Here is a 71394-nt window from a genome sequence, read left to right on the forward strand (position 1 = left end):
TCCACAAGGAAATGAATTTCTTGGCCATCAGCTCTGCTCGCAGCTGTGAGTGGAGGTTTCAGGAAGGCAGCATTGGTACCTGTCAGACACATGCAGGGCAAATACAACTGGAAAGCGACTTTCTTTTGTTGTTGCTTTTATTTGCTTGCTTTCTTTTTGGAGACAGTGTTTCTCTCCGTAGTCTTGCCTGTCCGAGACTGGAGAGCTCGGCCTAGCTCTGCCTCCTAGGTGCTGGGATTAAAGGTGTGTGTTACCGTTGCCTGGAACATGTAGAGTGAATTTCTAAAGCCAATTCTTATACCACACGCATAGACTTACCCTATGCTGTTAAAACGACCCATTTCTGGACATACTCATCAAAGGATGCAATGCGCAGTAAGAAGGTAAAAAGCAAATCTTATAGCAAATTTGTTGCTGTTTTGAGACAGACTGTCACTGTTACTATGTATCAGCCTAGCGTCCACTGTGAAACACAGCCCCGCTCCCACTTCCTCAACTTTCCAAGTGCTGAGAATACAAACATATACAGATGTTCCTGACTCTTGAGGAATTTTAAGACTCCGAATCTTGGTAATGCTTCAAAAGAGAAAAAAACCCGAATATGAATATTTATATTCATAGTAAACTCTGAAGTGCATGCATTTGATAACATTTAAAGATAACCACAATGATAACATTATGCCCTATAGATTTACAGATGTGGAGTCGTTGGCTTTGACCATAAAGTGATGTGAGGTGGATTTCCCTACACTTGAGGGCTTTTTGATTAATGTCTTAAGTCTTAGTACTGTTAGAATGGAGTCAGGATTTCTTTCCTATTTCACTATGTCCATCTAGAGGCATCTTCAAAACTTCAACTTTATATATAAGATTCTTTTGAGACTTGAAAGCAGAAGTGTTATTTTGGACATGTTACCTCGGTGACTAGGTCAGCCAAACATTTTCGGAAAGACTGAAGTATGTACACTCTGTCTTGAGGGGTTAGAGAAACATACGCAGGCACATTCATTTGGAAACGCCTGTAAATTTTCCTTGTGTGGAAGAAGGGCAGAGGTAGTTTAACAAGTCAGAAGATCCAATATAAAACCAAAGGCTTTATTGTCTAGCTGCCTACCTGCCCAAATTCTAACAGATTGGAAAATAAATAATTACATATATTTTTCTTTCCAGAAGGTTAAACATGCCACCATTAACTTCTGCACAGAGTGGACAAGGGTGGCAGGCAGGCAGCAGGCAGGGCCTGCTCACCACTCAGCGTAGACGGAACGGTTCACTTTCTTTTCTCCACGTCCCTTGCATAGCATTTTTGATCCCCACCAAATGCTGCCTAGACAATGTGAAGGACTTTGAAAGCAGCCACGGCCTGCTTTTCCCGCTCATGTCTGCTCTGCAGGATCTCCAGCAGGGAAATTTCCGGTAAGCTTCCTTCTTTCTCACTGTGCTTTGAGTTATTAGTTTTCTTCATTGTTTGATAAGGCAGATTTGGTGGTTTGGGTTTGGGGATGGTCTTAGCATAGTCCAAAGCCTAAGGGCATAACAAGAAAAAAAAACCCTTCATTTAAACCGGGAAGTTAGTCTTAGGAGAGGTTTATGATATAGATGGAGACAGTTGCTGTAATATGGGCAGAGACGGCCATCGGATAGAAAATGCAGACGACATGTTATGATGCATAGGTTGAACAAAAGTCAGTCACTGACAGCATGTTGTGGAGCAACACAGAGCTGCAGAATGGATGTGGGCAGCTGCTGTGTCATTTGGATGTTTTTACAGTGAAAGACTTCTTTCCCCCACACGGAGAGGTTTAATGAGAGGAGAAAAGTAGAGGAGAGGAAAGGCGACCGGCTATGGGCACGTGGAGGGAAGGGGGAAGGGGGCAAGAACAGAGAACAAAGAGCAAGAGGGAGAAGTAAGAGTGAAAAGACTTTTAAGTGTTTGCAAACTGATTTCTCATGTGTTTAATCTGTCAACTTTCTGAAAGTCTTGCTAATACCAAACTTCTAATAGAATTCAACCTTGAATTAAGGCTTTCTAGCCAACAAAGACTTGTAGCTGGAGACTGAAGGCATCGCTTGTAGTTGAGGGAAACTGAACTTGGTTTGTTACATTGGATCCTCCGGAACTGAAGTTACAGATGGTTGTGAGCCATTATATGGGTGCTTGGAACTGAAATCTGGGACCTCTGTAAAATAGTGAGTGTTTTAAAGTCCTGAGCCACCTCTCCAACCCTGAGCTTTGTTCGTTTTGTTTTGTTTTATTGAGACAGAGTTTCTCTGTGTATCTTTGGCTGCCCTAGAACTCACTCTGTAGACCAGGCTGGCCTTGAATTCACAGAGATGCTCCTGCCTCTGCCTCCTGAGTGCTGGGATTAAATGCATTCACCACCCTAGTCTGCTTAAGCTACATACTTTAAGAAGACTTTATTGAGAGCTGAAATGGGAATGGATAGTATCGGAAAAGGGAAAAAACCCTCAAGACATAAAAAGTTCACATTCTGCACATGAATGAGACAGCTGTGGGAATTCCTACAGATTTGTCACTGTGTAAATCTTTATGAGCATGTAATTGGTCAGAGAAAGAAAGAAACAGCACTATGGGCATTTGGTGAGGAAGATGAGGTCATCAAGGTCTGAGGAAGAATTGATAGGATGATTGGTAAAAGAGAACACACAGCACACATCCCTGAGGGCAGTAAAGGGTGTGTTTTCTTCTTCGAGGAGTCCCCATGGCCTTATAGGAGTAAATCTACTGAGGCAGGGGGTGGTGGTGTGTCGCCATAGTATGCATTTCATTCACATCCCTACTCTTCGTTAGATGGCATCTCAGAGGACGGATGTTATGTATTTTTTAAAAATCACCCCCCCCCCGACACCGGAGTAACCCACACAGTCCCTCTGGAAAAGCATAGGGACTTAAATGGATTTAAATAAACAATGAAGGGTTTGTTTGTCTGTCTGTCTGATGTGAACAGCAAGAGTGCTCTATTCCCTTGAAACTTACTTAATGATAGAGAATGAAACCGATCATTAATTTGACTGCAGGCTCTTGCTGAGAAATCAGTTTGTTATTTCTATGTGTGACAAAATTAAGACAATGTACTCACACGTGTGTGTGTGTGTGTGTGTGTGTGTGTGTGTTTACATTAATATTTGTGGATAACCTGTAAGTGTAGGATTGGCTGTTTCTGAATATCCAAGCCCATCTCTTGAGGTGAGGAGGTGACCAAAGTGTCCCTTTATTGTTCTGACTGAAGCAATAAATGCCCCACTCGAGCGTCTTACCTTCTTCCGAGAAATCGTTGACTTACTGTCAGTTTTTGATGTCTGGGGTTTGGACAGGACGGACAGTGTCTTCATGTTGTATTCCTTGACTTGCTTTGCATACTCTTTTTGCTGCAGTAACGTTTGCATCTGTGGGGAGAAACGGAGGAGAGTGAGCGAATCTCCCCTAATTCTCTCAGCGGCATTGGTTTTATGGAGGTGGGTGGCTCAGGAAGGTGACCCTGGCAGCAGTGAACTGGTTAACATTTCCCGGGAGAATCTGCTGTGAGAGCAGCCGCACCCGCACTGTTCTCTTAACAGAGGCTAAATTCTATTCAGCTTCTTCTTTGTTGCATTTACCCAATTTATTTTCATTTCTGCTTCCAACTTTGAACTAGACTCTTTTTATGCCTGAGTGCAACTGCAGTTCAAACACATTAAATGAAGATCTCCTTTCACCATAGGGAAGAGAATAAAGTGGGTGCACTTCCTCGGGGTGGGGAACTCGGATCCTAAGTGTCTTCTCTGTAGCCACTTCAAAGTTATCAAGACAACTCTCTCAGGGAGACCAATAGCCGCACAGCACACGCATCCCTTCCACGCTCACGCGCCCCGCTCTTGTGGGAGGCTTTCAGATCTGACAGAAAGGCAGTGCATAAAATAACACAGGCTAAGAATGCTTTTTTTTTATTATTTTGCAGCAGGAGAATCTGGGACTCTATTAGACCTGCTGTTCCTGGGGTGTCTACTCAGTGCCAGAGATTTGCACTGGTCTTCGATGCTGGGGTGCACCTTTACCCCCGTTGCTAAGGACAGGTAGAGAATACTGAGGCTGAAAATCTCGCAGGCCACTTACTTTGTCTCTGATGGACGCAAAGTCAGGTCCCAGGCCTCCAAGCTTCACGTCTCTTTTCTGATAACCTTTCAGCTTGGAACTCTGAAAATACAACCACAGAAATGGTTCTTTTCAAGGCCTGGTGTCCCTTAAAGAAGTCATCGGGGCATAGGAAGGAAGGACAACGAAACTCTGGTGGGAGGCTGGAGAACGAGTGCATTTCTTGGCAATGGGGCTGTTTCATGGTCGCAGTCTGTTTAGCATTTGTTAGCTAATGTGTTCTGAGCTTTTCACTTCTGAGATAAAAGAGATTGAAATTCTGAAATAATGAGTAATTTCAAGGAAAGAATTTGCTCTTTGGTTTACATTCTTTAGCTGAAGCATGTATAATAAAACTCACCCCACGCAGCTGTTACCATAAGCAGTTTGCAAAATCAAAGGAGTCCTCGCCAATGGTACGCAGCCAATACACTGATCCAGAAAGTCCCTGTCCACTGAGGTGAATCCCGCCTTTCAGAGATACCTCAGAAGACAATGAAACCACGGTTCATTGGTAGAATAAGAGATGATTTTAAGGATGAAAAAAAAATCAACTGTCACTCATTGACAAGACTCAAAAGAGAGCAGGTGAGTCTTGGCAAGACCCACTGAGAAATTAGTTTTGCTCTGTTAACTAGTGTGACTTTGGAATGTTTGATGGGCATCCAGAAGTCAGAAGAGCCTGTTGGATCTCCCAGAGCTGGAGTTACAGATGGTTGTGAACCACTGTGTGGGTGCTGGGAACCGAACCTTGGTCTTCTGTAAGAGCAGCAAGTGCCCCAACCACTGAGCTATCATGCCATCCTGATGGGCTGTATGTCTGGTGAGCCTTTTCTGAGACACAGTTTGGCAGTGATTATCAGATGATTGAGAACTTTTCACCAGGTCAGTTAGAGTTACTTCAAGTATCCTTCATGATCCTAAGATGAACTGTGCCCAGATTGTATCAACCATGTTCTCAATGTGGTTTTTACTTACAGAAGCACTGGCTTCTCCCTGGACACCCCCCCCCCCCCACTGCAGAAGCCGGGAAAGCAACTACAGTTAGTTGTCCCATATCACCTGTGAGTACTGGGTCCGGGATACGCTGTGGATACTGCAGCCTAAGATGCTTGAGTCCTTCTATAAGGAGCTGTACTAGCCTATAACCTGTGCGCACTGTCCATATGCTTGCTTTCTCCCTGGATTACTAATACCTGGAGTGATGTAAGCACCACTTGGAGAGTCGTTCTGACGTTATAATGACTTGGAAACATCAGGTACATTCATTAAAGGTGCACTGTTTCCAGCACCTGTGTATGTGGACCAATTCTTTCCCTGAAATCTCCCCAGCATGGAGCTCTGGCCCCGGGAAACTATGCTTGAGTTGGGTGGGGGGCGGGCACTCAGGTTTTTGGAAACTCTTATTCGGTCTGGCACAACCCCTCCGTTCTCATTTTATTTTTTATCCCCACCCCCAAAGTGGACGGGATTCCTGGGGCTAGAACAGCACTCCTTCAGGCAGGGGGAGAAACAGGAGAAGCATATAGCTCTTGGTTCTGATATTCTGAGCTGCAGAAACCCTAGTGTTAGCAGCTGCCTACCTCTGGGTTAATTGTATGAAGGAAGAATGAAGCCACGGTTTTGAGATTGCTGGGCAGCCTCTCACCACTGTGGAAGGCAATATCCCCAGCACACCAGGGCTTCAGTGAAGCTATTCAGAAGGAGCAAAATAATGTACCACTCAGGTGCAACACTTCTGCCCTTCAGCGAATAAAGGCTCTGTAAACAGAACTGGCCCTGCCGCGGTGTTAAACATTTATGCTCAAAACTCTCTCAGCGCATCAAAGTCTAGAGAAGGCAAGATTTTATTTCAAGGAAGCCTTTGGTCTGAAATCATTAAAACTAACACTAAAATAAATAAAACCTCCCGGGGTTGGGGATTTAGCTCAGTGGTAGAGCGCTTGCTTAGGAAGCGCAAGGCCCTGGGTTCGGTCCCCAGCTCCGAAAAAAAGAACAAAAAAAAATAAATAAAAATAAAACCTCCCCAGCGCAGAGCTGGGATTACTGCTTATTGGCGGACATGGCAAAAGGGCGACTCTATAGGGAAATAGTCATTGCCAGGATAAAAGCACTGAATCTGTCCACGTCTGTTTCCTGTCTGCTGTTATGTCTGTTTGTGTCTTTCTTTTGGGAGGGTGGGGCTTTCACTATAACCCTGGCTGTCCTTGAACTTGTTCTTCAGCCCAAGTGTTGGGATTACAAGCACATGCCATTATGTTTGGCTTCTTCATACTCTTGCTTTTAATATGAAAGAAATTTTAGTTAAGTCCATTTATTTATATGTCCTTCTCTCTGTGTGTGTGTGTATGTGTGTGTTCGCGTGGGCCCATGCACATACAAGCTAATATCATTAGGCCTGGGAGACAAACATCTTTATCTGCTGAGCCATCTTGCTGGCCCCTCTTCTTATATTTATAAAAGTATTCATATACTACAGTTATTTTAATATTTTTACTAAAACATTTTGGTATTATACTTTACTTACCGGACTCCAAGTGGATTTCAAAACTGGGACTTTTAGGCAAATATTCTAACCTATTGTTTCATGTCACTAAATAATGTAGGCATTTCTCTAAATGTTGCCCGTCGAAGATACACTGAGGTAAACGTTGTATGCTACTTTAATTCTTTGAAATAAATTGATCGATGTATGGCTATTAAGATCTAATGAACACTGAAGGCCATTTCTGCCGCCATGGGAGTGGTAAGATGGTTCTTTTTTCAAACCTTGGTTACAAAGTCGGGTGTTAACACCCCTTAAAAACTTCAGATATTTTTAACAGTTGGCTGAACTCAGACAACCTATGCTTATGACTACAAGCTCAGTCTTCTTACACGTGCCCTCTGTGCCACTGTCTTGAAATCACTAAGTTATGATGTATTTGTCAAAGTAAAAAAAGGAATAAAAAAAGGTTAAAAAAAAAAAGACCAACAACTAAACCACCACTCACATCCAAGCCATAAATCCAATTTGTTCAAAGATGATGAGAAAGAAATGATCAGTGGGCAGAAACCCCATCCTTAGCCTGGTGCAGCTTAACTTTTAATCATGCTACCAGCTCACAAAGGCCGTGCCAGGGAGCATGGATAATCGTGTGTTGATCTTTGGCTGTGTTTCTTGCTAGCAACTTCAGTAAGCATCAAGGTCAGTGTGAGAAAAGCCAGAGCCAAGGATCATGCACTGGAAGGGAGAGCGTGTGGCCCAAATGGGCCATCCCCATGGCTGCTGATCCCTTTACAGGATGAGTTGCCCGCAGCACTGCGACATTTCTCAGGGGAAGGGGGTGGCTCCTGGGGGAGTTTGTTCTGGGTGACTGGCAGTGAGAATCTTGGATCTGCTTAAGTTTGGCGCAAGTAATCAGGAAGAGCTCAGCTCTGTAATTCTGTTTGATCTCTCTCCATCTGAAGTCTTAACAGCACTGTTGGGATATAATTCTCATACCACAAAATTCACTCACTTAGAGCTGCTCAATTCATGGTTTTGAGGATAGGCAGGGAATTATGTAAGCATTGTCCAATCTAATTGGACAACATCTTCATCATTCTGAAAGAAATAAAACCAAACGAAAGTCTTCCAGGACCCATTAACCCTCACTTGCCTTGCCCAGTCCCTACGTGGCCAGTTCTAGGCGGCTAAGCTACTTTAAGTTTCTTCAATAGTCTTTTACAGTCAAGCAATCCTCAGATGTTATTTTCATTTACTCCGTGGTTTCTAAAAGACTAAAAAGCGGCATGATGACAAAACAAAGATGGTGACGTTGGTGCTAATGACAGTGACGCCGACAATTCTAAGAAATCAAGGCCAACAATCCTACTGAGTCTCTGAATAAAGGGATCAGACAAATGCAGATAGAGCCACAATCTAAATGAGTGCCTAAGCACATTCTCCACGTATGTCTGCATAAAGCTCACAGGAACCTAGGCTCAGTGACTTTCACCTGTAATACTAGCACATGGTAGGTTGAGGCAGGAGGACCACCATGAGTCAGGTCAACTTGGGCTAGAGAGTGATACCCTATCTTAAAAGATGTCCCAAACCAAAAACCAAAACCAAAACCAAAACCAAAACTAAAACCATCACTACCACCACCACTGCCACCACCACCACCGGCAGCAGCAGCAGCAGCAGCAGCAGCAGCAGCAGCAGCAGCAACAACAACAACAACAACAACAACTACCACCACAAAAACAACTGACAACAAACAAGCAAAGCGACACACTAGCTGACATGTACTGGTGTTGGCCCCTCAAAGGGAGGCTGCATGGGACTTTCCTGGGGGAGAGGTCCCTACTAATCATTCATGATTCTCTCAAGCAAGGTGTACGACTGTCACTGTGTACTCCAAAGAGTATGGCTGAATTGAAGGGACAGGGACAGATCTGTACGTATTTGTTTCAGCTCAGAACTGTTAAACCCTGCTGGGGGTGGGGAGACTGACTGCAGATCTATTCTCCAGAAAAATCCCTCAGATGCAGAAGACTGAAAGTTACTGAAAACAAGATAAAAACAACATGTTGGATGCCAGAGAGCAGCAAGCAGAGGATGTGTGCTCTGCGGTCACTAAAATTAATCCAAATAAAACTCTTCTTAGGTGCAGCCAAGCAGCAAGCCCCAGATTGTCTGTGACGAGAAACATCAGTCAATTACAGAGGCTCAGCCCTCATCTGCCAGGGAACTCTGTACCGAGCCCTTACTTCGTGGTGGCTGGAGTCAGCAGAAGTGTATGCTGCTAGTTTGGAATCCTTTGTGCTGTGTTAATTTCTTAGTCTTAAGCCTGGATTTGATGACGTGAACAATACCTTGCATTCTAAAATCACTCTCAGACAGCACTGCCAGAAGAGGAAGGGGGCCCCAGGCCTATTATCTTTACAAATCCTCAAATTTTTTTACTGTGATTCGGGACGATTCCCTTGGAAACCAAGAGATTTGACGTGGCCAGCAAATGGGCGTGATGTGGATAATGACTCTCTCTGTCTGGTGCCCTGACTACCTGCTGACCTATACAAATCACTCAGTTCTAAGTCACTTCAGCTTCTGGAAGGGCTTAAAGGACAAAGAGTACGTGTGTGTGTGTGTGTGTGTGTGTGTGTGTGTGTGTGTGTGTGTGTGTGTGTGTGACATGTAGACTCGAGATACTGGGCTGGGAAAATGGATGTGTATGGATTGAAGCCACCCTCACAGAAAGTGGGGAAGGGGTGGTGAGGAGCAGGAAATTACCTCTGCTTTCCTAACCTTTCCATGGCCTTAGCATTCTGGTATTGAACACTTTTACCAGGGCATTTTCCTCTATCCTTTCTCAGCACAGCACGAATTCTATTTGTGAGGAGAAAGGAACGGGAAACGACATTTAATCGATGTGTAACCTTTGCTAGGGAATAAGTGAAGGCATTAGTGCATTATTTCATTTTCTTTTACACCACACCTTTAAAAAAGTAAGAGTAATTCTGATTGTTCCTATGAGGAATCAGGGTCTGGGGTAAGTCAGTAACTCCCCAACTGAGAAAATGTCTCCATGAGGTGAGTCTGTAGACAAGACATTTTCTTAATTAGTGATTGATGAGGGAAAGGCTCAGCCCATTGTGAGTGGTGCTATCCCCTAGGCTGGCAGTCCTGGATTCTATAAGAAAGCAGGCTGAGTAATAGTAATAGTGAGAAGCAAGCCAGTGAGTAGCACCCTTTACAAAGACCCTATGAGATGGGGCTGGACCAAGGATGGCAACTGGAAATTCAGTTTAAAAGTTGTTTTCAACTGCAGGAAAGCTCTTCTGGGAGGCTGTGTATGTTTAATTCTTAGGCCCTGGTGGGTTGCAACGGCCTGATTGCTTGTCTCCATGAAAATGACACATATGAAACCTGCTTCCCAGTCTGGTCTATAAGTCTTGGGTTATTTGAGAAACACTTGAAAGTGGTACAAGCAGTATTTTAGAATCCAACAGTCATGTTAGTGATGTTTCTCTGGGAAAAGAGGTGACCTGTGAGTCCCAAAACTTAGACCTTCTTGTCTACAGTGGAAGTGGGGGGTCTTCTGGTGTCAGGCTAAAAGGAGCTCTTTCCATGCCTCAGAACCATGAGCTAAATAGACTTCTTCATAAAATAACCTTCTTATAGTGGTGAAAACCAAAAATACATTATTTCACCCTGGAAGCACATGGTCTTCCTGAGAATTAAAAAGGTTGCTTTTAACAAGACATGAAGAAACTGAATTGCACAAAATTGCTTTTTTGACCCAAACTCTAGATAAGAATTCATTGAAAACTGAGTGGCCTGGATATTTTGCTGTCAAAGTTGATTTGAGGTGCGTACCAAGAGGCATGTTTGATGCTGAGGAACCAGTGGTGGAAGGCGAGAGACCTCCCCTCTGGCAATGCGGCTTACACTCACTCAGCCCTACTCTCTCTTCAGATGTGAAGACGTGGAACTCAGTTTAGAAGAGGGATTCAGGTGAGGAAAAGTGGTGGTTGAACTGAGGATAAAAGCAGGATTAATATTGCCTACCTGCAGTGTAGACTTTTCCCTGAGAGAGGACCTAAAAGGGAAGTGGGAGTAGGTACTCTTGGCAAGAGAAACTTCTGGAAAAGGTGGGGAGGAAACTCAGGGAGTAGCTCAGACTAGAGGGGAGGGCTCTCGGTTCCTGGACCAGAGGCCCATCTGTCATCAAAATTCAAGAGCGACTAAGACTAGGCTAGACAAGCAACGCTTTTGTCACCTTTGTGCGGCTTTGGCTTCGCTTCCTGTGTCTCTTCCCTTTCTCCAGCTGAAGCAGGTAGCCCTCTGAATTACTACGGGCCATCCTCATCTGGTGCTTGTGGCTTCTCTCTGAATCGAGCTGGGATTCACTCTCTACCCTGGACAGGATAGGCGGGAATACGGTGCTGGACAAGGAGCCCTCGCTGGGCTGCACCTCTGCCAGCTGTAGCAGGGCTTGCTGGTGCTGCTCCATGATCTGGGCGAGCCGGGAGTCTGGAGAGGCACTCACGGGCTCCATGTCCGAGGAAGAGTGGAGTTTCCTTTGGAGAAAACACAAGTGTTTTTGTTTTTTTAAATAAAACTTGAATCTGTAACACCGCTTTCTGTGTAGAAATCTTTAGGAATCCCTCATCTTTATAGGATACATGATTTCTTGCCTTCAAATCCTTCTCTTTTCCTTTGGGACATTCTAATTCCATTTCAAAAACATTTATTTCATTTACTTATGTGTCTCTCTCTATGTGTACACGTGTGTGCAGGTGCCCTCAGAGTCCCGAAGAGGATGTCAGATCCCTACACCAGGAGTTACAGGCATCTTAAGTGAGTCCGAGGAACTGAACTCAGATCCTCGGTAACACACTGATTATTTTAGACCCTAGCAAGGACTCCAAAGTGAAACTCTATCCCCCTGATGCCCCAAGAGGAGAAAAAGTGTAGCAGAAAATAAGGACACGACTACAGATATAAAAATCTGAAATAATCTGAACAAACCATGTAAAAACGTTAATGGTAGCACTTCATAAAACAGGAAAAGTGTTAAGTTTTCCTAGAAAATGGAACTCATCAGACTGACTAAAGGTGAAACAGCGACAGTGTAAATAAAGAGGAAAAACTGTGATGCTAATGATAGGGGCTCAAGTCTGCCACAGACAGTATCGGACAAAACAACCGCGATCCACACAGTTTCACAGGAAAAATGTATCAAACGTCTATGTAACAGGTGCTTACAACCTGTCCCAGAGGATGTAAAAGAGTCAAAGAGAGCCCAGTCCTCAACGCATGCATAAAACCGACACTCCCTGTGCTCAGGTCGCCCCTCCTCATATAGCCCAGTCTGACCAGTCTGACCAGGGACTCAAAATGTTACTGAACTCCTCCTCACCTTGACCTGACCTTGAACTCCTGATTCTTCTGTCTCAATCTCCCAGTGCTGGGACTGTAGACCTGTGACACCCTACCTGGTCTGATAGCATATTGATAACACTCTGGGTGAGCCCAGTGCAAGACAGGAGAGATATAAGCCTAACCTCCCTCATGCATATGAATGTTATTAAATCCTAGGCAAATGAATTGAGCGATCTAATCCGGTATGCTGAGCTGGTGATATAGCATGTGCTGGAGTCCCTGCCTAAACTGTACAAGGCTCTGGTTCCATCAATAGCCTCAGTAGCAAACAGAAGACCAATATGAAGAGGTGTGCTAATCTTAGGAGCAAAAGGACAGTGTCACAGTAAAAGCCCGTGAATGTATTTCATTACATTACGGGGTCGATGAAACATATTTGATTAAGTTTCAAGCTCATTTATAACAATAGTGCTTTGCAAAGGAAAATAGAAACAAAGGCATTTTCTATGTCTACCTTCTAAAAGCTAAAAATTATTTATTTTTATTTTGTGTATGTGCATGTAATTGTGTGCGTATGTGCATGTTGTGTGAACATATGTTTGTGTGAACGATGGCATTCACACATGGGTTGCAGTGCATGTGTGGAGGTCAGAGGGTAAAGGTTGGGGTTCGAACTCCAGGCAATAGGCTTACAGATACGCCTGTCATTTGCAGTCAGGTTAACACTAGGCAGCCTAGGTTGCCCTTGAACTCAGCATCCTCCTCCCTCAGCCCCCTGCATGGTGAAATGGCAGGGGTGCACACAACCACACCCAACCTAAATATTTATTATGATAAAAGGGTCAGAAGTCACTACTCTAAAGCCAGAGAGAAGGCGACAAAGTGCTCGCCAACCATCGCTGTCTCTCCAGAAAGCTGACCTGAACCTTACCAAATGTATATCCCAGACCGTCTGGTGTAGAACTTGTCTCCCTTCCAATGTATATATATGTAAAGCTGTCTCCCCATTCTGTTTTTGAAAACAAGCGCCTTGAAGGTGCCCCACGGTATCAGACTGAGTGTGTCTTCTGTGTATTTTAGTGTCAAAGTCATCACATGTCAAGTGTCCAGAAAACACATTTGGTTAAGGAGCATCAGGGATGGTGTCTTGAAATTACGTTAAAAAATTGACTTTCTTTTTCTTATTTATAGAAGTAATGGATTCACACAATAGGGAACTTGAACAATTCTAACTCTAAAGAATAAAAACATAATCTTGATTTCTCTTGCCAGAGATAACCACTATTTCTTTCCAAGATTTTTTAAAATTTGGGTCTTATTTATTTACTTATTCACTTATTTATTCATTTATGACAGGGTCTTACTACATAGCCTTGGCTGGCTTGGAGTCTGTTATGTAGACCAGACTGACCTTGAACTCATAAAAAGATGTGCCTGCCTCTGCCTCCTGAGTGCTGGATTAAAGTTGTGCACCATCACACCTTGCAACTTTCATGTGTCTGGATGTTTTGTTTACATGTATGTCTTGCACCACTTGAACACTTGGTGCCTTCAGAGACTAGAAGACGGCATCAGATCCTGTGGAACTGTAGTTACAGATAGTTGTGAGCCACCATGTGGGTGCTGGAAATTAAACCCAGGTCCTCTAGAAGAGCAGCCAGTGCTCTTAACTGTTGATCCAGAAATAGCCATCACTCACCATTGGGTGGACTTTCTTTCCATGTGCAAATTAGGAAAGCAGAGTTCATAGCCCTTGGGTTGTGTCCCTATTCCTCATTTCCTTCTTACAAGAGCATTTCCTCAGAGGCATATTTGTTATGGTCACAGGGGACTAAATATCACCATTTCCCTAAACCTTTCCCCACCATTGGATTTTTAGGTAATTTCTGTAAGTGATGGTGTTTCAGTGTCTATACATTCCTTTCTAGGCTATGCCACTCCAGGCCAGAGATAACTTTTTCTCTAGTCATTACTCAAATCTTTCTAAGCATGCTAATTTACTCTGCCTGGGTCCTTGTGCTCTCCCCTTGCTCCGACTTCTAGTTTCATTACCATGGAAACAGTAGAGAGATTGGGAAGAGAAGACTACCAGAAGCCAGGCAGGAATCTGAGGCAGGGAGGGGTTAGTTGGCCTTTTCGTCTGGTCTCACCTGCCCAGGGACTCTGCTGTCCCCTTCCCCCTCTCTCTCTTCTTTCTCTACAAGACTCTTACTTCTCCTCTAGAAAACCATTCAAGATAAGGAAATTCCAAGCAGTTGTAATGGCTCTGTATAAAATCACTTATGTAAGCTCTAATGTCCCTGAGTTAATCCCCAGATCCACACATTGTCTCTGACCTCCACACATGCTACATAATGCATCTGCACATTCTCTCTCTCTCTCTCTCTCTCTCTCTCTCTCTCTCTCTCTCTCTCTCTCACACATCTGTGTATGTGCACCATTCAATGCACACATGTGCACACATTTTGCAAACACACACATGTACATTAATAAAAATAAATAGGAAAGTTTGCAAACTTTAAAGAGACTTCTCACCAGAGCATCTCTATGTTCTTGTATTTCGTCTCTGCCTCCGGTTCTTTGGATGGCTTCTTAGTCTTCGTCGACCTGGACCTGTGTGTGTTCATGCGATAATCAGACTGGGGTCCTCTCTGACTCAGGGACTCATGTCTGTGAGAAAGTTCATTAAAGTCCTGCAGATCTCCATCAGAAAATATGTAGATGGGCTGTTGCTGATACAAAATTCTTTTCTCTTCCTTGTATCTGTGTCCTCTTCTTTTATTAGTGTTCAGCCCTAAGACAGAGTTTTTATATACTACTCTGTCAAAAGTCTCCTTGGGTGGAAAGAATGGGTCGGAGGTGACTTTGGGATTATGGGTGAGGGTTCTGGGGTCCTGTAAATTGGGATTAGAAGCGGTCATTTGTGCAGCTGGCTCATGCTTTGATGAGGTATCCATAGGCAGCCTTTGGGTTTGTGGTTGTTGGAGAGAGTTATTCTGATTATTTTGACTGACAACTTGTTCTTTTGTCCCAAGAGATTTCAGGCCATTCTGATATTTCTTCTGTTTCTGAACCCTGGCCTTGGCTGTTCTTCTAGAAGGTTGCTGGACGTTGGCTGCATTGGAAGACTGACCTCTTGGGACGTTGCCTGATTTTGTATCTTCGCACTGAGACAAATGTTCTTGGTAATTCTAAAAAAGATATTACAGTTAAGGCAAAATCAGAAGATGAGCATTCTTCATAAATTTTCAATTAATTCTTTTTTTTTTAAATGGGGGTCAAAACATCTAGGAATGTGACCATGGATTGAAAAGGAGAGAGTATGAGGAGTTTTTCTCCTAGTTATAGGTGATTGGAGGGTGAGCCACTGAGGAAATGTTAAATCATGAGCCCAGACAGAGTTTGAGGGCTTAAAACAGCTCTGTATTAGGTCTCTGACTGACAAGCTATATAGGGAGGCGTCACCAAATGGGGAAATGGATGGAGAGAAGCTTCACCTCTAGAGATGCACAGAGGAGAAATACACATCTGTGCTAACAGGTGCAGGCTCATGTCAACTGAATGAGCGTTTCCAGAATTCCAACCCCAAGACACCCGAGGTTTGCCTGTGCCAACCAAGTACAAGTTCCATATGACACATAGTTCAGACCCTCAGCTCTGCATGTGCATGCAGGTCAGTGACCTATTCGCCAGATGAAACAAATCACATCTCATTCAGAGGGCCAAGAAAGAGTCAGAGAGCTTTGATAGGGCGTCTGAGAAACCATAAGGGTTGTTTTTGCTTTCTGCTGCCTGATATAGCCTGCACTTAGGCAATCAAACATCTGGGGGGGGGAGGGGACTTCGATATCAGAGCAGTCGTCAGGCTTTTCTAAGTCTGGTAACAACAAAATGTACTCCCAGAACAATAGATACGCTGTGTAGCTAAATTGTGCCGTGCAGCCATTTAAGAGTATTTCCCGAGGAATGGAGCACTCATTACTTGGTTGAAAATGAGCAGGGTAAAGAGGCCTTTGGAACGAATGATTAACTGCTTATTGAAACAGCAAGCTGACCATGTGCATCGATGAGTTATAGAACTGCAATTCCCTTTCAGGGCTCGCATGTAAAAAAGAACCCTTCACGACACACATCTGTGCAATGCTAATTGAAAAATGCAGTCATTGGGTAGCTCGTCAAAGGCCAATAAAAATACTCGGACCGGGAAAAGCATGCCTTGCTTTCTTGTTTGGATTTGTTTTAGTTGGTGGGGAAGGAAGCAGTTCTAGTTTTTTTTTTTTTTTTTTTTTTTTTTTTTTTTTTTTTTTTTTTTTTGCGTCTCCGGTACAATCTGCAAGGCTGACAGCACCAGCCTCTGCATATTCTCATTGGGATGCTAAGGACAAGACTGTTACATTTACGACAGTAATACACAGTGTGGCCTGAAATGTTGGCATTTGTAAAGAACTATTTCGATTTGAAGTGTAACGTGTTTTCTTTGGGATTTAAGCCATTTGAGGATTGACCGGGCTCTCATTGGCTCTTACAAAGGATTAGTTTTCTCCTGCGGCACCCCCACCCCCACCCATTAAAAAACTGACAAACCCTGTACTATGCATCCAGGTAAGAAAAAGGTTTTCTTCCACGTGGTTTATCAAACTGCATGTGAGAGACTGTGGGTGAAAAGAGTCGCCCAAGACATGGTCCCAGGTACACTCTTCCTTGCAGTGTACTTTTGGTCCCCAAAAGTGTTACCTGGATTTATTTGTTTGTGCGCACGTGCAGGCATCAGTTCTCCCCTTCCACCAAGAGGGTCCCGGGGATAGAACTCATATCCTCAGGCTTGGTGGCAAGCGCCCTCACTTGCTGAGCCATCTTGCTGGCCCAGAAATTGCTATTTTCTAATCTGACAGGTGTGTTCAGTGGCTCTCTTCATGCTGTGAGCATGTCAGTAAAGGTCAAACAAGCCTCTTGGTTATGATCTATAAACTTTAACTCCGACTGACCAATCATGGCATTCCTTGCAACATTTGTTCAGCTGAATAATGGAGTAATAACAGAGTAATGGAGTAATATTGGGGTAATAATGGAGTAACTAGGCATACTTTATGTCATCAACTGGCTTACATGTCCCCGTTTTCTCTTCTCATTCCAACCCAAAACAAACAAACAAACAAACAAACAAACACACAGACAAACAGCCCCGGGAGAAATTCCTCTTCTGGGAAGTCCTGGTTACTGCTTGATTCTCGCCATGTTGTCCTCTTTTGTTGCAGCCGATTGAGATCACAGTAGCCCTCCTCCTAGGGCGCTTTGTTAACAGAGGCCAAAACTCATCATTTTACCAGGCCTGAATTGTCTCGAGTGTTAAATCCTCTATTCACATAGACATAAGTGCCGGGAGATGTCATTTTAGTCCTCAGAAAGCAAGACGTTTCCGGACTTGATATGATTTCTCTCACCTTCCAAGTAGCCTCCTCGAGATCTGCTGGAGATTTATTACCCTACAATTGAGGCATCAGGTGTCGCTCTCAGGTGGTGAGACCTGAGTCCCCTGAAGTTAATAGACAAAGCCTTTCTCAGGCTACTTAATCTCCATCGGCTGGAAATCCGAGATTTCATTCTGCTCTCACTAGGATTCTTTTGTTACCCACACTGGCAATTGGTATAGTCTCCAGGCACTCAGACTAACTGCTTAATGGCAGTAGGTTTTCGTATCACATGTGGAGTGACAGAGTTGGGGAATCTACTAAAGCTGAGGTGAGAGTGGCACAGTGAGACTCGTCCTTAGTCATCGGTGTCCACCCACAGTGTGTCATCACTCCAGCCCTGTGAAAGCCCTGCCTGCCTGCTTTTGTCCTGTGGCTCTTCTGACCATGTGTCATAAGCAGAAAGCAGAATGCACACTCTTACCACCATCTCCTCTAACATAAAGGCCACTGTTGCTCTTAGCTGCCCTGGCTGGGCCCTGGGGTCCTGAGAGGTCTTTCCAGGCTCCAGGATTACCTCTGGCCCAGAGAACTTTCTGTTGTACTCAGTTTATCTTCTGTGTTTGTTAAAAATAAAATGTGAGGGCTGGAGAGATGGCTCAGCAGTTAAGAGCACTTCCAGAGGTCCTGAGTTCAATTCCCAGCAACCACATGGTGGCTCACAACCATCTGTGATGGGATCTGATGCCCTCTTCTGCTGTGTCTGAAGACAGCTACAGTGTACTCATATAAATAAAATAAATAAGTCTTTAAAAAATGTGACCTTAGATTCCAATTTTTATCTAATATTATTTTATATATATGTAAATTTTGTCTGAATATATATCTATGCACTGTGTGTGTGTGTGTGTGTGTGTATGTGTGTGGTGTGTGCTGTCTTTGGAGGCAAGAAGAGGATGTCAGATCCCTGGGACTAGAATTAGAGCTAGTGAACTACCATGTGGGTACTGAACCCAGGTCCAGAGCAGCCATGGCTCTTAAACACTGAACTATCTCTCCGGGCCCTTTCTAATATTACTAAGAAACATCCAGCATGAATTATTAACTAAGTCCCTCATTGTCAGCAAGGAAGAACTTCAGATAAACAGATGCCTGTGTTGACCAAACCAAACGCATGGCTCTTTAGAAAGATGGGGAAAGGGGATAGTCACAGGGACTTGATGCAATTAGTGAAGGATTCTGTGCCGTTTTGTGATGCCACCACTGGTACCTGGAAGGGTCTTCTGGCTAAGGACATACTTTAGCAAGGCCTCTGAGAACCTTCTGCCTTTAGCTTGGGCACACCAATGACATGGGACTTCTGAAACCCGTGAAGACCCACAGGAGAGCACAGAGTGTTGCAGGACAATGCAGTTCCAGGAAAGGTGCATGAAGAGGTCCTAAGCAGGATGCAAAGATCCAGTGTGGGCAGAGGAATCTGACATGAAAATCATGACGACCCAAGGCTCTCTATCACATGCACTAGCAGTTCCTGCCTTCTACACCACGTTGCCAGGAGACACTTCTTTCCTTATCCCTTCAACGTTCTGATGTGGTCTCTCTGACATCAGCTCTCAGGAAGCTCTGAGTAAGGGACTTGATTTATTTACTTATTTCAATTCTATCAGCAGCCTGGAGACTTGGTGAGGATCAGAGAGGGTTTAAGATGTCTGTCTTTTCTAACCTCTCCCATGCTTGGAGGAACTTTGATACTTTGAGCTTTTCAGTTGCTTTATGCATGACTTTAATTGGTGATGTCAACATGTTCCTTAGGCTTGGTGATTTCGAAAGGCTCACCACCCCACCCCGTGGGCCTTGAGACAAGGTCTCACTGTGTAGCATTGGCAGGCCTGGAACTTGCAATGTAGACCAGGTTGACCTCTGATTAACAGCCATGTGCCTACCTCTGAGTGCTGGGACACTAGAGTTAGAGATATGCCACTATACTCATCCTTTTTTTTTCTTTTTTTTTCTTTTTTTTTAAGATTTATTTATTTTATGCATGTGAGTACACTGTAGCTGTCTTCAGATACACCAGAAGAGGGCATCAGATCTCATTACAGATGGTTGTGAGCCACCATGTGGTTGCTGGGATTTGAACTCAGGACCTCTGGAAGAGCAGTCAGTGCTCTTAACCGCTGAGCCATCTCTCCAGCCCCATACTCATCCTTTCTTAATCAGGGATGGAATCTGTTCCAAGAATGACTCCACATAATTCCATGTACCGACCCAGGAAACTATTGGCTACGGATGACCTTTCTATTTCTTCTAGAAACAGTGAGACAATTACCCACTCCCCAACTACACTTATGAGTGTCCGTGGAAAAGAAGGATGCCATCAGGTTATAGATACTAGTTGGTAAGCTTGCATATTCTGGAAGCAAGGCTTGGTGGGGTCCAACCTCAGGGTCAGTGTCTCCTGAGTCTACTGGGCAGTTATTAGCTCCTAAAGGAAACACTATTTTTCCTCTGCACAACCCCATCCCTTCCTTCTGTATGTTTGGAGTGTGAAATGATGGTATTCTGACACAGGGGATCTTTCAAAATTAGTTAGTGTTACTGGTGGAGCGACCTATGGCAGGAGGCAGTCTTCAGCATGGGTAGATAGGCAGGCATTCTAAAATAACCCTTAAATGACAAGGACCCAGTGACAGGCATTACTTCTATCCAGCAGTATCACTTGAAGCACACTTAATACACAGTCTAGCAGGTGACCTTGAGCTGCTTTGCTCTCTGATGCCATTTGTCCTCAGGATCCATGAAAGTGTTTTCGACTCCTTTGTCATCCTGGACAGTCATCTTGCCAGCATCTCTGATGGGGTAGGAAATCTAAGAGGAAAAAAACACACATGGCAGTAAGTGGCGTATACTGCATCCTAAATGGGTTCATTTCAGTCTCCTAGCCATGGGGCCCCAGTCTTTGTACTCTAGGGAGAGGTCCCGCAGAGGCAGGCTTTATGTTTGGTTTATAGCAAGGGTCAATTTCAGTTTTCAGGCACTTACGTCAGTCAACCTTTCGTCTCTGTGACTTAAAAAAAATGAACAAGATAAACAGTTTTAAAGGAAGACGCATCTATTTTCGTGCATGGTTGTAGAGAGAATATCTTCTGTATTGAATGGATGGTTTCAGAGGGTTCAGCCCATGGTCACTTAGCTCTGATGTTTTGGGAGTATTGTCCAGAACAAAGTGGTTTAGCATACAGCAGCCAGGAAGCAGGAGACACAGGGGAAGGGACTGACATCTTAATATACTCTTTAAGGGCACAACCTATGACTTACTTCTTGCAACTTGTCCCCAGCTCCTAAAATTTGTGTCATCTCCCAATAATAGCACCATAACATGGGGTCTAAGCCTTCAATATTTGAGATTTTGAAGGGTCACCCAAGATAAAAATCATGAGAAGGAACTGGATTTCTCTTAGGGAAGATAGAAATAAAATGTTTTCTCTTGAAGACAAGAAGAGAGAAAGGGTACTTTGAGGTCTAAATACTCCTTGTTTAAATGTCCCATACCTTGTCCGTAAACAACTTTAGGACAGTTATTAGAACATGATACTGCAAGTAACAATTGATCCCATCAACAGACACATGATACCATACCCTTTACCTCCATTGGGGACTATGTCCTGATAAACCCATCATAAGTTTAAAAAAAGTACTTAATACCCATGCTGACTAGTTTTTGTCAACTTTACACAAGCTAGAGTCTTTTGGAAAGAAGGAACCTCAATTAAGAAAATGTCCCCACCAGATTGACCTGTGGGACATTTTCTTGCTTGATGATTGATGTGGGAGGGGCCAGCTCACTGTGGTAGTGCCACCACTGTGCTGAGAGTTTTGGGTTGTAAAAGAAAGCAAACTGAGCAAGGATTATGCTGTGGCCTGTGCTCAGTTCCTGCCTTCAGCTTCCTACCTTGAGTTCCTGTCCTGACTTCCTTCACTGGCTGAGTGTGATCTCGAGTTGTGAGATGAACTTACCTCTTTCCTTCCCAAGTTGGTCATGGTGTTTCTAACACAGTGACATATACCCTAACCAAGACACACACCTAATCCACCAAACATCACAGCTTAGTTTAACGTACTTTAATTGTGCCATTGAGCAGGTGCAGTGGTGCACACCTGTCATTCCCTGCTTGGGAAGCTGAGGCAGGGGGATGGAGAGATGGTGGGAGGTGTTGAAAACTTTAGGAGGTGGGGGACTGGTTGGAGAACACAAGCCTCTGAGAGCTTGCTTTTTAAGGCTACACTGGGTCTGCTTCCTGATTACCCAACGTAAAGAGCATTTTCCTCCATATGCTGCCATCATGATATCCTGGGCCATCAGTCCAGGATCAGTGGAACCAAAGTAACCAAAATAACTACATAATGAACCTCTGAAACCATAGGCAAAACAGATCTTTCCTTTTCTATATGTTTTTTCAAGTATTTTGATCACAGCTCTCCAAAATTACCAGCCCTCCACTGGGCTTTTGTTTCATATCAAGAACCAGCCATCTTCTATAATCAGGAAGGCTCTCAGCAGTGGGAACTGGGACAGCAACCCAGCCATAAACCCTTCAGTCTACAATATGATCTGCCTGCAAGATGTGCTGGGCTAACAGTGGAGCAGAGCTTGTGGGAGTGGCCAACCAAGGACTGGTCCAATTTGAGGCCCACACCAAGAGAGGGGAGCTCACACCTGACACTGTGTAGATGAACAAGAACCAGAAGCTGGTCAGCCCAGAGACTCAAGATAAAACCAAATATGATTGGATTAAAAAAAAAGCCACTGAAATGATTCCTAATGATGCTCTACTATACTCACAGATCGGTACCTAGCCCAGTTGTCATCAGAGGGGCATCATCCAGCAATTGATTGGAGCAGATGCAGAGACCCACAGCCAAACAGTGGATGAAGCCAGGGAAACCCGAAAGAAGGAGAGGATGGATTCTAGGAGCCAGACGGGTCAGGGACACCAGGAGAACACAGTCCATAGATCAATTAAACAGGGCTCAAAGGGGCTCACAGAGACTGAAGTGGCAATCACGGGACCTGCATGGGTCTGACCTAGGGTTTCTGCATATATGTTATGGCTATTTAGCTTGGCATTTTTGTAGGACAGTCAATGGGAGTGGGGTTGTCTCTGACTCTTTTGCCTATGAGTGGGATCTTTTTATTTCTACCAGATTGCTGCATCCAGCCTTGATAACAGGATTTGTGCCTAGTCTTATTGCAATGTTATACTATGTTCAGTTCCCTGGAAGGCCGGCTTCTCCTCCTCCTCCTCCTCCTCCTCCTCCTCCTCCTCCTCCTCCTCCTCCTCCTCCTCCTCCTCCTCCTCTTCCTCCTCTTCCTCCTCTTCCTCCTCTTCCTCCTCTTCCTCCTCCTCCTTCTCCTCTTCCTCCTCCTCCTCCTCCTCTTCCTCCTCCTCCTCCTCTTCCTCTTCCTCCTTTTCCTCTTCCTCTTCCTCTTCCTCCTCTTCCTCTTCCTCCTCCTCTTCCTCCTCTTCCTCTTCCTCCTCTTCCTCTTCCTCCTCTTCCTCTTCCTCTTCCTCCTCTTCCTCTTCCTCCTCTTCCTCTTCCTCTTCCTCCTCCTCCTCCTCCTTCCTCTTCTTCTTCTTTAAAGGGAAATGGAGAAGTGTTTCTAGGAGACAGGGGAGGCAGGTGGAGAACTGGGAGAAGTGGAGGTAGGGAAAACTATGATTGGGTGTAATGTATTTAAAGAATGAAAGTTAAAATAAAAAAATGTGTCTGAGTTGTACAGAACCTGTTAGAACAGCCATCAGAAAGCAGACTTAGAGCTCTAGTATGGAAGAGAACCTGTAAAGAAGACATTTCAAGCCTCAGGACACCCACACTTACTCTAAAAGACATTCATTCAGTCTGCCTGCGTCTCCTCCTGGCTAGCAGTGTCCAGCTGACTCAAAGTCTCTCTTATACATTCTTAATGTTTCCGTCTCAGGATTCCTCATCCATTCCCGCTGTGATACGCTGCTCCAGTTAGGTTCTGGTGACTACTGACTGCTTCCCCACCTATAAAATGCCAAGTTTCTTCCTTTCTGAATGGATGCAATTCAGTTTTTAAATATAGCTTTAAGGTTTTGTACTTACTTATCTTGCTAAATTTCTTGTGGTAGGTTGTGGAGTGTGGGGTGGCCATGTGTAAGAATGCAGGATGGTAGGGACTGGATCTGACAGGCTTGAGTTCAGATTCTCCCTCTGCTTCTTATGTTGACCAGTGGGGTCTAATGTTCAGTGGACGCTAAGAGGGAAATATGTTGACTATTATGTACTAACTAAACATTTGACAATGAAGACAGTCTCACCCCTCAGGATGGCATGTTTTAGCTCAAGAAAGATAAAAACACTGTTTCCTTGGCCTTGAGTATAACCTCATCTGCCTCTAATAAGTCCATGAAATAGCTATCAGAATTAACACACACACACACACACACACACACACACACACACACACACACACACACACACACACACACACCAGGAAAGGAAGATAGACAGTATGGAAACTTAAATAATTGAAAGTTGATCTGGGGCTGGTGAGCAGTGGTTCTCAGTCCTCCTAATACTGTGACCCTTTAATACAATTCTTCATGTTGAGGTGACCTCGCCAGCCACAAAATTCTTGTCATTGTTACTTCATAACTGTAATTTTGCTAGTCATTAATCATGACAAAAATAGTTTTGGAGATAGAGGTTTGGCGAAGGGGTCATGACCCACAGGTTGAGAGCCACTGGCTTAGAAGGTACCATTTGCTGTGCATATTTAACAAGCTTGTGTGTAAAGGCTGAAGGGGAAAATGACTGCCACATGTGCACTGTTGCATGCATGTGACATACTCATTCATCACACACATACACAATAACAATAATAATAATATAATAATACATTTTTATAAAGTTGATCTTAAAGTGAGAAGAAAAGTAAAAAAAAACTGCTTGAATTTTTATTCCTAAAATACAGATGGAAAAAAGATGTACTGTTCAGTTATGGCTGCCTTCTCCCTGGACACGGTCGTCACGTTTGAATGGATAACCTCCTCTGTAAGTGGATGACCTCACATCATGAAATAGCCTAACCTTTAGAATGCTCAAAGAAGGCCAAGAACTACTCCCCAAAGTTGTACCAGGGCTCCCCTTATACAACTGTTCTCAGAAACACCCCGAATCACAAAATATTAGGTCTCGTAACAGTTAGGGCATCATTGCAAATGTTTCTGGTTTTGCTTTTTGCTTTTTTTTTTTTTTAAAGTTTTGAGACAGGGTCTTGCTATGTGGTAGGCCAGGCTGGCCTTCATCCTGCCGCCTCAGCCTCCAGAGCACTGGAATTCCAGGGATGTGTGTCCAGGCCTAGCTACCCTTACCATGATGTTAAACAGAAACCCGACTTCTTTAAAGGAAAAATCAACTCTGATGATAAATGAAGAGAAGGGAAAAATTCTAACTAAGGTGACTAAGCAGGCAAGGATACTCTTTAATTTCAAAGAGGCTTAACATGTCTTCCTGGGAGATGACCAATGGGATGTAGAGTCTCCAGCTTTTTGCAAAAGAGAAATGGAAAATGTGCTTTAGGTAATGGGGTTTATCATCACTAACATTAATTTTCTACTGACAACTGTGATGGCTTGTATATATTCAGGCCAGGGAATGGCACTATTAGGAGGTGTGGCCTTGTTGGAGTAGGTGTGTCACTGTGGGTGTGGAATTTAATACCCTAGTTCTAGCTGCCTGGAAGCTAGTCTTCCACTAGCAGCCTTCAGACGAAGATGTAGAACTCTCAACTCCTCCAGCACCATGCCTGCCTGGATTCTGCCATGCTCCCGCCCTGACAATAATGGACTGAACCTCTGAACCTATAAGCCAGCCCCCATTAATGTTGTCCTTACAAGAGTTGCTTTGGTCACGGTGTCTGTTCACAGCAGTAAAACCCTAACTAAGACAGCAACCTTGCCTGCATAGTTCTGTCAAAAACCTCACATATCGCTAATCAAGCATCGGCTGCTTCCTTTGCCAGGGAGCGAAGGACACACACTGTTTTTGTGCACAATGTTTTGGTGAAGCTTGGCTGAATCACCCCAGCGAGCTTGCTAGGCAGGTAAAACATACTTCTACATTAGCTCTTTGAAAGTGGAGCGGGACACAACCTCTGCCATCTATTTTTTCTCTTTCTTTCTTTCTTTCTTTTTTTTTTTGTGAGCCATTCTATTAATACCAATCAAATCGAGAAAATGATCAAATGAAATTGCATTTTGAGCATCGTAAGCTGTGTAATGTCTATTCTGTTAAATTGGGGCCTATAATTGCTTCTGTACTGAAAAGATACAACAAAGACAGCAATCATGGTATGTCATTATCCCAGACTAGAAAACCGGCCTTTGCGGGGAGGACTTCAAAGGCTTGTGGTTCTCAAATTGCATTTGGCTGCTGCTGTTGAAGCGCAGGCAATCTTGATTAGGTGTTTACACTGAGGTAAGGCGAAGAGCAGAGAGTCTGAGTGCTTGGGTCTAGAGCCATTAAAAAATTGTACATTATGTTCCTTGCTTTGAAGTGAGGGTTTGCAGGGAGGAAAGCAACTCAGATTCGAGGACAGCTGAGCTAGACTGGGCTGCAGTTTCTCTCTCAAAGAAACACATCGGGGTTCTTAGAGAATCAGATGGCGCTGCAGAGAGCAGAACCAGGGCTTCACCCAGAGCCGTGTGACACAGAGGATCTGCATAACACACACCAACACATGCTTCATAAACACGCTAACATTAGAAAGTTCTCACTGCAGGCTGTGTCCCCCCACTATATCCTGCCCTTCTTACTGTCTCGTGTCATCTGCCACGGGAGCTTTATGAGTTGAGAAGGCTTTGCTGTGTGTGTCCCTAGTACTAGTGTGTACTAGCAACTAACCGCGTGCCCAAGTGTCAGATTAAAGGAATATGATATCATTGTATGTAAATGTGTGTGAGTATGCATATGTGTGTGCATGCATACATGTGTGATGTATATGCCACAGTGCACATGCTAAGGGCAGAGAACAACTTGAAGACTTTGTTCTTTCCGTTCACTACGTAGGCCCTGGGTGTCAAACTCAGGTTGTCAGGCTTGGCTGTAGGCCTCTTTACTGGCTGAGCTGTCTCACCAGCCCAGGTTCAAGGTCTTTCTTCCTTTCTTTCTTTCTTTCTTTCTTTCTTTCTTTCTTTCTTTCTTTCTTTCTTTCTTTCTTTCTTTCTTTCTGTCTCTCTCTCTCTCTCTCTCTCTTTCTCTCTTTCTCTCTTTCTCTCTTTCTCTCTTTCTCTCTTTCTCTCTTTCTTGCTCTGATATATCAGCTACTTACATTCCCACTTCGGGCATAATCACTGGATCTAGTAAGGCCCTCGCTATTCACTTGGCTAATGAGCGCTCGGCAGCACTGATCCTGGTACTTTTGCCCTGGGTTGTTTTACACCTGCTCACGTTTCTGTGGCCAGCGAAAAAAGACTGATTCAGATTCTACTACTATGAGGTGACTTTGCTGACACCCAGCATGGCTGCTTAAATTATCAAAGGGTTTTGTGTTTTTCAGCTGCTTAGCGACAACACACGTGAAATGTTTGTACTCTGTTGCCTATCTCCATTCCTATAGAACGCCGAGACCATGTATGCTCAATATGAACTTGTTGTTCAATTCCGTGTGTGTGTGTGTGTGTGTGTGTGTGTGTGTGTGTGTACTGTTTTTTTTTTTTTTTTTTTGAGCCAGGGTTTCTCTGTGTAGCTCTGGCTGTGCTGGAACTCACTATGTAGACCAGGCTGGCTCAAACTCAGAAATCCCCTGCCTCTGCCAGCCACCCCAAGTGCTGGGATCAAAGTGGCAACATATATACATATGAGGAAGTTAGGACAGGGATTCAAACAGGGCACGAACCTGGAGGCAGGAGCTAATGCAGAGGCCATGGAAGGATGCTGCTTATTGGCTTGCTTCCCCTGTCTTGCTCAGGCTGCTTTCTTATAGAATCCAGGACCACAAGCCTAGGGGATGGCACCACCCACTATGGGCTGGGTCCTCCTCCATCAATCACTAATTGAGAAAAATGCCTTACAGCTGGAACTTATGGAGCCATTTTCTCAATTGATATCCCCTCCTTTCAAATGACTCTGGCTTGTGTCAAGTTGCTATAAATCTAATCATCACACCCTTCTTTACTGAAGTTCCACAAGGCCTGAACAGAGGGGCCATGGCAGGGCTGTCATGTTGTACATACAGATCAGGGCACTTGTACTTCATAGTGGTTCTGAGTGTGCCTGGCATAGAGATGGCCACAAATAGAACTAGATGACAAATTCGACCCGAGTTGTTCCTAAGCTCACCCAGCTTCATTAGAATGGATACAGGCAGCTGTTTACACAGATTCCATATCCATGGGATCCATCAGGCACTGGGGCTTGGCTTAGCTCTTCCGTAGTATGAGCTTAATCCCCAGTTTCTCAAAGAAAAACAAAACAACAAACAAAACCAATCAAGTGTCCAACTGACAATGTGTTTTGTTTGTTTGTTCTGTTTAAAAACAAACCACAGTTCACCAGCACTGAGCATGTCCAGACTCAAGCCTCAACCCCATCACTCCCAGGATAATATGACATAATAGCTATTGTGAGTTGTGAAACGTAAGCAAGAGCTGACAGTTCACACGGTGAACATAGGAGTTACACAAATACCACACCATTTGATGGAGGGACTTGAACTCATCAGATTTTAGTGTCTGACAAAGGCCCCCCATGGATATTGAGGGACAGTGAAGATTACCTAATTGTCCAGGCAGGTTTGTGGTTTATATCAAACCCAGGCAGCGAACTGCCAATAGAATGGTGTGGAGAGTGGGGCTTCATCTTCCCTCCCACTCTTGCTCACTGTGACCCCGGGTCCACAGGTCCTTCAGCCCCTCAACCTCTCATGGTTACCCCTCCCTATATATCATCTCCCCCAAATATGCATGTTTTCTCATGGCCTACATATCTTCAGAGAGTTGCCGTGTGACTTAGTTTAAATTGGAATTTCCCCCACCTTGGCAAAGCTGACGATATCCTTTCTGCTTCATTTCTCCCTCATTGCTAATAGATGGCGTCTATTGTCCACCCCTTCTACATACACAGTCAGTCTCTGACTCCTTCCCCCTGTCCCTTTTCTCTTTTCTCCTCTTCTCACCATAACAGATCAGGTGGTGGCTCGAATGGTTTGGATTTGGGAGTGTTTCAGAGTTCGTGTCTGGGATTAGTGATTCTTAGTCTGGAGGCCAGTTTCTAGCAAGTTTGGGTTGTTTACGTATCTCATTCCTTCTCTTCCATAAGATTTCAGGAGGAGGCGTGCACACAGTAGCACGGCATGTGCACAGACTCACAGCAGCCTGGGTCATTTAATCCAAATGACAAAAGTGTCAGGCACGTTGCTTCTGACTTTGACTCAAATTCATGCAATGAGCCCTATGATGTAAGACACCACAGGATTATCCAAAGTGATGGGGACATTTTGGAAAACTTAGAAGTGATAATCCTTAAAAATGATTAATTGTGTGAAATTTCCAGTTTTCCACTGAGCAGGCCTAAGCTACATGGGAAGTTTCCTTCTGCATGGATCCGTCTTCAGTCCCGTGGATTTAATGAAGTGTTGCTCTAGAGTGCTGAGCAGGGCCCATATGAAGGATGCCTCAGAAGTGTCTCATATTGAAAAACCTATAAAGTTCAATTGGAATTACACAGTCATAAGTAAGTGCTCTTGTGTTGGTATAGGACAAAATAAGAAAATCTATCAATCAATGGACAGCCCTGGAGTCCCTGCTGGGTGGCAGAATAACTTCTGCAAGCGCTGTGGAACCGGGTCTCAAAAGCGGTGCTGAACCAAACCATTCTGTAAGAGCGAAGTCCGTGCTTCCAACCAAGTGTAGTTATAAAAAGATGGTCATTACTTAAACAAGAGAAAGCTAGATCTTACAGACAACTCAAAGCGTCCCTCAATAGCAGCCACGGAAAAGAAGAGCAATTTATACTTGGATGGATACTTCTCAATAGGACATTGTAAGTTCATCTAAGCATTCAATAACAAATACGTCACATAGAGCCTATGTGACATTAAAAGCTTCCATGTATGGAATGTCACTTGAACATACCAATAATCCTGAATCTGATGTAGAAAGTCAACATTTGTGCGTGTTTTTTTTTTTTTCCTTGAGTCATTGTCTCATGTAGCCCAGGTTGGACATGAGAGCTCAGGGTATCTGAGGATGGGCTTGAACTCTTGACTGCTTCTGCCTCCCAAGTGCTGGGGTAACAAGTGTGTACCACCATGGTGGATTTATGCAGAAGCAGGTGGATCTTTGTAAATTCAAGGCCAGTCAGGGTACTACAGTGAGGCACCAAATAAACAAAAAGATAATAGAGAAACAATCAGAATTGTAGCCAAGCAGACCTCTTGAGAGGTCAGATTTGAGGAGGGGGGAACGTTGAAAGGATTATGACGCAAAATTATAATTTAAAACCAAAGCGTTAAATACTGCGTATATGACCCAAAGTTATTCATAAGCTCCTTATCTTAAATTCAAAGCTCAATTACTAAAGAAATGTGCCAACTAGGTGGATATAAGATTGCAAGTTTCGAAGGCCGGTGACATGGCTTCGTGGTAAGGGTGCTTGTGGCCAAGCCTGACAACCCGAGTTTGATTCCCGGGACCCACACGGTGGAAGGCGAGAATCAAGTACCACAAGTTGATTTTTGACCTCCACACAATGCAGTGGCAACCACAGGCCAAATCAATCAAGCGATCAATGGTAAACACAATAAAAATGGTAGCATTTTTCTAAGAGGACCAACTAAGAGTGACAGGCAGACTTGCCTTGCATATGAATGTCTTGATCTCAGGGGCTGGTTGTCTGGATGAAGTAAAATGTGGGGGAAGGGACATACCCCTCTCTCCACTTACTGGCCATAAAATGAGCTTCTCTGCTCTGCCTCACCTTCTCCGACATGACAGACGGAAACTGGTTTCATAGAAACTTCCCTTAAAGCTGTTTTTCTCTGGGATATTTTGATGTACCACCACCAGCAGTTAAAAAAATGCTGGCTAAAGTGGATCCCCTCTATAGATGGTCTTCGAGTAGCAACACCACAGATGGCACATTATACACAATAGACATCTCACCACGTATGTCCTCTTGAGTCCCTTCTGCCACCTGAGATTCTATTTTTATTTCCTGGCGCTGTCGCTTGAGATAAGAAAAGACCCTTTAGGAGAGTCTATGCCTTGTGTAGTTTTCTTTCTTTTCCTATAGTGAAAGGACTGTGTACACATGTACACACATGTACACACATGCATACATATTTTGTTCATGTGTGTATGCAGGTGTGAATGTGGAGGCCAGAGGATAGCCTTGGATGTGTCCTTTCTTAGTCCCCTTCCCTTTTGTTTGTTTTTGTTTTGAGACAGGCTTTCTCTGTGTTGCCCTGAAACTCTGTAGACCAGACTGGCCTTGAACTCACAGAGATCTACCTGCCTCTGCCTCTGCCTCCTGAGTGCTGGGGATTGAAGGCACATGCCAGCTATTTTCTCTTTTCTCTTTCTTTTTTCTTTTCTTTTCTTTTTCTTTTAACAGGTTCTTTCACTGGCCTGGAAGGTCACCAATTAGGGTAAGCTAGCTGGCCAGTGAGCTGCAGGGATCCCCTATCTTCTCCTTTTCAGAACACAGTATCATCACCAGTCCTCCCCACCCCCAACAGGGGTTCTGGGGAATCAAATTTAGGTCCTCGCATTTGCTGGTTGAGCCATACCCCTCCCCCCCATACCTTCCCTTTACTGCTGGTCCACCATATGTAAGGAGCTTTGTATAAAGTGATCGAATAGTCTTCCACTGTAGAAGTTGTTGACCCCATAAGCAAGGTAAGCAAGGTAAGGTTTCAAGGAGTCACTTGCTCAAACAGCTATCAAGAACGTGTGCTGAGATTCAGGATGTAGCCCCTGATTCTGACTTCAGTTTTATGGCCTTATTCGACACTACCCAGCACCGCAGACTGTCTTGTTCTTCATGCAAGGGCACTGCTACAAGGTGGGGCAGGTCAACGCTCTTCCAAGATCTCTGATGTGTTTGTCTTTTGGATTCATTCTTTCGGGGCTCAGCCTCTCCACCAGACTACTTCTGTACATACTGCTTGTTTGGTTTTCTAAGAGATGTTTCCTGTTTCTGGGTCTGGGTCACATAGATGGAAAGCAGGCTCCTGGATAAATGGGGGATCTATATGCCTTATTTTCTGTTGCGTCCTGAGTAGAGAAAAGAGAACCTAGGACAGAGTTGGTGCTCAGTAACTACTCAGGACTGATTGGCCTGCTGTTGGCCCATAGATCTGGACAGTGGCTTCAGTTTGTGGTTTTACATAGTCCTGAGGACCACAGACAATTGATAACCCTGTATTTACAGTTTTAAATTACCTGTAATTTCTTTTCCTGATGTTGATAGGAAAGGGCCAAATCACATGGATAAGGCACTTAGAGCTCTTCTGAACTCAGCCTAAACCTCACCTTCATCTTCAAAGTCTATTGAAATCAAGATAGAAGGACAGTTTCAGAACACAATTCCCGTTAATGGTAGGCCATAAATTTGACTCATATGCTAAAGAGTTTCAAATACTGCAGACTCCGGAATAAGAGTCAGTGGATTCCGGCTGAGCAGAGACTGTATGGTGACGCTCAGGTGCCCTCTAGTGTGTGCTGCTTTTCCCATTGGTTCCTGGCATCACACACCCTGTGCCTAAACCCATATTAAAGAGTATGTGCACACCTTTAATCCCAGCACTCGAGAAGCAGAGGCTGGCCGGCTGAGTTCAAGACCAGCCTGCTCTATAGGTCAGGTGCTAGCACAGCCAAGGGTGCATAATAGAAAAACCCTGTCTCACAAAAGGAAGGAGGGAGGAAGAAAGTATGTGGGTGTGATGGTTTGTATATGCTCCGCCCAGGGAGTGGCACTATTGAAGGTGTGACCCTGTTGAAGTAGGCGTGGCCCTGTTGGAGTAGGTGTGTCACTGTGGATGTGGGCTTAAGACCCTCACCCTAGCTGCCTGGAAGCCAGTCTTCTCCTAGCAGCCTTCAGATGAAGATGTAGAACTCTCAGCTCCTCCTGTGCTATGCCTGCCTGGTTGCTGCCATGTTCCTGCCTTGATGATACTGGACTGAGCCTCTGAACCTGCAAGCCAACCCTAGTTGAAATGTTGTCCTTAATAAACTTGCCTTGGTTATGGTGTCTGCTCACAGTAGTAAGACCCTGATTAAGACAATGGGAATGTGTACCAACAGTTCTATGAAAAGAATGGCGGGAAAGACCACAGGGAAACTGAAGTTAAGGCTTGTGGTTCCATTCTGAACCATGTGCAGGCAACTTAGGTGACTGTATGCAGGAAAGAACTTAATCAAAGTTAACTCAAAGCTAATATTGTAAGTGACCCTTACCTAACACACACACACACACACACACACACACACACACACACACACACCCTTGAGAACAGATCCCATGTATCCCAGGTTGGCCTCCAGTTGCTAGGTAACTAACAAAGACCCTGAACTTCTGGTACTCCTGTCTCCACTGTCCACTTGCTAGGATAACAATCGTGTGCTACCAGGTCTGGTCAAAATGGTGCCAGGGGATCAAACCCGGGGCTTTGTGTGTGCCAGGCCAGACTTGGCTAGCTGACCCACAGTCCTCAGCCTCCCCTGACCCTCATTGTTGCTATTTTTTAATTTAGATTTTTAAAAATATGATAATTATAGTATAGAGATATGGTTTAAAACCAATGGACATAGCCTGGTGTGGCGGTCCATGACTTTAATTCCAGCTCTCCAGGGGCAGAGGCAAGCAGATCTCTGCGAGTCCCAGGGCAGCTAGGGTTATGAACTAGGTTGTGAGGCCCTGCCTCAAAACAAATAAACAGCAGAGACAGAGTAAGAAAAGCCAGGGGATAAAGATGCGGAAGGTGGAAAGCCCTGACAGCTTCCCCCCACTCCTTCCTACTCATCCCCTATGCAGAGGTCCCCAGTGTCTCACCACATAGTCTAGACCTAAAGTTTAGAATCTTCCTGCCTCAGCTTCCCTGTGTGCAGAGGTTACAGGTGTGTGTGGCACTTCAACCACATGTGCATTTTTATTCCTTTTGCTTTGTTTTGCTTTTACTCCCTCTGCCCCTCTTGCCCCTTGAATTTCTCTTACTAAAAACTCCTGTTAAATCGACCAAAGCGTTTCAGAGGGAGTCTATTTCCTAAACAGCCACAGCTTGCCCTAGTGTGCAGACCTACTGTCACTTCCATAACTGCTCCCTCCACAAGGACGGCTATTTGGGTGGCTTCGGGTCTTTTTATATCACAAACAAAGCTGAAATGAATCATCTTGTATAGTTGTTTTGTTTTTTTTTTTTTTTAAGACTGCACACATCTATTTAGGACAAATACCCAGGAGTGGAGTATGTTGGGTCAAATAACAATGCTAATTACAAAATCATATTCGGCCCTTATTGTGAGTCAGGCACTAAGGTAAGCCCTCTCTGTATGTCAGCCTACTCATTGCCTATTCTTAACCACCCTATGAGGAAAATACCATTATTATCTCCTTTATAGATGAGAACGCTGTGGCACAAAGAGGTTTAATAGCCTGTACAAGGTCACAGAGCTAGCACAGGGCAGAGGACAGCAATGTGGCTGCTTTTTTGACATCATGTTCTGGTTTCCCTGGGAGGGTAATTGTATTTGCGTAGACATAAATCGTCCTTTATTCTGCTTCTGCTGATTTCTCCTCTTCCTGGCATTGCTGTGCATTTTTATCAACAGATCCTCCGCTTATTAATTCTAGGCGGAAATGAATCTCAGTAGAGTATCAATTTGTTCTCTTGTAGTGAGAGATGCTGAGTATAGCCTCGTGTTTTAACTTCTCTGTGACTCTCCATCTCAGCTTTTTATGTATGTTTCTATGGTGACTTCTGTCTCCCTCTTATTGACATGCAGAAAGATAGCCTCGTGTAGTAGAGATGGAGTTTGACTTGTGATATAAATTAGAGAATTGTTTTTCATAGTTTGTTTCTTATATTTTACATGTTTCTACTTTTCTCTGGTAGATGTTGATATACACAAAGTCAAATTATTAATCTCCTAGGGATTCTTGATTTTTTTAAAAAATAATTCGGGCTCTGAAGAGAATCTTCCTATGGTTTTCTTTCTAGTGTTCTGATGGTTAAAGTTTAATAATTAAATGTGAGACCTATTTGGAGTTAGGAGCATACGAATCCAGTTTGCTGCTTTCCTTGGGGTTACCCAGGCTGCTGTTTTGAAAAGGGCAGCATCTCTTAGTGTGCCACATAGTGTGCCGTTCTCCTTACTGACTTCCCATTCTGCTGTGCTCCAGTTTTCTGTCTATATATGTATTAAACATCACCCTATGAGTTGAAGCCCTGTACTATAACATCCAGTAGGGCTCCACCTTTCATCGTTCAGTTGTGTGTTGTGTCGTGTGTGGCTGTGTGTACCAGTGTGTGTACATGCAGTGGTCAGGACATGACTCAGAGTGCTTTTCTATGTTATTCCCATCCTCATCGCCTTGAGACAGGCTCTCTCACTGAGCTTAGAGCTTGCCGTCTTGTCTAGGATGGCTGGCTGGCCTACAGTGAGCTCCTGGGCTCTGTCTGTTCTTACTGCTTCACATGCTGGGGTCTTAGGAAAACATGGCCATGGAAGGCTTTTAGGTAGGTCCTAGGTATTGAACTCAGGTCCTCAAGCTTACAAGGCAGGTGCTGAGCCATTGGCCTCTTCCCAGGCTCAGTAGAACTCTTAACTTCTGCAGCTTTCCTTATTATGCCTGCTCATTATGAACTTAGTAACCAGTCGTTTAGCTTTGATTAAAAATACAACCAACCAACTACCATCAGAAGTTCAAGGCCATCTTCAGTTACAAAGAGAGTTCAGGACACAAAACTTGTGTCTCAAAACCCATGTGGGGAAGCTGTCACATGCTCAGATATAACAATTCAGAAAGAACACACATTTTTGTATTACTGACCGTATTCACTGAAACAAATGACACATATCATTATGGCACTGTTAGGTCAAAGATATTTCTACCCTTTGAAAGAGAAGAAGAAGAGTAAGAATAAAATCCATCTTTCGAGAAACGGTGAAGGAAGGTTTCAAATGCTATAAGCAATCGGCAGTAAGACATTTGGACCCAGAGCATGGGTTGGCAAAGTCAACATCTCCTTCAAACAGCAAGTCATGAGGAGCTCAGAGGCAGTAAATCTAAGGTGCATTTAAAGTTTCCTCTGTGACAAAACACAAGAGAAACAGTTGGTGAGACAACCAAAGCACCCCAAGGTTGATCGCAAAGATAACTTGTAACTACTATGAAAATTAGCAGTTCAGGGGTTAGCCAGAGTTCATGGTAAATCTTTCCCCCCCTCACACTGAAAATATAATTCCTTAATTCAGCCTCACTATTGCCTCTCCTTCATGAGTGGCTTGTCTAGGTACACTTTCAAAAGTAGTGATAAGTACTGGATGTTACCTCAGCACTGAAGAGCTAAGAACGTGAGGCTAGCCTGGGGGAGCCTGAGCTACAAGCAAGACATTGACTCAAAACAGGAAACAAAATGGTACTGAAAAGTGTTAGGCGAGGCTGGGAAAGATACTGTCATTCATTTATATTTTAAGTAAGCAATCGAGTGAAATTTTGAATTTCACATTTTTGTTTGATTGTTTCAAGACAGCTACTCTTTGAAAGGGACTCTACCCTCATAGGTGTTCTCTGGTAAGGGTGTGGAATTGCCGTCAGTCAAGCTCTTCACTTGAGTCCATAGTATATTTGACATATTCACTAGGAGGTGAGCTGATAGGGACATCCTTATTTGTGTCCATAAAATAAAACTATATTTACTTGTTGTAATAGCATTTTCTTGTTGTTATTGTATATGTAAATGTGTGTATGCATGTGTGTGAACTGTGTGTGTGTAAATTGTATGTGTGTGATGTGTATATATGTGTCAATCTGTATGTGGTATGAATTGTACATGTATGTGAATATATAATGTGTGTGATTATGTGTATGTGTGTGTGAATTGTGTGTATTTGTGTGTGAATGTGTTTGTGTATGTGTGTGGTATGAATGTGTATGTGTGTGTAAATCATGTGTATGTGTGTGTGAATTGTGTGTATGAATGAATGTGTGTGTGTGAATTGTGTATGTGTATGTGTGTGTGTGAATTGTGTGTATGAATGTGTATGTGTATATATGAATTGTGTATATGTGTGTGTGTGAATGTGTGTGTATGTGTATGTGTGTATGTGTATGTGTGTGTGTGAATTGTGTGTATGTGTACGTGAATTGAATGTGTATGTGTGTATATGAATTGTGTATATGTGTGTGTGTGTATGTGTGTGTGTGTGTGGTGTGTGTGGTGTGTGAATGTGTTTGTGTGTTCCTTTTCTGACAAGGTTTTGCTACACAGTCCAGATTGGTGCCATATTTGCCATCCTCCAGTCTCAACTCCTCAAGTGAAGAGACTACATACATGTAAGCTCCGCTGTGCCCGGCGTCCACCAGGCCTATCATTTGAGTAATAACTTATTCTCCGAGTGATCAGATGAGGAAAAGAGGGGATTTATTAGTTTTCTGATTTTCCATAATGGAGTGTCTACGCTGTAATCATTTCATATTACTTGTGCAGGACAGTGAGGGACACTGCACTGATTAGCAACAGGAATTGGTAAGGTAGAGTCATCTGAAGAATTAAAAAGAAAAATCTTCCATACTGTGCTCCGCTTCACAATACAACCCCATGCCACCCCCCCAGCTCAGCCCCCAGCCCCCAGCCCCCAGCATCCAGCCCCCAGCACCCAGCGCCTTCACAGAATCTGGATGTAGAATCATTTCCTGTGCAAGCTGTGGTTCTTAGGGGCGAATGCCTCACACTACCTCTAATGTACTGGGGCGCTCAGTCAGGCGGTAACCAATGGTGAGGTGAAGAGTCAACACAGGGAATTAAATGCCGAGCCCTGCATTTCATCTACTGGAACACACAGCATAATAAATAAATTCCAAGGCACATACTTGGTGTATAGATATCCATGCAGGCAAAACACTCATGCGCACGAAGTAAACATTTTAAAAGTTCTTTGGGTCTTTGAATGGAGACATTTTAGATAGAGCGATCGAACTGTACCAGTTACAGCACTGCGAACCACAGGTGAGCTCTATTTTGCGCTTAAGAACGGATGGCGTTATAACCTTCGAGCAACAAGAAGCATCTGGGCTAGCAAGACCAAGCAGTCGGTAAAGGCACTTACCACGACGCCTGGTGGCCCAAGGTGGATCCTCAGGAAAAGAAGACGCGACTCCTTCAAGCTTACCTCATACACAGCCACATACACAAGCCCCCGCGCTACCCACACAGACTAAATAAAATGAAAGGAAGAAGAAGAAAAAGAACAGGAGGAAGGGAGAGGAAGAGGGAAGAGAAGGAGGTGGCAGAGGAAGTGGCAGCAGCTGGGGGGACAGCATGCAAGCTTTTGCTCTGTCGGAGCAAGTGGTTACTATGGCATCGTCACCGAGAAGGAAGAGACATCCGGCCATTTCAAACACAGGAATCCCAGGACGGCTTCAGAAGAGCTGTTTAAGCAGTTGCTACGTACCTGTTCGAGGCGAGTCTCTCCTCTCTTTTTATTGTGAAGTTGAAGGTAAGAGTCTGTTTTAGGAGCGGGTAATCCCAAAGTCAGCTTGTTTTTTTCCACAAAATACTGTCTGGATTTCCTTCTGCGTGGGCCACGTGACCCTGGCAGGAAAACTTCGTTGTGTGAGCTTGAACTCTTTAGGTACGGAGACAGGTCGCTGGATTTCTCCTCCTGGTCCTCCTGGTCACTGTCGCTTAGTTCTGAAAAAAACTCATTTTGACGGGTGCCACACTCGTACTTTGGGCTTAGAAATTCGCTTCCAAGTAAGGAGGCTTCGCTCTGAGGACTCCTCTTCTCTTTGCCTTTCCCCACTGAGAGTCTCATGGACGGCTCCCTGGAAGGGTAGAGCGGAGCCCCTGGCAGGTTGTCCGAAGAGCTATCTGCAGACTCTGGCAATGCTTCCACAGCTAATAGTTGGCCCTCCTCTTTTTTATTCTTCCAATTGGGATCATATCGGAGGTCTGAATATTTGTCTTCTACCTGATGATGGCTGTCGGAAGCAAAAAAGAAAGAGAAGTCCTTAATTAAAGTAAATTCCGGGGTGCGAGGGTCAGGGGGTTGCCTTCAAGTGACAGCTCCCAGCTGCGACAGACCCAGTAAAATGTTTACACACATACACACACAGACACAGACACAGACACAGACACACACACACACACACACACACACACACACACACACCCACACACACACACACACACTCATTCAATTCACTTCACCATTTTATTTAAACTCAATCTCGGACTCCTTTCTCTAATTTCCCTTCACTCTCTAGATGGTGAGGGAGCATCTAAGTCTCAAATTCGAACCACGGAAAAGATCTAATTACCCAAGTTCACTGAAATCTGTAGTCAAAATGTTTGCCAACTAAACTCTAAAAGCAAGAAAACAAAGATGAAATGTCTGCGATGTCAAAGCAATGTGTCTTTATGGTTCCAAGATTCCTACTGTTTCTGCATACCGACAGTGAGTCGGTATTTAAAAGTGCGATTCACACTGGACAGCTGGGCTTGTAGTTTAGTTGATAGAGAGGCTTGCCTGGTATGCACGAAGCCCTGTATTTTATCCCCAGCATTAGGGGTCCACCCTTGTGGAGGTGACTGGTAGATCGGCCATTCAAGGTTATCCTTGACGACAAGATGCATTGACAGTCAGCCTGGACTACATGAAACCCTGTCTCAAAAAAGGAGGAAAGAAGAGAGGAGCTAGGGGAAGGAAAAGAAACTGGCTGTATACATATTTGGGTATTTATTATTTCTAGGAAGGGAAATACATAACGTCATTTTGAGTTTCTGCTCTTGGGAGGAGAGTCAGGTTTTTATCCCAGTGGATAAAACCCTTTCTTTTCAGGAATGTTGGGTTTCAGTCCTCTTCTCTATAGATGTTCGTCAAACATGCTACAGGGGCGCACACAAGGCTTAGAGTCAGACTGCGGCTCGGAGCGTCTCGGTTGTCAGAGCCATGCACACAGGGCTCGGTAGACAGGTCGTCGTGGGCCTCAAGTTCTAGGGCAGTCTCTCAGAATTACGGTTAAGTACGTCGTCCTGGCTAAGGAAGCAAACTGGGCCCAAATAAAGTCCTCCCCTCTGCCATGACGGCCTCAATCTTAAAGTAGCCCGTAGTCTTAACTGGGGGGGAAAAAGCTGGTAATATGGCATATTTAATGGCCTCTTTGATCTTCAAAAGCTAAATGGGAGAGATTTTTCCTTGTTGAGGACAGTGGACAAAATCCTCTAATCAAAAAGAAAATGTAAATCACCCAGCTTTTTATGCTATTTGATATTCCCGTTTACAGAGGACATAATTTTATGCTGGGTAAACAAACTAATGGTCCCTGTGATGCCAACTTACCCATCTTAATGTGGACCTGGATTTCTTTGATTTAAAGCAAAAAAAAAAAAAAAAACCCAAAACAAAATAAAAAACAAAAAACAAAAAAACCCCTCATATGCTATTCTAAGTTGTCATTGTGAGTTTTTCAGCTCGTGAAGAGGGTGGGAAACTTTCCGATGGAAGAGGTTCTTCCCTTTCCTGAATGGGATTTTTTTCCCAGCAAAACTCTGTCAGGGAATGGGACATCACTGTCTCCCACACAGATACCACAGGATGGCCTGTCTTCAGGGCTATGATGGGCATATGCCTCCTGTGGGTTATCTGCCTCACAAACTTCAGTATTTGGACAATGGGCCTTTCACCTTTCAGCTTCAGGGCAGTTTGTCTCAAATGGGGATTTTTGTACTTGGCCTGTTTCTCATGGCTGACTAAAGATTGGCAAGAGGCCGTGTGTCTTACTGGGCTCTGCACATGCGCTCATTAGCTTTTTGCTGGGATTCTGTTCTCACTTGACTAAAGTCACGGGGCAGCAGGGGCTACAGTCCATCTTCCCTAATTTCTTTCTTAGTACACTGTAGTGCTCTATGGACAGATGAGTTAAAGGCTTCTAGAATAAATGAACTGAACCACCATAAATATTGCAACATAAATACAGTGGTTGATATTTGTTTTAAAGAGTAACTACATGTTTAGAATGCTAACATGAAGATGCTTCTTGCACTGGGATAAATCAGTGACTGATTGTAGTGTTTATCTAAGGTTTAAGTGCAGTTGTTTACATGGAGAAGAAAGCTCAATTATTATCTTTAAGCAAATACAACTTCTTAAGAAAAGGCTGTATCCTATTACCTATGGTTTACTGGAAGGAAAACCTGAATTTAACTTTATTCTTTTATTTAGTAGTCCACAGTTGTTTTGACAAGTGTTTATTGAGCACTTACTAAGCTGAGGAGTCCCAGTGTGCTAAGTAGCAGTGTTGCCTTCACAAACTAAAGTGTGTCTCAGGAGGCTGAGGAGAGCTTCCCACAGGAAGTCATGGCCATTACTGAGGGAACATATCCCCGGCTGAGGGAACAGCAGGAAAGCAGAGTTGAATGGACAGAGAACTTTGTTTCCCAAGAATAAATAAATGTTCTGCAGATACAGGAGGAAGAGAAAAGTGGGGGCTCAGAGCTCAAGGCTAACCAGAGCTCAGATATGCAAGGTTAACCAGAACTCAGATATTCGAGGACCTCATTAAATCCTGGAAGAGCTTGGGCTTAGCTACATTATATGAATGCTTGATTTTAGACAGAAGACTGGTCACCAATTAAGAATAGCCAAAGTGGGTCTGGAGAGATGGCTCAGGGGTTAAGAGCACTGACTGCTCTTCCAGAGGTCCTGAGTTCAATTCCCAGCAACCACATGGTGGCTCACAACCATCCGTGATGGGGTCTGATGTCCTCTTCTGGTGTGTCTGAAGAACAGCTACAGTGTACTCATATACATGCAATAAACAAATCTTTAAAAACAAACAAAAATAGCCAAAGGGATGAGCTTTGGGGTGGCCTTACACACATACACATTCTCTTGAAGACATTTAGAAGAGTCTTCTTGGGAACCACACTGAGCATCACTGGGCTGGAGGGATGACTGAGTGGGGAGGAGCACTTGCAGCTCTTACAGAGGACCTGGAGTTGGGTTCTCAGGACCCACATGGTTGCTCACAATCACCTCAAATTCCAGTTCCAGGGGATCCATGTTTAGTTGTTCCATAATATGTCAAAATCCATCCTCCCTCCTGTCATCCTGTTAGTCTAAGATAACGCAGTTCCTGGTGTAACTAAGTTACTTCAGTAATTAAAAAAAATAGGTAGAGGCCCATGTGTTGAGGGCTTGGTCCCCCAGCTTGTGACAGTACTGAGCCGTGGTAGAAGCTTTAGAACATGGGGCCTTATAGAAGGAAGCTAAGTCCCTCTGGGCCAGTGGAGCTTTGCTCTCTGTGTGTGCTTTTGGCCTCCATGGGATGAACAGGCCTCCTCTCTCTCACAGACGCTCTTGCCTCCATATTACCAGAGGCCTAAAGAAACAGGGTCAAGTACCCATGGACGTGTGAGCCCAGAGAGACTATTGTTCCTTTTGAGGTGTTGATTTCAAGCATCTTACCCCAGTCATGGAAAGATACCACAGGGAGCCCAGCATTTGAAGGTGTGTGTACATATTCTTATCCCTGTGACTGCCTTAGAAAAACTGGAGCCCAGAGCTTCCAGGGACTAAGCCACTACCCAAAGACTATACATGGACTGACCCTGGACTCTGACCTCATAGGTAGCAATGAATATCATAGTAAGATCACCAGTGTAAGGGGAAGCCCTTGGTCCTGCTAAGACTGAACCCCCAGTGAACGTGATTGTTGGGGGGAGAGCGGCAATGGGGGGAGGGTAGGGAGGGGAACACCCATAAAGAAGGGGAGGGGGAGGCATTAGGGGGATGTTTGCCCGGAAACTGGGAAAGGGAATAACATTCGATATGTAAATAAGAAATACTCAAGTTAATAAAAAAAAATAAATTAAAAAAAAAAAAAAAGAAAAACTGGAGCCCTCGGACTGGGCCCCACGGCACTTAACTAGCCTCAGACAGTGATGGCTGACAGCCATCCATACAATCACGATGCGTTCTCTGAATAATTTCCGGTGTCACTGAGTACTTTGTGAATAATGGGCAGATTATTTAACGTCCGTGCTTGGCATAGAGTAAGAATGGTGCCAGCACTAGCTAGGAGAGCGTGTCAGTGAGCCCCATAACTGGGTTTTGCTCACAGTCTGCTGCACTCGGTCTCTAGGATATAACACGGTTGTTGTGTGTGATGCTGCCTGCTGATGAAGCCCTAGGGATGCTTCTCCCTGCAGGCCTTAGGATATTTCAAGGGCATCAGGTTCTAAGTGGCACCCCGGTGGCCTGAAAGATATAACACCCGTTAAAAAAAAAAGTCCAGTGTTTAGTCATGAGATAGGTTCCCTGGGAAATGACTGGAATCATAATTTAGGAAATGGCATTAAGAAATAGCAGTTGATCCACACGATAAAGTGTTTTAACAGCCACTAAAGCATGATCAGGGAGACACAAGTAAGAGAATTAAAAAATTATTTCGTCCCTTCCAGAAAAAACCATAAAGTCAAGGCCCTAGTGGATCGTCTTTAAGAAATGGCCGCTTGACAGAGCCTCATGCTGTTTTAAGGAGAAACTAGACTGTGTGGGAAGGGCTGGGAACACACGAGAAGAGCTGAGCTGCTGAGAACCAGCTGTCAGAGGGAAACGCCAAGGAGGTACATTACACACAAGAAAAACTGAGACAACCACGAGAGCTTTAGGAACTCGATGCCAATGGCTGTCTTCAAACGTCCCCTTCCCCAGTTCCAAATGGAAGACATGTTGAAACTAATGAGGGGCTTTTTTCCCCCCTTTCAAAATCATGTGCATGGAAAATTGTAATGCTTCCCAGAAATAAATCGAGTTGTTGAAACAGAACATGATACTAAAGGACCCTATTGTACCGAGCTCGTGTGCTAAGGAGCCCGATTGTGTTTTGCAGTCTGGGTCAACACACGGGGACAAAATGAGTGTGAAGTGCTCTTTCACAGGCAATCTTCTGCACACAAAACACGCACCTCTTCTCCTCCTCATGTGATGGGAAGGTCATGTGGACAATGAGAACACAACTCCTTTGTTACCCTTCAGACAACAGATGCCGGGGCTTCTCTTCAGAGGCCTGGGTTAGAAATGGATGCAGAGAGGAGAGGGAGCGGGGGGCGCACCTCGCCTGCGTTCAGTGGGGTATTTGCTGCCTTTAATGGACCGTGTTTGAGTCCGTGCTGTGATAACTTCAAACAAAATAAAATCAAATCTCCATTTAATGAAGAGCCTCATACTCAGTTTGTATTCAATCAAAAAATTACTAAAATTAGAGCATGTTTCTAGTTCAATTAACGTCCTCTGCACTCACAATCAAATATTCAATAACTGGCCATTTTGCCTGTTGAGGAGGGGAATAAAAGCAGAGCCCACCGTCCGTTAGCTGTTATTTATTTGCCTCTTTATGTTAAGCAGACAGTTAGAGTGAAACTGCACATATTACTACTGATTTAGGTTTCATTTAATCCTTTGAAACAGAATAATTATTCCCAATTTATATGCCATTAAATCTTTTATGCACACGAGCAGCAAATTCAATTTCTGCTTAAGTGTAGAGTTTGTGATGCTCTTTAAAGGGCCCTCAAAACTGACAATTGTTTCTGAGGGGTCCTCAATCCTGTTGCATCTTGCTTTTCTTATCAATGGCTTTTAAGGAAATAAAGTGCAACAAATCCAAAAAGATTAGAAATTCACTTTTGCAGGTATGAAATAAAATGTTTCCATAGACACACTTTGTGGCAATTACTGGTAACCCATAAATCTTCATTTAATGGAGGCATTTATTTTACTTAAATAATTAAAGGTTTTCATCAAAAATCAATAGCTTAATGAACTGAAGGTACAACCTATCTACAGAAACACACTAAAATGAAGGGGGCTAATTGTTATTTAGTGAACTTTGCTTACGGCAATTACATCATTTGGATAATTCAAACTCAAATTCCTTCCTTCCTTTTAACAATAGATTTGTGGCTTCTTGTTCTTGTTATTGATGTTGTTTTGTTTTGTTGAGACAGAAACTCTTCATATAGCCCTAGCTGTCATCCGAGCGAGCACTCATTCTGTAGACCAAGCCTGTGTCTGCCTCCTGGGTGCTGGGCTTAAAGGCATGCACTGGAGTTCAATAACACATTTGCAGCTGTTATGACCCCACTTCAATTCAAGGATAATCTGGGAGCAAAGGGAAGTAAGTTATCTAAAGCGCTCACACTAGAGATTACGATGTAACAAGTCTACCTTCTCAAGTCTACTGAGATGACAGTTATGCAGGACAAAGGCTACATCATCACAAGGAATGCTATGTTGCTATAGTAGCCTTGAATTCCACTGAGGAAAGGCATTCTCCTTCTGGTCAAAGGAATGGAGTCTACTGCCAGTCTAGGTATGAACCTACCATTCCAAGCTACTCAAAACTCAAGAGTCAATCCAGGTGGGTCAGTCAGTCCTCTGGCTAAGGAACCACCCCTCAGGGAGGTGGAATGATTATTGTCTTATTGAGATAATGTACCTTCCAGAACTCTCCATGTCACTGCGGTAACTACAGGTCTGCTGGGGCTCTGTTAAGTCTGTCCACACTTCTGAGCCCTGACTCACAAAGGTGGAATTCCCAGTCCCTCTGGTTATTTTGTTGCTTTGTTTGTTTTTGTTTTTCCTTTCTATCTCTCTCTTTTTTTCACCTATTGGCAAGAGGATAAGTATTTTTTCTCTGGTACTTTGGGCTTTCCCCACTTTTTCTCTGAAGTCCCCCTTTTCCCTATAGCTGCTCATGAACCTCTCTGTCTAACCCCAAAAGGTGCAGTCTTTTTCTCTTTACTACTCCTATTTATGGACTTTTGTTTCATGTGTATGGATGTTTTGTCTGTCTGTATGTACATGTAACACTTGCATGCAGGGCCCTTAGAGGTCAGAAGAAGACATCAGATCCCTTGGAACTGGAGTTACAAAGGATCATTGAGGCACCATGTCCCCTCCTGGGAACCCAACCTCAGGTCCTCTGCGACAGCAGCAAGTGCTCTCCGTCACGGAGCCATCTCTCCAGGCCCTCTCTTCATATTGGTTGGTAAGATGGGGCTCCCCCAGATCTCCAGGAATTATGACACGGCACTTGGAGCTACAGTTTTTCCCCCTCTGTGAGACTTGATGACATTTGCTAAGCAAGTTTCGGGTGTTCTCCTTATTCACCACAACAGTGTTGAAGAGCAGAGAGTTTTTGTCTTGAGATGGGATTGCGAGCCTTGAACTTCTTATGTAGCTAAGGGTGAACTTTGAAAGTGCCTTCCTCATACTCCTTAATGCTGGGATAACAAGTATACATCACCGTGCCCAGTTTACGCAGTGCTGAGATTGAACCCAGGGCTTTGTGCATACCAGGCAAGCACTCTACCAATGGAGCTGCATTCCTGGCCCAAGACCTCAACTTGTAAGATTGTCCATTTCTTATACCTCCTTTAGACAAGTGTACATTTCATATTTTAGATGTGAAATGAATGGTATTGGAATTTATATTTGACATCATTGGAAAAACAAGGGGCATGTCTTATACCCTGTGTGGTGGTTTGAATAAGCATGACCACTGTGGGCTCCTGTATTGGGATGCTTGCTCTCTAGTTGGTGGAACTGTTTTGGGAAGGATTAGGAAGTATGTATCCTTGTTGGAAGAAGTAAGTCACTAGGGTGGGCTTTGAGGTTTCAAAATCTCATGCCAGACCCACCCAGTCTCTGTCTCTCTCTGTCTCTCTCTGTCTCTCTCTGTCTCTCTCTGTCTCTCTCTGTCTCTGTCTGTCTGTCTGTCTGTCTGTCTGTCTATCTCTCTCTCTCTCTCTCTCTCTCTCTCTCTCTCTCTCTCTGTCTCTCTCTCTCTCTCTCTTTCTCTCTCTCTCGGTCATGAACTTGTGAGATGTAAGCTCTCAGTTACTGGTCCAGTGTCACGCCTCCCTGCCTCCATGTTTCCCATTATGATGATCATGGATTCAACCTCTGAAACTATAAGGAGATCCCCAATTAAGTTACTTTTTGAATAAGTTCCCTTGGTCAAAGTGTCTCTTCACAGCAATAGAAATGTAGCTAAGACACCAGGTTCTGCCCCTGATCGGTGGTGTAAGCTTGAGCAAGTCTTGTGTCGTCATTTCTCCAGGCCATGGCTTCTCCTTATCTATGACAGGAAACTGGTGACATCTAGACTCTGGAAGTTCTAGGAATCTGTCACTTTTTGAGTTAGGGTAGGTTTACTGTGTAAAACCTCTCAGTGTTAGTAAGTATTGGGGAAATCTCTTAAGTGCAATACACTAAAAATTATACAAGTCAGATTGTGATAGTAAAACTAAAAATGCATTACTGGACTTGATGAATCACAGTGGGAATCTCAGCACTTAGGAAGGACTCTAGGAATTCAAAGTCAAACTAAGTTACACAATGAGACCCTATCTCAAATGGCCAGATGGTGTCTCAGATAAAGGTTTTCTGTCCTCTGACCCATGTGGTAGGAGAGAACCAATCCCCAAAAGCTGTCCTTTGTTTTCTGTGACTACACAATAACATGTATGTTCCCCACAAAAATTACTTAATTTTTTTGAAGAAAGGAGGTTGAAAAAATATAGTTATCAAGGTTTTCTATATTTTCCAACTTACTAAGAAATGGAACAGATGAGGTATAGGTCACAAACTGAACTAATCCTTTAATACTTGTTATCATCTTCTTGATAAGCTCACAGCTCACAGTGGGTAATAAATTGTACTTTCTAAGGTCTTTTTAACTGGATGTTATTTACTTAGACACAAAATCACACCCCAGTTTTGAAATAAACAGGAAGGAACTAGCATTCATCTTTGGGGAGACAGTAGAGAGCCCCCATGAGCTTTCACAGCTTTAGCATTTCTGGCAGGAGCTTGGCCTTTAACAGATATGATCCATGTTCCCCCATACTCTGTACTTCTATGGCAGTCATCTGTCATGATGGCCCCACTCCTGCTCCAGAGCATACCAGAGTTTAACACATGGCTAGTGAGCAAATAAACGAATGTAAAGCAGAAACAGCTAGTACCTACAACAGCTAGTACCTATAACAGCTAGAACCTATAACAGCTAGTACCTACAATAGGTAGTACCTACAACAGCTAGTACCTAAAACAGCTAGTACCTAAAACAGCTAGTACCTACAACAGTCAGTACCTACAATACCTAACACCACCAAATACCTACAACAGCTAGTACCTACAACAAACAGCCAGCACCTACAACAGCCAGTACCTACAAAAGCAATACCTACAATAGCCAGTACCTACAACAGCCAGTACCTATAACAAACAGCCAGCACCTACAACAGCTAATACCTACAACAGCTAGTACCTACAGCAAACAGCCAGCACCTACAACAGCTAGTACCTCCACAATAGCTAGTATCTATAACGAAAGCGCCACTTTGCTACAACCATTTCCACAAAGAAGATTTCAGCTGCTATCCTCCCCTCCCCAAATAGTTTAGGAGTCCTGAAGCCCATGGCACATACTATCTAGTTAAAGACAACTTATGAATAACATTTGAAACAAACAAGAATGAAAGTTCCAGAACCCTCTGGAGTGGTCTTTATAGTCCTAGAACATTAGAACCAGTCTTGAATATTTTTCTTATTTTCCTGACTGCTAAAAAAAAATCCACAACTATTATAATGAACATTAGTCTAATCTCAGCTTAAATATTTTCCAAGTGCTCTAGAAAGTAGCTAGAAGGAATAAAGAAGGGAGAACAGCTGGAGAAATTTGGGGGGAAAGGGAACTCCTGATATACAATCATCACTAAGGCTTTCCTTACCCCCCCTCCACTCCGTGTTTGTTTAGACTCTTCAATACCTCTCTCTCCTCAAGAATTCATCATCCAGTACTTTCCCCAATTCTTGTATAGTTACCAGAAGCAACATGTTTTAAAGTACCAGGGTGGAGGCTGAGGGGGAGGGACTGTATCCTATAATACAGTAAAAAAAAAAGGTGATTAAGACAAGTCATTCTCCCATCCATTTCCAACAGTTCTTGAATGTCAGTTAACAACTAATAAACTGAACTAGTAGTGCCTGACTAGTCAGCCTGCCTCCCATTAATAGTTTACAGTATATCCTTAGACAGGATCCAACCCCTCCTTTGGATACTGATGCCGTGGTTTCCAGAGGAACTGCTACAGAACACTCTGGAAGAAACATGGCTGTTTCCTAGGGGAAGTGGTTAAGAATGACTGATATTGTGATCCTTGACCTCACCACCCAAGGAGAAATCCAATAATACTTACACTTACTCTGAAGACTCTGTATCTTTTAGACAAATGAGTTACACAAAAATGTATAATTCTATACATACATTTACTCTGGTTTCAGTTTAGCCCACCCTGAGATTGTTCTACTTCAGTCTCTACATTTCTGATATCATTATTGTGTGTGTGTGTGTGTGTGTGTGTGTGTGTGTGTGTGAGTGTGCACATGTCAGTCAGTGCTGGTTTGGAGGTCAGAGGACAACTTGGAGGAATTGGTTCTGTTTCCACCATGTGGATCCAGAGGAATCAAACTCAGACCCTTAAGCTTGGTAGCAAGTGCCTCTACCCACCAAGCCATCTCAACAGCCCCCTCTTTAGTTTTCTACTACTCAGTAAAATGCAAACCTTTATGAGACCATTCCACAATTGCTTATTTCATTTTACTACATTCCTTTATTTATTGTGTGTGTGTGTATGTGTGTGTATGTGTGTGCGTAAGTGTGTGCATATGTGTGTATGTGTGTGTGTGTGTTTGTGTGTGTGCGCATGCACCCCAGTGTACATGGGGAGATCAGAGGACAGTTTATGGGAGCCAGGTCTTTCCTTCTCCTAGATGGGTCTTAGGTATCAAACACAGGTCCTCAAGCTTGGTGGTATGTCAGTACTCGATGGTAAGCCATTTTAGACCCATGATTACATACTTAGATATTCACAATTAGAGCCGTGGACTGAGTTATCTAGCAATTTATGATCTCTGCACATGTCCTGGAGACTCAGTTTCTTCTCTACAAAATAATGGAAATGGTTCGAAGCAGGGGCTCGCATGTGTGTAAAGTCCTGGATTCACTCCCTAGAACTATCATAAAAATTTTTAAAATTAAATTCAGCTTACCTAGAGGCTTCAGCTAAGACGAAGGAAACAACATATGAAGCAAGGAGCCCTACACATGGAAAGAATTGTATAATTATTCCTATTGACAAGACCTTATTAAGCTCACATGCTAGGTGCTGGGCGGCTGCTTTCTGATCTTTTTTATTTAACGCACACGACTTCAGAAGGCTTCAGGACTGAGGACATTATTATTTCTGATGCTCTGGGCATTACATTGATCTGCTTCTTTGAGCGCTGAGTGTCAGCAGGCTCGTTCTGGAGTGGGGCTTAAGGGTCATCACATGACGATCCTCTCTCCACTCGTGATTCATTCACCGAGGTCAATGCTGCTCCAATTTCCATTAAGGAAAGGGTTTTCTCTAATCCATAGACACTGAACTGTGGCTTTGACTTCTGGAGGTTCTAGCAACATCAAAACACGAGTGGGGGTCTAAGTGATTTGTCAGGCGGCTTTTAAAACTATCGCTTATAAAAGCGAGAAGAAAGGTTTGTCTTGGTTTAAGGCCAGGCTTGAACTAATTTTTTTTTTCTTTTCTTTTTGAACTACAATCCCCAGAATGCCATCTACCTTTGGGAAATGAAAGCCTACTTCAATTTTATGTTGAGAGCCTGAGATCCATTTATTTGTATCATGGCTCATAATTACTTAGATTTGAGGGACAGGACACCTAGGAAAGGACTGCGTGACTAAGGCGAGGCAGAGAAAGGATCAATATCCAACCGCACTCGAATCACATTTTTGAGACATTATTTGGACGAGTCCTTCAGTTTGGTTTTTCTTTGTAGTGAGAAACTGGTCCTTTTACATCCAATGAAGGGGGCACTACATACTAAAACGTACTAAGGGTGCAGTCCATCCTGACTCTGCCCTGTAGTTTATGGTCTGTCATTAAACATTCCCATGGCAGGGCAATCAGAGGGAACCAGAATTATTTAAGGGCATCTGTGCCAGAAGATGAGGAACCTAGTGATAATTTTTACTTTTGGAAGTACAATCCTTTATTTTGAGATGGACTATGTCATAATCAAATGATCCCTTGACAGTTTGAACAAGGCTAAAGTCTGGTGCCTGTTATGCCTGGTGTCAAAGGAAGAAACAGCAAACAACTGGGGACATCAGGTGGAATCTTGTCGTGGTTTCTTCATCTTAAAAGTCAGACAAGAAAACTGTGTACAACGCAGAAGACTTTTGGGGGCTGGAGAGATGACCCAGGTTGAGAGCATTGGCTGCTCTTGTGCAGGACCCATGTTAGAGTCCCAGTAGCCACACGGCAGCTCACTACCAACTCTGACTCCAGTTCCAGGGGATCTGACATCATCTTCTGGCCTCTGTGGGCACTACACCACACTCATACACATAAAAAAAATCACAAAAAAACCCACCAACAAAAAAGACTTCCTTTATGATGCCCTCATTTCTATAAGCGAAACAATCACCATTTCCTTTTCTTTTTTTTTTTTTTTTTTGGAGCTGGGGACCGAACCCAGGGCCTTGCGCTTGCTAGGCAAGCGCTCTACCACTGAGCTAAATCCCCAACCCCACAATCACCATTTCCTATCTCGAAGAGAACAGATCTCCCATAGGAGAGCCAGGATAAAAACACAGAGCATCAAGTCAGACTGCATGAATGGTCTGCTCTGGTACCCACCAGATACAGATGGGCATTGGGGCAACTTCATGAATCCTCACTGGCAACCTCCAGGATGGGTCGACTATAGTATCTACCTCCCAGGACCACCACAGGATTAAAGAAAGTAACATCCATAAAGCATGTAGTCCAATCATGGACTCACAAGAAAAGTTCTACACATGGTAACTGTTGCTACCCTTCATTAGTGGCTTCCTTTGTTCTTCAACCTCTGTAGCTAATCTGTCACCAAGCTCTGTCTATTCTTTTATATACATATCTATGTATATATGTAAATGAAAGAATATATATTATATATTTCAGTTAAAACATTTAGAAAAAAGTCAACTGGTACACACACTAGTGTCTACCCAGGGTGTTAGATGACACTTCTAGGCACTGGAGTACTGTGGAGCACGAGGCAAGTCCATAATCATAAGGATAAAAAATATATTTTGTTAAATGAAATTAACCAGTCATTGAAGAATCTGTCTAAACATGCAAGTCATGAAGGACTAGCGATTAAATTTTACCAAAAGGAGAATGTTACAACCTCTCAGAAGTTTAACGTATCTTGGCAATTGTGAGATCTGCAAGGCTGCAGGCGCTGGGCCCATGTTCCTCCTCCTGAGATTCTGTACTTCTGCATACAGATACCCTAGAGGAACTCACGTCTCCAACAAGCCACAGGAGGATGCACATGGACACTTGTGTGAAATGAGAACCAGAGCAGCCTAAATATATCCATCAGTAGATAGAGTAATGATGAATGCTATTGTCAGCTTGACAGGAACTAGAATCAAGTAGAAGACAGGAGATGTGAGGAGACCCACGCTAACTACTAGACAGATAAAGAGAAGGGGTTGAGGAGTAGTCTCACCCCTCCCTGCTTCCTGACCACAAGGCTATGAGACTAGTGGCTCAAGCTCCTGCCGCCATGACTGTCCTGCCATGATGGACCGTGTCTTTGGAACTGTGAGCCACAACATTGGCTCCCTCCCTCCCTCCCTCCCTCCCTCCCTCCCTCCCTCCCTCCCTCCCTCCCTCTCTTCCTTCCTTCCTTCTTTCCTTCCTTAGGGTCCCTCTTGTCCAGTATTTGGTCACAGCCCTGAGATAAGTAAGTTACAGTAGGAAGTGGGTAAGCTGCCCTTCCACACAGTGTGACTTATTTGTAAGAGAAGCAAAGGCCTAACAGGAAAATGTCAAAAATGTAACGCTGACAGAACAAAAGAGGGATGTTGTATATGTGTGTGCACACATCATCAGTGATTACAGGCACCCAGGAACAAGTGAAAGAATGGTAAAAAGGGTGTACGCCCACAGCAGCATGGTTCGATCATTTCTGAGGAGGAAGATGGAGAAATGATATGAAAATGGTACAAGGAAGCTAGTTTTTTTTTTTTCTGTTCAATCATGTGCGTATCTGTGCATCTCTGTATAGGTGTGTGCAGTTGAATGTAGGTGCTTCAGAGGCCTGAGGTGTCAGGTCCCCGGGAGCTAGAGTTACAGGCAGCTGTGAGCTGTGCATACTCCTAACCATTGAGCCATCTCTCCACCCCCAACAAGGAAATGGCTAAATGATATTTATGACTGTGACTTGAAAATAACCCAATATAAATATGATTTGTGTCATTATCCCCTTCTAGTTTTTCAGTAGAACAGACTTTTTTTTTTCAAAGTTTGAAAGCTTGTAGGTGTATATCTGGCTCAGTGGCAGAGCGCTTGCCTAGTATGCCCAAGGCTCTGAGTTTGATCCACGGTACCAGAAAACAAACAAAAAACAATGAAACATGACATTAATAACGGAAGGAAAACATGCCTTCAAACCACTATGACCTCTGACAGATGATTTCTTCTGTGTTAGCCTGATTCCTACCAACTTTAATGTAGGAACCGCAACACGTTACAATGAAGAACGGAGAAAGAGAAACAAGGGGCCTTTAAAAAACCCCGCAGCACGGATGTCGTCGTAATAATCCTTGCTAGCCAGAGCTGTTTCTTTGTCCATAGTTGGTAATGTTCACTCTCTAAGGGCATCAGCTTCCAGAAACATCGCTTCATGATGCTGTCCCCTCTGCCTCCCACCCCCAGTTGGCTCAACCAGTCTGTTTAGCTAAAGCCATTCTAAACCCTCCTCTGCCTTCACCCTTTCAATGAGAGCATTTATCATTTTTACTGAATTTTTGAGACTCCCTAACGTGAAGGCAAGTTTCCTTTACCTTGATGTCTCCAGTGAAATGAAGGAGAGAAAGAAGGAAGAGACTCAGGGCTGGGTACTCATTTTGACTCTTAGAGACTTCACCATGACTCTCTGGACAAGTTTTTTACAATGTGAAATGTGCTTCTGTTTTGGGAGCCTTTGCAAATGTGGTCTAGTGAGGAGAAGGAGGTCTTTTCCTCCTTCTTGGCTTCCCTTGTGCTATGCATGAAGCAGAAGCTTGGGCTTCCTCCATCACAAACCAAGTCTCTTCAGCTTCCATGGCGTCTGTACCATGGCAGACTGTAGTCTCTGAACCATGGGAACAGATACATTGCCCCCGCCTCTGTCTTGTTGCCACAGCAACAAGAAGACGGATGGTTATACCTGATGGCCTACTGAAGTGTCTCCTGGTCCTTAAGGCATATTCTTGATGCTCCTATACCCAGTCAATAATGACTGCATTGGCAGATTAGAGAAGAGGAGGACGAAGAGGAGAGGAGGAAGAGGAGAGGAGAATATGGTGAATCGGGGAGCCACACTGGTTGCTGGGAGACCTGCTCTTGCACAGAGCTCATTAGGACAGTCCGTCCTTTCTCACCTGGTAAGGTACCGGGGAAATTATTCAACATAACTGCCGGTCACAAGCCAGTTTCTTACCTGTGATTCGCACCAGCACCTTGAGCTCCCAGGCCCTCCCTGTTGGTGCCGTGGGCTGCCTCTTCGGTCTCACTTGAACTATCCTCCTCTAAGCTGTCGGGCTCCATATCTTTGTCTTGGATTTGGTCCTTAATATCAGACCAGAACTTAGCCTCTCGAGGGAGGCTTTCTGAATCCGATTCTAAGGAGTCCTTTGAAATCAGGTTGAAGTCTTCTTCCTTAAAGGCTCTGCCTGAAGGCGGGGTCCTCAGGTTGGTGTGATGGACAGGAGACCGGCTAGAGCGCTTGGGGACTGGTTTATATTTATTCATCCTGAAAAATAGAAAACAGGAGCAGGAACGCTCTTGTTAACAGAAGCAGTTAGCTGGTATTTATAATTGTGGCTCTCAAAGGGCATTGCTTAAAAAATTTACGTTGCTCTGCGGCTACCGAAACCATAATGGCAATGTTTGTCAAAAATGTGAATGAACAAGAGAACCTTGTTATATTATCTACAGGCTTCTGAATGCACCCTTTTGAGTGTCTGAGCAAGGAAGGCCTATTGGAAAAATGATTGTTTTTCTCTCTGCAGAAACACATCTGATTTAGGACTCATAAGCGGCCTGAGCAATCGAATGAGGCTTTATTGAGGAAATCAAATGGCTGCTTGAGAGCGGATTCTGTTTCCAGCTTCCAAGGGCTTCTGACAAACAAGCCGGAACAAAGCCAAATGGTTAATTGTGAGCAGTGCTTTTTGGTGGCTTTATTTCAAATGCTCGGGGCAAGTGTGTGTGTGTGTGTGTGTGTGTGTGTGTGTGTGTGTGTGTGTGTGTACACATCTTGTTCAGTAGCGGCCACAGATGCACTCAGACAGGTTCACGGCTTACCATTTACAAAGTAAAGGAGAGAAAAAGCATGGTTTCCCCAACCAGAACTGTAGTACACAGACCGTTTCTATCCTAGGCCAGTGTATGCTGGCTCCAGCGTTTAGAAAAGGCTTTTGCTATCCAGGGTGCTGCTGAAGAGCAGTGTAGGTTTGGTGGCCATTGCCTAGAAATCAGTCTCAGCGTAATACTTATTACACAACAGTGTAATAATAATGGCTTGAAATGTTCAGTAACCAAGGTGTGTTGGTGAATGGTGGTAAGCTAAGCACTTCAGAGGGGAAAAGAGGAAGATCAGGCGTCTGGGGTGGGGGGAGTCCGGGTTTGGGCTGCATGAGGACCCTATCTTAAATTTTTTTTCTTTTTTTTTTTCGGAGCTGGGGACCAAACCCAGATCCTTGCGCTTGCTAGGCAAGCGCTCTACCACTGCGCTAAATCCCCAACCCCGGACCCTATCTTAAAAAAAAAGAATATCTCAAACTGCTTAACAAAAGGTCTGTGAATCCTGTCTCAGAGGGACTCAGAGCAGAGGCTAGATGTCCCCTACCTGGAACAGGTGCTGCTCACGACTAGGGGAGGCTGGCCTGCTTTACAGCTTGGAGTTGTGGAGTCCCTTGTAAAGGATGTAGGAGTGTGACTCCAAGGTTCCTCTAGGGACCCATGAGATGATTGACAGGTGCCCTGACTCAGCACAGGATGGGAAGGTAATGGTCCAGATTGGATTGCCTTTCATCTCCACCATCTCACTGCCTTTATGGTGTGTGTGTGTGTGTGTGTGTGTGTGTGTGTGTGTGTGTGTGTGTGAGAGAGAGGGAGAGAGAGAGAGAGAGAGAGAGAGAGAGAGAGAGAGAGAGAGAGAGAGACCTTTACCATTGGAGGCTAGGCTCAAATTTGTTTTGATTGGCTTGCTCCTGTTCTTTTGGCAAATCCAGCTTTTAATTAAAAATACTTTGACCTGATTCCTGTTCCTCCAATTATTATTATATTGACCTCGTTGCTAGGGTTTCCAAGGACGCGGTCTGCTCCTCGGATGAAAGCACCTTTACAAATACAACAAAGGTAGTGCTCATACTTAAACAAACACGAAGTGATTCTCTGCTTAACTCCGAGCTTGCCTAATTTTAGGTTAGTTTGCCTGCAATCCAGTCTCTGGTTTAGTATACACATTCTGCACATTTTAATAACAATTTCCTCTTGTGGGATTTTCTTTCTTTCTTTCTTTTTAGAAAGCAGCAAGGATGAAAACACTTTAAATCTAAGTCTCTATAAACACCAGCTTTGTTATTCAAAAGCTCACTGTACCTGGAGTCTTGAAAACAAGCTGAGAAAAAAAAAAACCTTGAAAAACAGGGTAGGGGATGTAACGCACTGCTAGAACATTCGTGATAAATGGGGTTTAATCTACAACTCCAGCTGTGGGGGGGAGATCTCAATTCATTTCAGAATTATTTTTCATACAATAATCAAAACCCTTCATTCTGTCTTTTCTTAAATGAGAACCCAGGATTTCTTCTTAGTAATAAGTAATGGATATATATGGTAATTTTTAGTTGTTGTTGATAGAGAAGCAGAATTTGGGAAAAATGTGAAAGAACAGAGTGAAATATTCCCCAAAATAGGTTTTCTGTGGAGGCCTGATCTTAAGGGGGCTGGGAGAAGGAGAATTATGGAAAAAGAGCTGATCTCTCGAATAGTAATTACGTGAGCTACATTTCACTCTGTACTCAAGCTCTGTACCAAAAAAAAAAAAAAAAAAAAAAGCCAACGGTTGCCTCTGCGATCCCTGACCAATCCACTTCTTAGTAAACAAGGCATGGGGCACGTCCTCTAGGGACTAAGAAACCACCAATTCTCCTGGATCCTGCTAAGGTCTTCTGTTTCTAGCACAAGTTGGGGGTCAAATTCGCTAGGGCAGGGGACAAGGAGGCCCGCTTAGGATGAACAGCGGATCCAAAGTTGCCCTGTTTGGAACAGGCGGGGGCGCCCCACGGGGATCGCAGGGTTTTCGCCGCTGTGTCTTTCTAAGGGTCAGGGCAGGCTTCGGGGGCGTTTGAAGGTCCAGAGGTCGCCGGTTGGAGACCCGGACAAGGGGGGGCTGGGACAGGGCTGCCCGGCCTGGGGGACTCAGCCCTGCCTGGGCGCGGTCCTTCTCCTAGACCACAGACTGTGCCCGCTCCCTCGCGCCCACCCCGGAGTTCTCGGTACGGCCCGCCCGCGCGGCCCCTTCCCACCCGCCGGGAACCGCCCGTCACCTGCCGGCGCTGCTGGGCAGCCGCGCCCCTGGCCCCCGCAACCTCCACAGCCCCGGCTCCCGCGGCAGCTCCCGCCCCGCCCGTCGCTGCCTGGAGACCGCGGCCAACACCGCGCCTCGGGGCCGCGCTCCTGTAGCACGGGAGGCGCGGGGGACCCCGGCTCGGGATGCTCAGGTCTAGCCACCCCGACTCCGCCGCGGAGGAGGAAAAGCAGGGAAAGAGCCCTGCCTCGGTGATGCTGCTGGGGTGGGCGAAGATCTACAACCCCCGGAGAAAGAAGCCAGTTAGTGAATGAAGGGAGGCAAAAAGAGACAGGAGGAGGCCGGAGGGAAGAAAACAAGTGGCCAATAAGCATTTGCCCTTTATTGGAAGGGAACTTAATTCGTTAGTAATCAGAAGAGGGGAAATTAAAGCCACGCAAGAGAGCACACTCACCACAGAGGCATCTTATGGCGAAAAGTTGGCCATGTGTTGGTGATGCCATCTAGGAGTCTCAGCCCTCAGGGGGAGTGGCTGGAGGATTAGGAGCGTGACATCCTTCCTCAAAAAGTCAAAACACCCGCAGGAAGGAACAGCTAGCAGAGAAACACACCTGTCCCAAGGGCCAAGTGTAAAAGACATATGGATGAAGGACTCTCCGGTGTGTGAACTGGCAGCATTTTGGGGCTGACATTGTTTGGGCTATGCAGGCACTCCTTAACTTCCAGCAACCTCGCCTCTAGGCATTCACCCAAAGGAAGCCCGTGTTTTTATGCATCTTGAAAATCTGAAATGTCCTACTCGGGCTCTTGGATTTGAACACCTGGTTCCCAAGCTGGTGGTGGTTTTTATGTAGTTGTGGGGTGGGGGGTAGGGGAGGGAGTGGCTGGCCTCTGAGAGTTAGAGCCTTTGCTGGGTTCTCTCTCCAGTGATCCAGGATGTAAAAGCTTGTGCCACGCTGGTCCCTCAGATTTGGCCATGCCGTCCCCACCTCGATGGCCTGAAACCTCAAGCCAGTATCTCTTCTTGCTGTCAGGCATTTTGTCACAGCTGTGAGGAAGTACCTCACACAGCACCCAGGCTTGACGAATGTGGGGACATAGAAATGAAAGACAAGTTTAAAATTCGCCTGTTTTGTAGGTACACACACAGCAACGCCAAAACCTTTTTTTTTTTTAAAGGAATTTAAAGGTTAGGATGTGATCAACTCCAGAAGGTATGGGGAAGAGCACTTTTGACATAATATTTCTTGACTTTAGTGGTTGACGTTCCTTTTAAATACTGCTTTAAGACATACATTTATAATGTGTAGGGTGCCTCCCTGTTTAAAAAAATATTTTCAAGGGTTGGGGATTTAGCTCAGTGGTAGAGCCCTTGCCTATGCAAGGCCCCGGGTTCGGTCCTCAGCTCCAAAAATAAACAAACAAATAAATAAATAAAAAAAAATTCAAAGACAAAGAAAGGAGATGCTGGAAATTATATTCGCATTAAAGACATAGGTAGATTTGAGTAACTATCTTCCAAGTAGCGAGATGTCTACAGACTGGTCGCTTCACTAATAATGGAAGGCAGGGAAGCGGAAAATAACCTCATACCTAATTTTACCACCTTCAAACTGTTTCTTATTATAACTGATTTTCCTCTGTTTTGATAGCAAGGACTATTCCGTATGTGCACGGTAAGACCCTGTCCACTGACAAAATCAAAATGAGCTATCTGAAGTGTTCGTGTTACTCTGCGCACTCTGTTGTTGCACAACTTATTGTCACAGAAAGTTCCAACACGCAGAGGAAACCCACGCTAGAATATTCATCGGAGAACAAAGCTGCCGGGGTGCGTGATTCCTAGGAATCAAGTGAGAACCATTTACACCTGCCCACCTTCTCGGCCACTGGTCAGGGTGGGTCATTGTTGCAGTTCTTCAGGTCCTTCCGTTGCTTTCTGCATCATCTGGAGAACCACCCTTCTGGCTTTCTGCAGATCAGGGACCTTGTGGGAGTCACAAGTGCTGTGGTCCAGCAGCTACTGGAAGAGACACACTGCCCTCTTAACACAGAACCCCTGAGTTCGGGCTCCTCCCTCCTCTGTAACAGCTATCCGCTTACGCTTCGGTGTAACCAAAGGAGTAAGGAAGTACACATGGCAGGCCATACCGGGAAGTCAAAAGCAATGTCCGTTATTCTAAGGGAGATACTTTGATATGAAGATATGTCATGGAGAGTTGAGAAGGGGACACACTCTTCATGGGTTCAGTGACCATGGGAAGCATCGCTGGCCTTTCTGGCTGGAGGAGCCCAGGAATGAACCTGAAATCATCATCCTTGAGAATCCAGGAGCAGGGCTGCTTGGAACAAGGATCCAGGTCTCTGAGGGGGATGAGGAAGGATGAACAGAGCTGGCTCTGGGAAGAGCAGAATGGGAATTAGGTGCTGCTACTGAAGGGGTGCTGAGCTCGAGAGGGTGAAAAGGCTCTGTTAAGGGGTCTTGGAGAAAACAGTAAGAACGTAGAATATCAGTCTCTGTTCCTCCTCTACCCTGACCACCACCAGGTGAGCCAGCAAGAAGCCTTCTGGAAAAGGATAATGTGGTAGGTCTGTTAATCACAGTGTGTGAGTCTCTCTCTCTCTCTCTCTCTCTCTCTCTCTCTCTCTCTCTCTCCTCTCTCTCTCTCGTGTGTGTGTGTGTGTGTGTGTGTGTGTGTGTGTGTGTGTGTGTGTGTGTGACTATGTTTGTGACTGAAAATACTGAGGAGGAAAGAGGCAGTGGATTCCCCCTGGAGCCGGAGTTACATGTGCCGGTGAGTTCTTGGATGTGGGAGCTGGGAACAGAACTCCAGTCATCTGTGAAGGCAACATGCACTCCTAACTGCTGAGCCATTGCCCTCCAGCCCTCAACTTCCCTGTCCTAAAGAAACAACAAGCAGACAAGACCTATTGTTTCATGGAGCCACCCCCACCCCAAATCCCTTGGAAGAATTATTTTCTTAAATATGAATACAGTTGTTGTTTACCCGAATTTAGGCTTTTCTAGAAATTAAGTCGGATGGCTTTAAAAAAGCAACCCCGTAAGTTGCGCACTGCACTTGGGGAGAAAATAAGCTATTTTTGCTTCCTGGGACTAGGTTTTAGGAGGAGGAGAAGTGATGGGGGAAATTAACATATTTCAGCCCTGATAAGAGACCTGCTCAAGAGGGCATTACAGGAAGGAAGAGGGCTTCTTCTCCCTCAGAAAGCTCAGGATGTAATTTTTTTTTTTAAATCACAACCAACTGCGTTTCATCTGGATCAAGATCCCTTTATGAATATAGCAAATTACCATGACTTCAGCCAGAGGAAGTGATGGGAGATTATGTTGTTGGGTTAAATTAGTGGGCTCATTAACGGTCAGCAGTTCAAACCACCTTCTTCATCGTGTGACTTCAAGATGCTCCGCCTGTTGGGTGGTTGTCATTTTCTCTGTTATTTTCACCCAATAACAGATGGTATGGGTGATGTGTAGAGCCAGAATGTATGTATATATGTATATGTATATGTATACATATATATATGTGTGTGTGTATGTATGTATGTGTATATATATATATATATATATATATACAGGCAGATCTCTGAGTTCCAGGCCAGCCTGGTTTACAGATCTAGCTCCAGGACAGTCAGAGAACAACACCCCCCCCCTCTCTCTCACACACACACTCAAATATGTAAATAATTTTCTAGAAATCTATCAAGAACTCTCTCATGTCTCTGTGGCCAGTGTTGTTTTATGACATTGCACTTTTGTTATTTATTCTACGTCCATAGATGTAACAAATCGTTGGTATAAAAGCAGATTGCCTCTGGTGCTGAGCATGTACAGACTGCTCTTGACATTGTGCCAAAAACAATAGATTGCAATTATTATCTATGCACTGTTTATATTATGTTAAATGCCATTCATAATCTGGAGGTGATTTACATTTTCAGAAGGACATATGTGGTTCATAAGTGAATCTCACACTTTTATATAAGGGACTTCAAAATGTTTAGATTCTGGTGTTCTGGAAGATGGTACCAGGGAGGTCCTTTCCCACCCCCATACTCATATACCACAGGGACCACTCTTCGTGATTAAGGTACATTTGAACAGAACTGGGTTAAAGCAAGCTACAGAGATTCCATTATGGCAACTTTTATCACCCAAGGAAACTTCTTTTTTTTAAAAAAAAAAATTACATCTATTTATTCTCTCTCTCTCTCTCTCTCTCTCTCTCTCTCTGTGTGTGTGTGTGTGTGTGTGTGTGTGTGTAGATGAGTGTGCCATGACACACATGTGGAGGTCAGAAGACAGCTTTCAAGGATCCATTCTCTCCTTCCACCATGTGGATCCCAGATTCTGAACTCAAATGTTCAGGCTTTGTGGCAAGGACCTTTACCTACCAAGCGATCTTGCCAGCCAGGAAAATTTTCTTCCTCACACAAAACTTCTTACTAGTATTTGTAGGATATCAGTTTTCCTCAAAATACATTCTAATGCTTGGCATAAACTCTGGGACCCTAATTTGAATATTCTATCTGTAAAATTAGACTAGGAATTGATGACATTCGAGAAAGAGATAAACAGCTCTTTTCTTGGTAAGTTTCTCTGCAACATGATGATACACTCAAGTTGGGTAACATCAGGGATTGAGTAAACTAGATTCAAAGCTTTGAGGGAAACGAAGTTGCACAGGAACCTCCAACATCCACTTAAAGGGAAGAATGAAGCAGATGAATTTCAGAACCAAAGAGCAGAACACCTGAGTTGCGATTCGATGTTGTAACTGGAGTTACATTATCTCGTTGAGGGATGCAGTCGCTCCTTCTAATCCCAGACGTCTGGTGCTCTCTGAGATCATCTGGTGTTGGTTCTTCGAATTCTCTCCAGAGAGTTGGAAAGGGCTCACACTGTTGAGGCTCAAGTCATCACTTTCTCAGGGCAAATGGAAGATTCCAAACACAGCTCCCAACACCTCATTCCATTCTAAATGTTCCCTGAAATCATCTTACTACAGTAATAGAGGGGGCATGGCCCTGAGGTCAGGTAGTCTTGGATTGGTAGCCAGTGTCTACCCTTAGTTGTTTACACAGTCTTGGCCTGAATGTTTTAAAGTGATATCAAGGAGACCCCGATCACCTCAACCACAGTATTCACAGTTCACTGCCACTTTGAAAATGTTTGGTTTCTGCTCCAGCAGGGTTCCCCTACCAGGCTGTAGTAGACTCTTTAGAAAATACTGATTCCAAAATGCTATCCTGAGTCTTCTGACACCAGCCACTGGGATTGAACTGGGGATCCCCATCTTAGGAAATCCTGGCAGGGAGATTCTGACAATTCTGGCTCAGGGCTTTTCTCTACTCTACATATTACTAAGTTGTTGACACATCTGCTTGATTCTGTTGATCTGGAGAAACCGGGGCAGTCACAGAGGGCAATGTGTGGGAGGATTCGCTGCAAACATAGACTCAAAATTGGCCAATATATGTTTAATTGATGACAATCAGCACCACCTCTGAGATAAGAGTGCTTCCTTCTGGATCGTTTTGAAGTTGCTGGTGACTTGATGGATGACTGGCACAGAGCTGCTACAAAATTGCAAATGACATTCCACGTCGAGATGTCTTTGCACACTGACACTCCCTGGGAAAGCAGGGTACCCGGCTCACCCCTTTTCTCTCAGCCTCCTACAGCTGTACTCCCCAAGAAGTTCCATCCTGAGGACAAAGCAGGTGCCCATAGGAGTATGAGAAGGAACAAGTGGAGCTCCAGAGAGGGTGTGGGAGTCTCATCCCAGGAAGGAGGCAGTGCTGCGCACAGAGCTAGAGCCACCCTTGCATACGCCCTCAATTTGAATGAGTGAGAAGACTGGCGTATAGCAGTGTGTGTGTGCGGTGTACGCATTAAAGGCTTCCACACAGAGGAGCCACACACTGTGAGGTGGCAGAGCCCATGTTTAAGGAGCAGAGACTCTACATGGAGGAAGGGAAGACAGAGGTACATAGACTTGGAGCCTTTGCTGGAGGAGGACATCCGAAGGACAATGGGCAGTGGTAGAGCTGGGAGATGATAAATTGGTAAATACATTGGGGATACAAAAACATCTCTTAGAGGATGGAATTGTGAATATGGAAAGGGAGACTCTAGAATAAGCTCATGGTTTCAATAGACAGAGTTAAATATACACCAACACATACATAAATATACACACTACACACACACACACACACACACACACACACACACACACACACACACACACACATATATATATATATATATATATATTCCAAAGTTCTGTCCATTGAAAGGACTCAGCAATGATGATACCCCAAAAGCAATGACAACTATCACAGACCTGGCTTCTAAATGCCAGTGTCCATTGTTAGACTGAAAACTCTCTTTGCAACTTCTTGTCATCTCCCCACAATCAGCCATGCCTCTCAGGGACAGAGTTATAAGGCTGTGCCATGCTGTGGCCTTGCAGCCCATCCCCCTCAAAGATGTAAGATATGTATGGTCAGAACCAGTACCTGGTTCCTTGTCATGTAGGCTGTGTCAGACCAAATAATATAGTGTAGAACTTGCCACCAGCCCACCAAAGCACAAAGGTTAGGTGTCTGTTTTGTTCTAGTGATTTCTCCCAAGGTTCACCTCTCCTACAGGGGCTATCCCACCCCAAAGCCCAAGCTTGGCCCCAGTGTTTGTAAAACACTCTGCTCTCTCTCTCTCTCTCTCTCTCTCTCTCTCTCTCTCTCTCTCTCTCTCCTCTCTCTCTCCTCTCTCTCTCTCCTCTCTCTCTCTCTCCTCTCTCTCTCCTCTCTCTCTCTCTCTCTCTCTCTCTCTCTCTCTCTCTCTCCCTCTCTCCCTCTCTCCTTAGAAAGCTCATTTTTAAGGGGCAGCTGCTCTCAGCTTCCTTTCTTACTGTTTCCTGCACTTCTGTAACTTTAGAATATCCACTAAATGGGACTAGGAATTCTTTGAAAGTTGCTAATGTCAGGACTGGCACAAGGAATGTTTGAATGTCCAGAACAGCAAACAAACGGGTGCCTGAGGATCAACACATGCCTGCCAGGACGACAGAGAAGCTGGCTCCACAGTCTGACTATGAGGTTAGCGATGGATCAGTTTGGAAGTCACAGATTACAGCCCACTGAATGACAGAGGAAACCAGAATCTAAGAAAGTACAGACCTAAGAAAATAAGTGAAAAGCTTTGAAGTTTAATGAGGAAAATAACAAGCAAAGTTTAGAAGCAAAATACTTAAAGGGGAATGTCTTAGGGGTTTACTGCTGTAAACAGACACCATGACCAAGGCAAGTCTCATAAAGGACAACATTTAATTAGGGCTGGCTTATAGGTTCAGAGGTTCAGTCCATTATCGTCAAGGCAAGAACATGGCAGCATCCAGGCAGGCATGGTGCAGGAGGAGCTGAGAGTTCTACATCTTCATCTGAAGGTTGCTAGTGGAAGACCGGCTTCTAGGCAGCTAGGATGAGGGTGTTAAAGCCCATACCCACAGTGAAACAGCTACTCCAACAAGGCCACGTTCAAACCACCACAGCATCCAAGGACCATGAGTGAAAGACATCGATGCTACTTTCCTGACTGAAATGTTTTCTTTGTGGTGATATGTGTCTTTCTTGGGGTAATCAGAGGGTTTCAAGGGGTGTTGAGCATCAGGCCCTTTCACTCTCAACTAATTGAGGAAGATCCTCTATGCTGTCTTTATAGTTTGCTATAATTTCGTGATTGTTAAATGGAAAAAAAGTCATTATAGGAGAGGGATAGGACCAGGAGGAGCTGGTGTCTACAATAACACACTTACGATATAGGTATGTGTATGTATTTGTTTGTGTTGCATGGGTGGGTGCAAGCAAGTATGTATGAGTGTGTGCATAGGTGTGTACAAACATGTACACGGGTGTGCATGTAATACTTGCAAGCTGGTTTTCTCAGATCCAACTAGTGAGAAACGTTTCATTTTTATAAAATCAGAGTTTGCTATGTCATCTAAATTGATCTTTTTTTCACGTAGATAACCAATGGGCATGACAGCCTCTAAAAAAGATACACTCCAGTCTTTATTAAAGTTCTAAAAACCATTCATGAATTCAACAGTCTGTCAACCAAACTCGCGGTTTGCTTCTGTCCATGCCCTTGCCATGGTGTAATTTGGTTAAGAACTGCCTGTCAGGTTGGCTCACAGTTTGTAAGGAAGCCCCTTGGCAGCTGAATTCAGCTCTGGTATTGAGGGTTGTGGATCTCTGGGTGGTCATGTCCACTGCATGCTGTGACATCCCACTTTTCTCTGTTGCCCACATGGCCTCTTCCTAGAGCCTGTCTTGAGAGTAGGCTGCTGGTAGCTCAGGTCTTCTTTGGGTCCTTCTCATGCTTAAGTCCTTCTTGACCAGAAGGAAAGATTTTAAACCAATTCAAATAGTTCCACTCCAGCCCCATATCTAAAAACTGCTGCTCCCTTCGAGGTCAGATGCTCACTGGTCATTTTGACCCTGATCCAAAAGACTTAGCAGAGTCCTCCGGCTCTGAGGTAGTGTCAGTCACAATAGGTTCTTTCTATGTTTGTCTTTCAAGGAGGAGCTTTCTGTCCATGGCTTGGTCCTCATGTGGCTGCCCTGGCTCAATGGACGCTGTCTTGAACTGTACTCAGTGGACATCTTATTTTTATGTCACAGTACTTATGATTCTTTCCAGGGCCTGATACAGCTGCCCCGAAATCCTATCTTCTATCACTGGGAACACTACACAATACTCTCGGGGACACGACTGTGCTTGCCCTCCATCTTCCAATGCCGGGCACTCTTCTTTGTTTTGGCTCCCGAGTATAACCGCATGATGTAGTTCATGCAATGCTTAGACTGTGAGGCTGAAAGAGAAACACAGGAAATAAGAATTTTGAACAGTGTTGCATCCATACATTTGAAGCTCCTTGGAGGTCATGCTTTAGTTATAGAACCTAACCTACAATAATCTGGCCTATGTGAATGTTCTGAATGCATTGTTGTGCCTTAATAAAAAAAAAGTAACTTATGTTACATAAACAATATGCTAATCAAACTGAAATAAAAACTCAGCTGCAGAATATATCACATTGCCTTCGGCAAAATCACGTAATAAAAAAAATAACAAGGCCTGTGGAAAACATTAGGTTGGGGCCGAACTCTCAAAACCTCGAGCTAGATGAGATACTGACCCTTTGAAAGCATAAAACAGTGCAGCTTCAGTGTTTGGTTTGAGGCACGGAGGCAATGAGGGTTATGCTAGTTATCTTCACCGTCAATATGATGCTTGGATTGACAAACATCTAGAAAGATCAGTAAAGCACTGTTGTGGGGAGAGGGGTCGGGTATCTGTTGTTTCTAGCAAGAGTGAAGTAGGGCAGAAGCACAAACCCAACTGACAGGCAAGACCCAGTGGAATCAAAGGAAGAAAATGAGGAAGCCAGCAAGCAAATGGGCTCTCTCTCTCTGGGCTCACTTCCTGGCCGCCATTTTGCAAACCTCTGAACCTCCGCGTTCCACCACACTCTCCCCACCACAGTGGGCTGAGACCTTTGAAAGAGCCTTCTTTCCTTTGTCTGTCAGGTGTTTGCCACAGCAGTGAAAACCCAAACCAAAGCTGATGACCATGGGAGGGCAATGGAAATCTGAGCCCAGGAGAAAATCCTTCTGCCTATGAAGACAGACGGCTCCCCATCGCCTTCTGCCTGCACACGGAGCCCTGAGTGTAGGCGTCCCTTCCAAGTTTTCTTAAAATGGAACTACAGGGGCGTTCGCTTTTTCAGCGCCTGAGCTGAGGGTTTTCCTTTCTCTGCCGAAGCTCCTGATTCTCCTCCCACTGTTTTGCCTTCCCCTCGCAGAGGGAAAACACCACAGGCGGCTACACAAATCATGTGGACACCGGCGCCACTCGCCTGTGCTTTCACACGCCAACAGACAGTAGGTACTTTCCACAGATTTCCCCATCATCTGGTCACTATGTCTCTTTTCCTACTAGAAGCCTGTTTCACACTTGGAAGGGCAAAAAGTAACAAAAAGGTGCAGGTGTTTTAGGAGACTTAACTCCTCCTACGAAAGCCCTCAACCAAAGAAACAGAACCAAGCAGCAAAGACCAGCACATTTCTTGAAATGCCTGGCAAGTCGAAGTTAATTTGCAGAGGACTTATGGAAGGTAGAAGATATAAAATTCTTGCCTTGCCAGACCCATACTCCCATCCACCCGCCCACACCCACACACTCTCCTTCCCCTCTAGAGAATTTTTTCACTCTTACTTTGCTGAGAGCATTGTAACAAAGTCATCCAAAGGCCTCAGATATTTCTCTTTAGATTAATTAGGCCTCGAATTGATTTGTTCAGTGAAAAATTTTCAGACACACCGTTTGTGCCAGGCTCCGTGATAGACTTCAAGGATGCAAAAAGAATTAGATTGTTTACTGCCTGACCGGATGCATGGGGTGATATGAAAGGTGCTTCATTGACTGAGGTTTTATGTAGAATCTATCTCAGGCCACAGAGTGACCCTGAGTATGACAACAAGACCAGAGCTGGCCTTCCTAAAGTGGAAGGCCTTCTACTGCATGAATCTGACCACTTGTGAATTTATCTTTAAAGGCAAGCTTCCTTAAATGTTATAAATAAAGTGGAAGTCTATAAAATCCAATCAAACTTTGATTGTGGTCCCTCCCCACTTTTCCTGAGGTGATCCACGAATGACCCTCACTGATTAAGTCCCGGGCCACACACATTGCACTCACCCTGGCTGTTATTCTCCTGGGAAGATGTTTCCTCATTGTTGGATCTTGATCTGTAGCTTTCTAGAGCTTGCTCTGAAATTTCACTTTCTGCCAAAGAGGAGACTAGGTTACCAATTTCTGCCATCGCAGACAGCATTAGACATGGATGTTTGAATACGATGACATCATGGTCATTGCTGAGCTGTCATGGCCTCCTGGGCCTCGTGGATTCATTAGCTCAATATGTCATCCTACAGTGTTTCTGTGTACCCAAGGGATAGGGGATAAGGTCAAAGGACAGCAGGATAGCAGCAGGCACTGTCCTTCAGAAAGGAACAACTGCTACCAGAATGATGGTGGCCAATCGTCAGTGAGGGTCTTTGAAATAACACTGTGCCGTTTGCCTCCTGCACACACAGAACATCAGACCCTGTCTCATCTTATCTATATGTATTTATTCTATGGTCAAATGACCCTTTACTTGATTTGGTTAGTACACAAGATGTTAGGTAGTCATTATGGCACTTTCATGCTTATCGTGCTGGTTTGAATAAGAATGACCTGTGTAGGCTCACAAACTTGAATGCTTAGTCATTAAGGCTTGCAACTGTTTGGGAAGGATTAGAAGGTGTGGCCTTGACCGGCGGATCCCGGACCGCAGCAGCTCTCTGCTCCCAAACCCCGTGGGAGAGAGACCCCACCGCCTGATCAGGTGGGCACTCCTGAGGCTGCAGAGCGGAGGAGACCACCAACACTGCCCACCCCTGCCCACATCCCTGGCCCAAGAGGCAACTGTATAAGGCCTCTGGGTTCCCGTAGGGGAGGGCCCAGGAGCGGCAGGACCCCTGCGCCTGAGACACTGCCGGAACCTGAAGGAAACAGACCGGATAAACAGTTCTCTGCACCCAAATCCCGTGGGAGGGAGAGCTGAACCTTCAGAGAGGCGGACACGCCTGGGAAACCAGAAGAGACTGCACTCTGTGCACATCCAGGCGCCAGAGGAAAACACCAAACGTCATCTGAAACCCTGGTGCACGGAGGCTCCCGGAAGGAGCGGCACAGATTTTCCCGGTTGCTGCCACAGCGGAGAGGACTTAGGCAGTACCCCACGAGCAAACTTGAGCCTTGGAACCACAGGTAGGACCAATTTTTCCCCTGCAAGAAACCTGCCTGGTGAACTCAAGACACAGGCCCACAGGAACAGCTGAAGGCCTGTAGAGAGGAAAAACTACACGCCCGAAAGCAGAACACTCTGTCCCCATAACTGGCTGAAAGAAAACAGGAAAACAGGTCTACAGCACTCCTGACACACAGGTTATAGGACAGTCTAGCCACAGTCAGAAATAGCAGAACAAAGTAACACTAGAGATAATCTGATGGCGAGAGGCAAGCACAGGAACCCAAGCAACAGAAACCAAGACTACATGGCATCATCGGAGCCCAATTCTCCCACCAAAGCAAACACGGAATATCCAAACACACCAGAAAAGCAAGACCTAGTTTCAAAATCATATTTGATCATGATGCTGGAGGACTTCAAGAAAGACATAAAGAACTCCCTTAGAGAACAAGTAGAAGCCTACAGAGAGGAATCGCAAAAATCCCTGAAAGAATTCCAGGAAAACACAATCAAACAGTTGAAGGAATTAAAAATGGAAATAGAAGCAATCAAGAAAGAACACATGGAAACAACCCTGGACATAGAAAATCAAAAGAAAAGACAAGGAGCTGTAGATACAAGCTTCACCAACAGAATTCAAGAGATGGAAGAGAGAATCTCGGGAGCAGAAGATTCCATAGAAATCATTGACTCAACTGTCAAAGATAATGTAAAGCGGAAAAAGCTACTGGTCCAAAACATACAGGAAATCCAGGACTCAATGAGAAGATCAAACCTAAGGATAATAGGTATAGAAGAGAGTGAAGACTCCCAGCTCAAAGGACCAGTAAATATCTTCAACAAAATCATAGAAGAAAACTTCCCTAACCTAAAAAAAGAGATACCCATAGGCATACAAGAAGCCTACAGAACTCCAAATAGATTGGACCAGAAAAGAAACACCTCCCGTCACATAATTGTCAAAACACCAAACGCACAAAATAAAGAAAGAATATTAAAAGCAGTAAGGGAAAAAGGTCAAGTAACATATAAAGGGAGACCTATCAGAATCACACCAGACTTTTCGCCAGAAACTATGAAGGCCAGAAGATCCTGGACAGATGTCATACAGACCCTAAGAGAACACAAATGCCAGCCCAGGTTACTGTATCCTGCAAAACTCTCAATTAACATAGATGGAGAAACCAAGATATTCCATGACAAAACCAAATTTACACAATATCTTTCTACAAATCCAGCACTACAAAGGATAATAAAGGGTAAAGCCCAACATAAGGAGGCAAGCTATACCCTAGAAGCAAGAAACTAATCATCTTGGCAACAAAACAAAGAGAATGAAAGCACACAATCATAACCTCACTTCCAAATATGAATATAACGGGAAGCAATAATCACTATTCCTTAATATCTCTCAATATCAATGGCCTCAACTCCCCAATAAAAAGACATAGATTAACAAACTGGATACGCAACGAGGACCCTGCATTCTGCTGCCTACAGGAAACACACCTCAGAGACAAAGACAGACATTACCTCAGAGTGAAAGGCTGGAAAACAATTTTCCAAGCAAATGGTCAGAAGAAGAAAGCTGGAGTAGCCATTCTAATATCAAATAAAATCAATTTTCAACTAAAAGTCATCAAAAAAGATAAGGAAGGACACTTCATATTCATCAAAGGAAAAATCCACCAAGATGAAGTCTCAATCCTAAATATCTATGCCCCAAATACAAGGGCACCTACATATGTAAAAGAAACCTTACTAAAGCTCAAAACACACATTGCACCTCACACAATAATAGTGGGAGATTTCAACACCCCACTCTCATCAATGGACAGATCATGGAAACAGAAATTAAACAGAGATGTAGACAGACTAAGAGAAGTCATGAGCCAAATGGACTTAACGGATATTTATAGAACATTCTATCCTAAAGCAAAAGGATATACCTTCTTCTCAGCTCCTCATGGTACTTTCTCCAAAATTGACCATATAATTGGTCAAAAAACGGGCCTCAACAGGTACAGAAAGATAGAAATAATCCCATGCGTGCTATCGGACCACCACAATAACAATAAGGGAAGAATGCCCACATATACGTGGAAATTGAACAATGCTCTACTCAATGATAACCTGGTCAAGGAAGAAATAAAGAAAG

The 71394-nt window shown here is 44.3% G+C and overlaps 2 protein-coding genes and 2 long non-coding RNA genes across 11 annotated transcripts in view; 2 read left to right on the plus strand and 2 right to left on the minus strand.

Moving 5' to 3' along the window:
• Positions 1-1074: 1074 nt before the first annotated feature.
• Jhy (junctional cadherin complex regulator) lies at positions 1075-57902 on the minus strand. 5 transcript variants are annotated; one of them, XM_039082325.2, is made up of 9 exons: positions 57806-57902; positions 54256-54567; positions 38098-38626; positions 20150-20263; positions 14523-15178; positions 10882-11182; positions 4115-4195; positions 3280-3408; positions 1075-1525 (listed from the first exon to the last, which is right to left on the minus strand). In XM_039082325.2, the coding sequence occupies exons 1-9, from the start codon at positions 57814-57816 to the stop codon at positions 1328-1330; spliced, it is 2331 nt and encodes a 776-aa protein (XP_038938253.1). In that variant the 5' UTR covers positions 57817-57902; the 3' UTR covers positions 1075-1327. The 5 variants fall into 5 exon arrangements, with proteins under 5 accessions (XP_038938253.1, XP_038938255.1, XP_038938256.1 ...); XM_039082327.2 differs by lacking the exon at positions 57806-57902 and adding an exon at positions 57371-57485; XM_039082328.2 differs by lacking the exon at positions 57806-57902 and adding an exon at positions 56421-57286.
• LOC134480158 (uncharacterized) lies at positions 42548-54978 on the plus strand. Of its 3 annotated transcripts, none has more exons than XR_010054356.1 (2): positions 42548-45700; positions 54827-54978. It is a non-coding gene; the product is annotated as an uncharacterized LOC134480158 (long non-coding RNA). The 3 variants fall into 3 exon arrangements; XR_010054357.1 differs by having other exon boundaries at positions 42548-45070; XR_010054355.1 differs by lacking the exon at positions 42548-45700 and adding an exon at positions 52441-54199.
• On the plus strand, positions 57682-60361 carry LOC134480157 (uncharacterized). The gene is made up of 2 exons (XR_010054354.1): positions 57682-58010; positions 59004-60361. It is a non-coding gene; the product is annotated as an uncharacterized LOC134480157 (long non-coding RNA).
• Positions 60362-64682: 4321 nt separating this feature from the next.
• The window catches only part of Crtam (cytotoxic and regulatory T cell molecule), a 37263-nt gene continuing 30551 nt past the window's right edge, over positions 64683-71394 (minus strand). For both annotated transcript variants that reach the window (NM_001106813.2, NM_001413479.1), the window contains 2 exons: positions 68138-68224; positions 64683-66248 (listed from right to left, as the gene is read on the minus strand). In NM_001106813.2, the coding sequence (NP_001100283.1) occupies positions 66124-66248; positions 68138-68224 (212 nt within the window). In that variant the 3' untranslated portion in view covers positions 64683-66123. The remainder of the gene's footprint in view (positions 66249-68137; positions 68225-71394) is intronic.

Source organism: Rattus norvegicus, chromosome 8 (genome assembly GCF_036323735.1).
Source record: "Rattus norvegicus strain BN/NHsdMcwi chromosome 8, GRCr8, whole genome shotgun sequence".
Classification (NCBI taxonomy): domain Eukaryota; kingdom Metazoa; phylum Chordata; class Mammalia; order Rodentia; family Muridae; genus Rattus; species Rattus norvegicus.

Coding starts and splice junctions, on each gene's coding strand:
- Jhy (XM_039082325.2), bottom strand. Junction 20,264..38,097: donor GAGAGACTCGCCTCGAACAG/GTACGTAGCAAC, acceptor TTTTCCTCTTAG/ATTTCCTACCCCATCAGAGA. Junction 3,409..4,114: donor TTGCGTCCATCAGAGACAAA/GTAAGTGGCCTG, acceptor TTCTCCCCACAG/ATGCAAACGTTACTGCAGCA.